Genomic DNA, 54,951 nt, shown 5'->3' on the forward strand with positions numbered 1-54,951 from the left:
TCTCTCCTCTGCTAAATCCATTCCCATAGGGGTACCTGGGTGGTTCAGTGGTTGAGCATCTGCCTTTGGCTCAGGTCATGATCCTGGGTCCTTGGATCAAGTCATGCATCAGACTCCCCACGGGGAGCCTGCTTCTCCCTCTGCCTATGTATCTTCCCCTCTCTCTGTGTGTCTCATGAATGAATAAATAAAATCTTTAAAAAATAAATTAAAAAAATAAAATCTTTCACATAGCTACCTTTCACACTTAAAGATAAACTGAAGCCCTCACTTTGCCTTTAAGACCTCCATGACCCAGTCCCTGCTGGTCTTGCTCACCTCCTAATTTTCTCCCTTGTTCCCCAGGCTCCAACACCCCTGTCCCCCACTGCTATTTGAACACACCAAGCCACTTCTGTCTAGGAGCCTGTATGCTTGCCACTCCTCTGCCCCATCACTCCCAGTCCCCCTTGCTCTTGTCCTTCAGCCTCAGCTCAGATGTCACCGCCTTAAAAAGAGTCACTGCCCCAGACCACCTTCTCCAATGTTATATCTTTCAATACCTACCACCCTTACCCTCTATCATATAAACTGTTCTTATTTGTTTAATGTTTCTCCCACTCAATGATCAGCTCCAAAGAAGCTTGTTCTTGTTCGCCCTCTTTTCCCCATCTCCCAGAATAAGAGTGGAATAAAAATGTGTGGAACAACATTGGGGTCAGATGGGCCCGGATATCTTGGGTTTCATCCTGTACAGCTCATGCGACCTTCAGCAAGTTATTTCACCCCTGCTGTTTCAGTGTCCTCATCTGTCAAAGGGATACAAATGTTCACCTTGCAGGGCAGCTCTGAAGGTGAAGACAGCCTGTCCTTGGCTACCTTGGTCCCTGGTGCATGTTGGATGGACGTGGAGTAGTTACACAGGAGAGAAAGAGTGCCAGCAGCCCATCACTCTGAGCACTGACACCATGGGCTCTCTGCCCACGTCTGTGCCTGACCCCACATTGTCTGTGAAATGGAGAGGGATCCTGGCTCTGAGGACAAATGTCAGTCCTGACTGCAAACTCTCAGCCAAGTCCCAACCCTGTATTGCTGGCTGGAACAAGTCAGCTCGGCCCTGCTCCACTACAGCCTTAAACTCAACACACTCAGTACAAACTCGCCATCTCTCCCTCGCTGATCCTCCTTGCTCCTCACAAGTCAAAACTAGCAGACAACCAGGGGCACTGATCAATCGGTTGAATGACTGATTAACTATGAAATATCTGATAGGCAAAGTACAAGATTTAAACTAAATCTACTAAAAATTATGAGCAGCCCAAGACTTTGTCCACCTGTAGACAGAGGGGGAGAGCTGGGTTCTGCCTGGAGCTTCTGGCTGTTTCTGGAAGTTGTAGAGCAGATGGGCTGCAGGAGAAGCTGTGGCAACCTTCCAAGAATTCACTGAGTGACTCATTCCCCTTTCAGTAAGCACTGTTCACAGGGATATACTAAGACCTTGTACTATTTTCCTATTGTTACTATAAAAAATTACCACAAATGCAGTGGCTTAAAACAACACAAATTTATTATTTTAAAGTTCTGGAGGTCAGATGTCAGAAATGGGTTTCAGTGGACTAAAATTCAGTTGTTTCTCCTAGAATCTCTAGGGCATAATCCATTCCTGTGCCTTTTCCGGCTTCTGGAAGCCACCTGCATTCACTGGCTGGTAGCCCTCATCCCCTACGTTTGAAATTAGCAGCACAGTATTTTCCATTCTCTGGTTCTCACCCTCCTTCCTCACTCTTAGAAGGACCCTTGTGGTTATACTGGGACCACTGTGATAATCCAGATGCTCTCCCCATCTCAAGATCCTTACCTTCATCACATTTGCAAAGTCCATTTTGCCTTGTAAGGTAACATTCACAGGTTCTGGGGATTAGGATGTGGACATCTTTAGGAGGGGCATAATTTTCCTACCACAGATCCTGAGCAGGATGAGCTTGGTGCGGGGGCATTGGCCTGGAGCTCAGCCTCCTGCCTCCCTACCGACTCTGCTCAAAGTAGAATTCAGTGCGGGCCAATGGCTCACTCTCCTTGACAAGTTGTACTGGCTGCTGGGGCTCAGCTGGGCCACAGAGAAACCAGCCAGGCCAGGCAGCAGCCTCAAGCTTGAAGGCTGAGCCTGAGCTTCTCTGGAAGAAGGTGAAGCGTGTAGCCTGTTCACCACCCTTGTACAGGTCCTCGATGTTCACATCCTGTGGGAGCAAGATGGCTGCTGCAGGATGAGGCCACTGGTTGAAGTGTCAGCCCTAGAGGCCTCTGGGGGTTGGCCAATGAGGGACTTTACAGGGAGGGTCCATACCCAGGGAAGGGCCTTCTGTAGGTTCTAGAGGGCAGGGGTCTTGGCACTAGGTGTAGAGGGAAGGGGAGGAATGTGTGGACCTGGCCGGGAGTCCCACAGATGGGTGCAGAGATGTCAGAGCATCCTGGAAGCCAGGCCATGCCTTCAGGGTCCCCCAGAAGAAGGTGTGGTTTCTCACCTCCAGCTGCAGGGTAGGCCCCTCTCCTGTCTCCACACATGCTAGGCAGCGACTGCCTCCCTGGATCCCCAGGAAGATGGGGACTTTGGTACGGTCCAGGCCTCTGTTGGGAAGTATGCAGATCTTCTCTGGGAGGAAAGAAAGAAGAGAGCCAGGAGATAAAAGGACCCAGATTGTAAGTTCTCAGTGAGCTAAGCCTGGGCAGGAAAAAACTGGGCCAGGGCACACCTGGCTTGACCCCTGCATGCAAGCTGCCAGGCAGGCTGGGACCCCTGCAGCGGTCATGACACTCCTAAAAGGAGAGGTCCTCAGCTGCTCCCTGCCTCTTCTTACTGTCACCAGGGCAGGAGGGAAGAGGAAAGCCAGTGGCAGGTGGAGCATGAATGTGTCCAAGGGGGTGGAGGCCCCAGATGCTCACCTGCACAGCAGTTGTCCACATTGGGATCTCCCACCAGGAGCTGGTCACCTCTTAAGTATAGAGCCTTCTGATCTGCATCCTTAATTCTGGAACAAGATGGTAGAGCTGACAGCCTGCTCCGTTTAGGCAGCACCAAGCCCCAAAGTCACCCCCACGCTCTGAAGGATTACACTGAGCATTTAGGTGTTCTTCTCTCCTACAGGAGGAAGTAGGTGTATGACTCCACCCAAGAGTAGGTGAAACCAGGTCAGCCTTAAGGCAAGGGAAGGTCTTCTGGAACTCATGATTCTCAGAGGCTCCCTTTACCAGCGTTAGCCTCTGTCAGGGCCCTGGGCTAGCGAGGGAAGCCAGTGTCTTCTCACTAATGGGTAGACAGTTTTCCTGATTATGCTAGCCCCCTTTTCATGCCCTTCCTGAGAAATTTCCTAATGAGGCTCAGATGTCTCTCTAGGATAGAGTGACTCTTTTCCCAGATTTTCTGGGCCTGATCCAATTTTGCATAAATGTTTATTCCCTTCAAGGAAGGAATTAATTGAGTGTATAATAAAGTGTGGTTTGTGGGGCACCTGGGTGACTCAGTCAGTTAAGCACCCAATTCTAGATTTTATCTCTGGTCTTGATCTCAGGGTCATAAGCTCAAGCCCCATGTCAGGCTCTGTGCTTAGCACAGAGTCTGCTTGAAATCCTCTCTCCCTCTCTCTCTACTCCTTCCCTTCGAATGTGTGCTTCCTCTCTCAAATAAATAAAATCTCTTAAAAAAATAAATGTGGTTTGCTCTTCAAATATTTTAAAGACTTTCTTGTAGAGTAAAATCCACAAATCAGAAAAAAAAAATCTTACGTGACAGAAGGTTTGGCAACATGGTCACCCTGTTCCATGCAAGGTGTGTTCTAGGGTGAGCCCGTGCTATGGGTGCCAAATTTAGGAGGTCAGTGAAGAGCTGGAGGGTGTGATTACAGTCATTTGGGGTTGGCAGTGGTTCCAATGATCGGCATGGGAGGGTAAATACATGCAGGGGAGCAGGGAGGGAACTGTGGTTGAATGTACACAACATCAAAGTCCCGCAGGTTATTAGCTCGGTCACTTGGGTGTCTTCAAAATGTCTGTCAGTCACTCTCAGGACCTTGGGAGCCCACCCTACCTCCAAGGGCAGAACCTCTGGGCCAATGCCATCGCCTCCAGGAGATTTTTCTCTCTCAATAACAGCTAATTATAATATCCTTAGCTAATGACTGTACGTGTTTAAAGTAGGTTCACTTGTACAATAAAAATAAATTTCTGAAAAGAGCTTGGACTTGCCAATTGGCATTCCCTCTCCAACCTGGGCAATGAGGACTTGTGGGTAATTCATCTGCCAGCAACATTCTATTTGGAGACCAGAACCCAAGTTAGATATGCCAAAGTGCTGACACCTGTTTTGTCATTTGGGTGCTTCACACACATGTGTCTTGCCATCCTAGGCACGTTGAAACTTCCTGGAGGCCCCAGCTGGCCCCCTCATGTCTAGTACAGGGCAGGGCCATGGTGGAACTGAGGAAATGCAGCCCAGAAGTCAGTCCTGTTTTATTTGTGTTATGTCTCATCTTGTTTCTCAAAGGGCTGGAGGCAGTTTACAATGAAAAAAATCACAGGCAATAAAATATACACTCTAAGTAGTGTCTCGAATGTCAAATGAGGTAAAAGTGACAGCTGGGAGTGCAGACAGGGAATAAAGGCCACGGAGGCTGACATATAAAGATGCTGTCACTGAGATTCAAAATTGTCTCTGAGTTCCTGGAGAGAGGAGGACGGAGCAGCACAGAGGGTGAATCCTGGCTCTGTGTGACATGAGGTAATTTATGTAACCTCTTTGAGCTTTGGTTTGAATGGACTCAGTCATGTCTCCCTTGTAGGTTACTCGGGATGGAGGCAAGGCAGTAGAAGGGCTGGCATCTTGAGGATGCTCAGGAAACAGAGCTATTGTTATGATCATGATGAATAAGCTTAATTATGGGTCACTTGAGATTTTTTGGGTGAGAAGGAGCTGCATCCCTCTCCTTAGCCTTCTTTCCCTCTTCCCATGTCATCCCTAAACCCCTGGTTCATAAAGGAAGGACTCCAGGAAGACTTACATGTAGTATCGTGTCATGGGGAGGGAGCACATTCCTGCGATTGTGGGTGACTGGTCCTTGCTGAGAGAGAAGGAGAGAAGGGCTGTCAGAGAAGGAGGGTATGTAGAGCTGGGGGCAGGCTCCCTAGGGGTCCCCAAATCATTAAATCACAAACTGGAAAGATCTCACTAGGCTGCTTATGTATAATTGGCCTGCTGGAATCCACCATGGTCTCTCCAGCCCAGCAAGCTCCAGGCAGCTCTGCCTCACCCTCCTCTGGGGCCATCTGGCAGGGGTGTGAGCCCATGACATGTGCATGGTGCTAGCTTGGGGAAACCAAAGAATGGGTTCCTCAAAGATTTTAGACAGGAGTACTTCCTGGGGATGAAACTGAGGTGGCATGTGCTCCAGCCTCACAGTTTGGGGATGAGCTGAGCTCAAATCATGTCCCACTGCCCAGCCTGGTCCTAGAGTCACCACACTACTGCCCTCCCCGACCTGAGCTGAGGGAATAGCAGCGCTACCGGGAGGCATCACCAGCCTGCTGCTGGAGGGTGTAGGATCTCCCTTCAGGGTTAGCCTCATTCCTAGAGATTGGAACATTCTGCCAAGACTGTGAAAGAGAGACCACCCACCCCACCCCACCCCCATTCTGCTCCAGATGTAAAACAGGACAGGCCTGAAATATAGAGACTTGTGTGTTTGAGGATGAGTGATCTAAATTGTATCCTATTATTAATCCCGGACCACTCAAATTTGAGGATGAGTGATCTAAATTGTATCCTATTATTAATCCCGGACCACAAAGCTTCACACGGCTCTCCTCTCCTTCTGGTTGGATTGTCCTGCCCTAGAGCTTTTCCCCAAAATGACCACCTTCAGAAAGGCCATTCCAGAACCTAGCAAGGAAGAAAACCCAGAGTCAATCAGGGCAAAAGAGTGGTAGCCATTAAAAGTAGCCCAGAAAAGTAAATGCAAGGGCGGCTGGGGCTGAGGTATACACAGTAGGTCTGATTCTCACTGAGTAAGAAGAGGAAATAGAAAAAAAAGAGGGGATAGTAGAAACTAAGAAGGAACAGGGGAAAGAATGGGGACAGAAAGGAGCAGGGCTCAGAGGGAGAGAGTTTGACATGGAAGGACATTTTGAAAAGTGGGTGAGGAGGAACAGGTTGATGATGACAGCAGGGCTTCTGGCCACGCCAGTAGCACTGAGCTCCAGTGCCCAGTGTTAGTACTGGATCTGCCACTTAGTCACTGTGGACAAGTCATTTTCCATCCCTGAACTTGGAGGTGGGCATTTAAGTTTTGGTGAGAGCAAAGAATAACAGGATGCCTCTAGGAGTGCAAATTCTGATGGATGTCGGTGACATGATTAAAATCTTAAAACAGGGATCCCTGGGTGGCGCGGTGCATGGAGCCTGCTTCTCCCTCTGCCTGTGTCTCTGCGCCTCTCTCTCTCTCTCTGTGACTATCATAAATTAATTAATTAATTAGTTAATTTAAAAAAATAAAATAAAATCTTAAAACATTCTACACATACTTTAATATCACCTGTTCCCCTTATTATAAGGAAAAGTAATGGATTGTCCAAATGTTTAATTATAAAGATGTTCACTTTATTCAGACAGTAGTAAGAATTTGGAAATAAGCTAAATGTCCAATAGCACATCATTAGTTTAAAAAATGATGGCAAATTAAGTAAATAAGAAACGTGTACATTAAAGATGATATTGTGGAAGAACATTTTACAACATCAAAATATGGGAAGTGGAAAATTCAGGTTATAAAGAATGTGTGCCTTATGATCCCATTTAAAGGCACACACACTGAGAGATACACCCAGGGATAAAGACTGTCCATATTGTTACACCACCTGTCTTCAGCAGGTAGAATTATGAGTGATTTCCTTTTAAACATGTCTTAACATCTTTACTATATGAACATGAATTTCCTTTGCAGTATAAAGCAGGTTTTCATTTTTTTCAAAAATTGAAATCCTCAAAGAGTTAAAAATAGAGCTACCCTAGGACCTAGCAATTGTACTGCTGGGGATTTACTCCAAAGATACAGATGCAGTGAAAAACTGAGACTCCTGCACCCCAATGCTTATAGCAGCAATAGCCAAACTGTGGAAGGAGCCTCGGTGTCCATCGAAAGATGAATGGATAAAGAAGCTGTGGTCTATGTATACAATGGAATATTACTCAGCTATTAGAAATGGCAAAAACCCACCATTTGCTTCGACATAGTTAGAACTGGAGGGTATTATGCTGAGTGAAGTAAGTCAATTGGAGAAGGACAAACATTATATGGTCTCATTCGTTTTGGGGAGTATAAAAAATAAGAAAGAGAATAAAGGGGAAAGGAGAGAAAATGAGTGGGAAAAATCAGTGAGGGGGACAGAACATGAGAGACACCTAACTCTGGGAAATGAACAAGGGGTAGTGGAAGGGGAGGTGGGCAGGTGGATGGGGTGAAACGGTGATGGACACTGAGGGGGGCACTTGACAGGATGAGCACTGGGTGTTATGGTATATGTTGGCAAATCAAACTCCAATAAAAAAAATTGAAATCAGTTAAAGTCATTGGCTCCCAAACACGCCTGCCCACCAATCACCTGGGGGCCTCTGGATAAGTACTATTTTCTGGGCTGAAGTTTCTGATTCTCCAGTGTTTGAAGTGACTCCATGACTAGCCAGGCTTGGGAACTGGTACACCATCTCGATTTTTCTCACTCTCGGTAGAACATATAAATCACCTGCCGATTTTGGTTTCCTGGGTCTAGGCTGGAACCTGAGACTGTGCATTTCAAACATGAAACCAAGTGATATGAATACCGCTGGTCCCTGGCCACACTTTGGGTGGCAAAGGACTAGTAAGATGGACAGGCTGCCAGCAGCGTGGCCTCAGTGCAAGCACTCTTAATGCTGTGCCATCTCTCAACTGAACCACTGGGGCTCCTTTGGTTGTAGCTGCAAAAATATGGGAAGCCTAGTAGCTTTGCCAAAGTCTGGCTGGGACAGATCAAGTGGAGGGCTCTGTGTGTGAGGATGAGGACTCCCACTCTTGGTCACTGTCAGCACATGAGGAGGCGGGCAGAAATTCAGTGCTGGTCCAGTCCAGCTGGATCCCTGGGGGCCCCAGAAGCCTTTTGTCCCGGCCTAACCCTAAATCCCAGTATTTTTCTCAAAGACTCCCATATCAGCCACCCCCTACCTGGGTTCTGGCTAGACTGTGATGAGGTGAATAGGAGTGAGAAGCCGGCCTCTCGTCCATCAGAGAGCCTGGGGTTCCGGTGCTGAGTGTCTGCCATGATCCCTCTCAATGCACCACACACTCCATACCTTAAGCTTTCCCTTCCCTATCATCACCAAGTGACCTTTCCCTGGACTTTGGCCTATAGTCCTCCCTGGACACCACTTCTGCCTGTCTCAGACTTCATCAATCCACCTGTCCTGAGTCAAAAACAATTATCCAAGTAGTGCTAGGCTTTCTCCATCACACCCTCTCCTCTTTCTCCTATACATTTTCTATGTGGACTATGTTCTCTCCAAACCCATATGTTAACTTCTGTGGAGCCAAATCTAAAGACTCTTTTGATTCCTCTAATATTTGGCTTCTGCCTCTTCAGAGCTCTTGACATTGATTGATTCATTCACACCTCCATTTTCCCCTTCTCAGGTTCATGTAGATTCTCCCTTCCATTTGGCGGTGTTCCTAAGGTGGAAGTCACAAGTCTAAGTCCTAAGCACTTTCTCTTGTACTGCATGGATTTGCCATTCACTCATTTCCAGAGCTGCAGTGATCATCTTGGTCTAATGCTTCCCAAGCCCCAACTGAACATGCTATTTTATCTCCAACAGTCTATAGGACACCTAACTTTGGACATCCTGCCATCACACTCAACCAAACAGATATGAAATCAAATCAATCTTTTCCTCCTCTCAGCCCATTCATCTCGCCCCTTTTCCTTATTCTAAGTCTGATTTACCAACAAGTACTGATAAGTTATTCTTTAAAATGTAATTTTGTCAGGGCACCTGGATGGCTCAGTGGGTGAGCATCTGCCTTCAGCTCAGGTCATGATACCAGGGTCCTGGGATCATGTCCCACATCAGGCTTACCATGGTGAGCCTGCTTCTCCCTCTGCCTGTGTCTCTGCCTCTCTCTCTCTCTCTCATGAATAAATAAGATTTTTTTTAAAAAATGTAATTTTGTCTCCTTTTTAAAGATTTAGTTATTTGAGAGAGAGAGAGAGCATGAGTAGGAGAAGCAGAGGGAGAGAGAGAGAATCTCAAGCACACTCCATGCTGAGCATGGAGCCTGATGTAGGGCTCAATCCTACCACCCAGAAATCATGACCTGAGCTGAAATAAAGAGTCAGATGCTTAACCAACTGTGCCACCTAGGTGCCCCTAAAATGTAACTTTGTCTTCCTAATAGCCACTGGACCTGTGCCTGGATTCCTGATTTTTCTACCTTTAATCTAGTCCAACCTATGTGAGGTACCTGGACCTATATTCTAGGTATTGCTTTCACAACATCCCCACCCCACTCTAGAATCTACAGTGGCTGCCCATTTCATCATCATTTGGCCCTGATTCACTGTTATGAGTGTATTTACTTTTCTGTGGACACTAAACCACCCCTCTAGGCACGTGCCTTCTTCTTATCTTTCCAGTGGGCATGCTCAGAGTTGTCTTTGATTTCCATGGCTCAAAAGCCATGCCCCATCCTTGCCATCCATTCAGGTCTTTTGGCATTAGAGCCACTGGATATGGTATCATTTATCCATAGATTGAGTCTCTGGCTCTACCAAATTAATTATCAGGTCAGAGTAACAGCTCAGACATAAGAAGTTATGTCACTTAACCTCCAGTTCTCAGTTTCAGCATCTATAAAATCATAGAATTAGAGTCTGTGGTTATTAAGATTCTTTCCAAATCAACCTATCTATGATTCCATGACTCAGAGTTTAATGAATCTTTACTCTTGTAACCCTACTCTGAACTCCTATTAAATTTCACTGTATTGTGTATTGTTCTATATACAGACATTTTTTCCCTTATAAAAGTTAACAATATCTTGATCCATGAAGGGTAGCATGTATCTCCTTCCCACCACCATGACACACACATATACTTACAACCAGGACATAGAAACACACATGGGAGATTTCAACCGCGGTTGGGTTCTAGACCTAAATCTGCTACCAATTTGTCTTGCCACCTTAGAAAATCCCCTGTAGTCCCTGGGCCTCCCACTTGTTATTACAATGAGAGGCTAGGCAAGGTCAGTATTTTTCAAAACTAAGTTTCACAATGAAAATTTACAAGGAAACCTAATGAAAGTAAAACAGATAAAGGGGGCTTGCTTTTGCTGAAACAGAGCATGATGGTGACACCAGAACCCTGCGAACACTGTACTGTCCTTGACCACTAAAGCAAGCACCGGGGCATACCCCAAGCCTCACCACACATTTGAATTCCACTGGCCTAGCTATCTGAAATTACTTTTTAAAATCTTCTTATCTAAGTATTTTTAAATCTTGACTTGGCTTAACCAATGCCTTCTCTCAAATTCTTTCTATGTGCTCCCAGACTTATTTAGCATCCCATGAAATTCTGTGGAGGGGGTACCTTGTTATCTAGAGAGCTTGCCAAGAGGCATTGAGAGAGGGGATGTATCAGAAATATTGACAGAAATGAGAAGGAAAACGAGAAGGAGAGATAGAATACTGCCTATCAACCACTGACCTGCAATCCTGGAAGCCTGGAATGTCCAACTGATTTCTCCAGGGCATCTGCCCTGAGTTTATACTGTCTGGTCAGGGTGGGTCAAGCCTGCAGCAATCTTTATAATTGGCTCTAGGATGGGAAAGAAGAGACTAGAAATTTCACAATGCCTTTAGTACAGAGTGGATAATAAGAAGGTGGGGCATTAATGAGTGTTTGTTGAAGGGGGAGAGACTCATCCATTAACCCCTAGCAGAAGCCAGTCGCTGGGCCCCTGCTCATAGCTACTGTCATTGACATTGTTATTGGTGTTTTCAATAGCCAGGTAGACAGTCTTGGGGTCAGATGTCTTCATATTACCTTCCCTTTGGTGCCCCCATGGGGCTCTATCCTAGACTTAGAGAGGTAGAGGAGGCAAGAGGGGATGCATCTGAGGGGCCCAAAGACAGAGCAACGTTTGGTGTTTTAAGCCAGGCTGCAGCCAGTGAGATAAGAGAGGGGACTGATGGCATTACATGTATGGCCCAGTTTGGAAAGAGGGGAGGGAAGCTTTTCAACAGGTCCTATATTAGCTGATACTAGGTTGATGACACAGAACATCTAAGGAAACCCACCTACAGAGGACATTGACCTTAGATACATGCTGGGACTGAGCAGCCATCACATGCCCTGAAGTGCTTGGACACATGACAGTGTGAGTAGGGCAGAAGTAAAGAGAATACTCAAGCCTCTAATCAACATTACTTAACTCAGTCCATCCATCCACCTATCTGTCTGTCCAATCAACCAACGATCCACCCATCCACCAATCCACCCATCCACCCATCTATCTATTCACAAGGGTCAGAGAAGCTTAGCATAGTGTTCTCTGGGGACCATCTGCCTTATGGTAATTTTCACTCTAAAGTCATTTGCACAGTTCCACAAAGGGCCTGGTAAGAAAGTAGGAGAGGTCCTCATGCAGATGCTTAAAGGGTGGCAGATAAGAAAAGATGGGAGGGAGGGGACCCAATTTCTGTTTCTTAAGGCCAACAGTCATTCTTCACCCCTCTCCCAATCTCTTATCTCTCTGGAAAGGGCCAACACATGGGGTATTATGCCAGGTAATCAATGAGCATTTACTGAGCATTTCACTGCTGTGTGACAAAGACATGCAGTGCATAGTCCCTGTTGTTAGATAGCTTTACGGTTCAGCTGGGGAGCTAAGTCATAAACACTTAAAAAGATAATTAAGAAGGCCAGACTCTAATCTGCGGGACAAGAGCACATTGGAAACGATAGAGGCAGAGAATCTCCTTGAATAAAAAAAAAAAAAAATTCCAGAATTGAAAGGGCCTGAGTCATGGCATATAGGCTTCCTCCAAATGGAGAAACCTGTGCGACGGCACCCCTGAGACATAGTTAATCAGGTTCTTCTTCAACACTTCCGCAACCTCTTAAAGGAACCCTAACAGTGTATGTGGTCCTTGCGGTTAAAATTTTTGGGTCACACATAATTTCTACTCATTAGTCCTGCTTGTGCCTCCTGGAATTACACAGAACAAGTTTATTTTTCTATGAGGCAGAGCTTTGAGTGTTTGAATGGAGCTCTCTGTGCTTTGCTTCTCCAGGATAAAGAGCTTCAGCATCTTAGCCTCTGCCCTTAGGATTTGGTCTTAGGACACTCTCTATTACTCAGAACACACTTGTAGTCCTCAATGCCTATAACTGGCACCAATGCATTTCACCTCTATAAATACAGGCCAATCTGGGGGCTTATACTGAAATTGAAGAAATCTAAAACCACTATGTCTCTTTCAAAAAAGAGTCAGGATGCCAGGGTCCCCTAGCCTATACATTCCTAAAGGCAGCATTTAATACTCCTTCCTTTTCTATGGATTCATATCAGGTTATCTCTGCTAAAACCGTTTTGAACTCTACCATCTTACAAATGATGAATCAATCACTTTAGGCTGGAGAAAGCTTCCAGGTTGAGGTGAAATTTCAGCTGCTCCTTGAAAGGTGGGCCCATTTAGATGGGTGGAGGAGAGAGAAAGAATATTCCAGGGTGGAAGAATAGTTTCCACCTTCTGTACTCACTGATTTCCAGTTATTTGTCAAATATTATTTGAGGTGCTTAGAAACAAATTGATACAGCCTTGACCTTGAGGTCATTTCAGGGGCCATAGAAGTTGGCATAGCAATGTAGCACAGAGTAGATAACCAGAGATCTCAATTCAGCAAAGCCTTCTTGGAGGAGATGATGATATGAGACTATGAATGGGCCTGTGGGCAAAGAAAGAGTGTGAACTGGATCTGTAGAAACAAGCTTGATGCCCGGAGCTCATGTTCTTGATACTTCTGAGAGGTCTGTGATACAACTTATGCTGTCTGCTACCTGAAGGCTTTGGCGGCATCTGGGTCTCAGTAGCTCCACGGAGACAGACCCTTCTGGTCTGGCCACCTCCTTGCTAGTGCCTCAGCAGAATATGAACCTGCCAAGCTTGTCTGACTGGTGAGGTGCAGGAAGAATGCCTGGGGCTCAGATTTAGACCTCTCCTCTGGCTTCTGTTCTGATCCCCTAGAGTTTAGAAGGTAGGGGTGCTGGAGTGACAGTCCTTGGCATGTCAGACTGGAACTGCAAAGGTAATCAAGGAGGAACTAAATCTTGCAGGAACAGAGAATATTCAACAAATTTAGTATGATCAACTTTTAAACAGAATGTTTGGGGAAATGAAAGGTCAGATGTTAATTTTGAGAAGGGAAATGAAAATATTGGAGAAAATTGTAACCATAATAAAATAAATGTATTTCTTTCTCTTTCCCTCTGTATTAGTTATCTCATTGCTGTATAACAAGTGACCCCAAAATTTAATTGAGGAGTCTGAGTGGCTCAGTCAGTTAAGTGTCCAACTCTTGGTTTCAGCTCAGGTCATGATTTCAGGGTTATGAGATCAAGCCTTGTGTCAGACTCCATGCTCACTGGGAGTCTGCCTGAGATTCTCTATCTCCCTCTGCCCTCCCCACTTATGTGTGCCTGTGCTCTCACTCTCTCTCTCTCTCTCTCAAAAGATGAATAAATCTTAAAAAAAAAACCTTAGCAACTGAAAGCAAAAACATTTATTTTCTCAGTTTCTGAGAGTTGGGGATCTAGACCCGCTTAGCAGGGTGGTTCTGCTTCAGAGTTTCTCTTGAGGTGGCAATCAAGTTGTCGGCCAGAGTTGTGTCATCTGAATGCCTGACTGGGGCTGGGGAAGCTGCTTCCAAATGCACTTATGTGGCAGTTGGTAGGAGCTTCATTTTTCAACACATGGGTCTCTTTTTAGGGCTGCTTAGGAGATGGCAGCTGGCTTCCCCAGAGCAAGTAAACAAAGAGAGAAAACAAGATAGAGGCTGCAGAGTCTTTTGTAATCTAATCTCAAAAGTGGCATAATATTACCTCTGCCACATTCTGTTGGTCACAGAGAAAATGTGGGTACAATGTGGGAAAAGACACACACACGATGTGAGATGGGATCAGCAACGGCTGTGTTAATGTCATAGGGCCACCACAACCAATTACCACACAGCTGGTGATTCAAAATAATAGAAATTTGTTCTCTCACAGTTCAGGAGACTAGAAGGCCATCCTCCCTCTGAAGGCTTTGGGAAAAAATTCTTCCTTGCCTCTTCCTAGCTTCTGGCAGTTGCCTCAATCATGGCATTTCTTGCCTTATTGCAGTGAAAGTACAATCTCTGCCTCCATCTTCACATGGCCTTCCTGGTCTCTGTGTGCCTACGTGTCTTCTCCTTTTCTTGCACATGCAGTCATGTTGGATTTAGAGCCTACCCGAATACAGCATGACCTCTTAACTAATTGTATCTGCAAAGAACCTAATTCCAAATAAGGTCACAGTCTAAGGTATCCAGAAGGAAATAAATTTCAACCAGCACAGGATCCTTTGGAGGCTGAAACCCACACCTTGCAATCTTAGGGAGCTGTGACCACTCTAGGTCCAGAATTGTTCTTTCTATAAATTCCTTCTTCAGGAGATTTCAACCATGCTAACTCATCATATTCTCTTTCTTTGCAGGTTTGAGGAGATCTATGTTCTGATTCTTGCTGCTGCTGACCAGCAGAGTTCAATTCAATTTGAATTTCACTCAGGGAGTGCCGAGGATGGTCACAAATATTGTCTGCTCTGTTTTCCCCAAGATTAACTTATTTATTACACAAGGAGTCCATCTTCATCATGGAAGAATTAGAAAATGCAAATAAATAAAAGAACAAAAAGAAAAATCACCTATAATTGCTAAATTGATATTGCTAAAATTGAAGTAAACTCTTTCAGACTTCTATGCAGACACATATAGATATTTTTTAAATTAAAATGAAATTACAAGATATGCTACTTTGTAATTTGCTCTTCTCACTTAGAATGCCACGAGCAACTTTTCATGGGAATAGATACCAGTATCTTGGATTTTAATGGTACCTCAGGCTTCAAAAGGTAATGCCTGGACATTCTTCAGCCTTCTGAGCTGGAGTCATTCCTCGGACATCACCACCCTCTGCTGCCATGGCTAGAGCACGAGGGTTGATATGGAAAAGATAGAATATGATGGCAGCTGAGTTGTAAGGAAGAGGGATGGGGCTGGGCCTTGGGTCTCTAACTCTATGACCTCCCTATTCTGCATACTGGTGGATGACAGGACTTCATGTGAGCAGCTGGTGGCCCTAATAGGCTCAACTTGGGATGGACTGGTCTGTGGGGCTCCAGACTACTGGGTAAGTTACCATGAAGCATGAGGGATTTCCACAATTCCCTCAACCCTGACCCCTTAGGAACCTTTTTATGTGATTTCCAATTCATCTTGAGTGGTTTTTGCAAGATTCCACAGAAGTAGCACCACTCAACAGGGAAAGAAAATGTGGACAAAGCCCCAAATCTCAGAAGGATTTACCTAAACTGGGAATCAAAAGGGAGAGTGGCCGAGTGCCAGCCAGAGGTGAGGCCCTGAGAGCAGATGGTGGGTGGCTGCCATCAGTGTCCTCCTCCACCTCTGCCCCGCCTGAGCTGCCTCTGCTCAGGTAGGTTCTGAGGGATGCATTGCCCTAGTCACACTGCTGGAAGTAGAAGTCTGTGATGGGGTTGTCCCAGCTGGCATCCTCTGAGAGCTGGGTAAGTCTGAGAGGCTGGTCTGCTTCAGGCACGGTGCAGAGGAACCAGCCTGGGTAGGCAGCTGACTCAAAGCTGGAGGTGAGCCCCGTGTCCCGCCGGTAGAAGGTGAAGCTCTTGGATTCCTTGGCACCAAGGTAGAGTTCCATGATGTTTACTGGCTGTGAGCAGAGGGGCAGGTGAGGGGAAGGAGTGGAGGAGGCAGGAGAACTGGGCTGGGGGCATGGAAAGGCAGGGCTGCAATCACAGAACCCTGTGAGGGAGAGGAGCTCAGGCCCTAGGATGCATGGCCCAGTGGCTTCAGGATCTGCTGGCTTATGAGGTCAGATAGCAAGGAAGCCCCCACAGGACTCACCTCTAGTTTCAGAGTTGGTTCCTGCCCTGTCCCACACGACAGGCACTGGCTTCCTCCCTGGACGCCCAGGATGACTGGAGACAGCTTGGCATCCAGAGACCGGTTGGGGACAACACTGATCTCCTCACCTAGAGAAAGGGAGCCATATTCAGGGGAATCTTCCCCTACATCGTGGACTTTGGAGAGCAAGACCTGCATGAGACATCCTGTCCCTAGACTGGGAAAAGGGAAGCCTGTTAGCCGCTGTCATCTAGGGAAGGGTGGTCTCTTGCCAACTGGCCCAATGACATTGAGGCATGTAAGGACATTGTACCATATTCCCATCCCTAGGCCCATCCTCTTATCCAGGTTCAAACCTTCAAGTCTTTTCTAAGCTCTAGGGAAGATCTGACCATTTCCTTTAATGCCTCTTGCCCTTCTGGCCTTGTTTTGGAAACTTGATTTGGTAAGACTATCATCAGATTTATTCAGGCATATTTATACCTTCTGTGATATTCCTGAGAACAAGAGGGTCTCCTTCTTCTCTGTACCATCCCCCACCACACATACAAACACATACACATTCACACATACATACATGCATGCATACACACATACACACAAGCACACACAGCCTGGCAGGAGTATCTGCCTGGCTCCACAGCCCAGTAAAGGTGTCCCAAGTGGGCAGGTATGTGCTATTTTAGAAACAAAACCTGTCATAGTGTATGGGGCAGAAGAAGTAAGCATGAGGCCAGATGGTACCACCTGCTATCTGGGTTGCATCACTCTGAGTAACCAAGAATCCCCACAGAGCAGAGGGGACCCTGTGTAAAGGGGTGGAAAGTCACTCTCACATGGGAATAAAGGCCTAGAGGCCTGTTTCAGATCTCTCCTCAGTACTGGGTCCCAGGAAAAGGAAGGTTTGGCCTAAGTCCACCTATGAGGGAAGAACAAAGCATTCATCCTGGAAAATATTCACACGTTTGCATAGAGGCTTCAGGTGGCACTGGGGCATGTGTCCTCACTTTGGTACAAGGTATAGTATTTTAATTGTCCTGCTTTTATGATGTCCCCTCTACTGTGTCAGGTCTGGGATCTGTAGGCCTGTGCCAGTTTGCATAGCTATTCTAAGCCCTCTTCAGGCCCCCTCCTCTCAGTGTATAGACACCTAGGGACATAGGGTCATTTTTTACCACCAACCTTTGATGACCTTCCCTGCATGCAGCCCTCCAGCTAGAAGCTGGTTATCATGCAGATAAAGTACCTTCAGTGCTGCATCCTTCATTCTGAAACATCAAGACACTTAGTTAGGGGAGGGATGGGTGTTTGTTCAGGCTGGCTGGGCTCTACAGAGTCCCCCAGTATCAGGCATTGTCTCTGTCTCCTCCCACTGTGCCAGAAGTAACTGCCCAACCTTCTCTGCCAGCCTGCTGGGCTCATACCCTACCAATGAGATAATAACACAGCCTCCCATCTGACTCTTGATTTTGCTCCTTCACCTTATTCCATCTTTTCTACACCAACCAATATTCTCCATGTGTGGACTGTGAGTCAGAGTGCTGGGTTCTTGTCTGGCTGTGCCACCATTGCTGCTGAGTCACAACAGATAAGCTGCTTGCTCTCTCTGGGCCTGAGTCTCCCCATTGCTAAATTAAGACAATGGGTTAGATAATCCCCAAGCCTCTTCCAGATGAAAATATGATTCTTCAATCATTTTTAAAGACATGAAGTCACATTTACTTCCATTTATTAAGTGAGGAATATCTTTACATTTAAAATTCTTGGGGCGTCTGGATGACTCAGTCAGTTGAGCATCAGACTTTTGGTTTCCAGCTCAGGTTGTGATATCAGGGTCATGAGATTGAGCCTTGTGTCAGGCTCGAGCTCCGTGCAAAGTCTGCTTAAGTTCCTCTCTCCCTCTCCCTCTGCCCCTCCCCACTATGCACACTCTCTCTCAAATAAATAAATAAATCTTTAAAAAGTACAAAAAATTAAAATTATTTCATTTTACTTTTCAAACTTATTTCTCATCTCTGATCACAGTTGATTTTTTGACATCCTGTGAGGTGAAAAATATATCCTAAAGTGGGTTTCTTCAGAAATTATATGGAAATAAGTATGCTATGTGAAAACTGGTTCAGTGATGGCTAAACACAAACAAATCTCATTCAAAGTTACTAATATATTGCATTGCACTGTGGTTCTCTTATAAGAAGACACAGTGGTATTTCCCACATGACTTGATCAAGGAGCAGCACTGTAAAGCCACTCATAGGATTGGGGATCTACAGAACACACGTTGGGAAAAGCTATGGTAGACTCTGAGTTCAGAGTAAGCAAAGACCATTTTCAGTCACTAGTGCAAAATCCAGAACGCAGCAGACTGACTGGCTCAGTACACGCCAGTGGACAGAGAGATTGATTGACTAAATCATTTTGTTGTTGTTTCGCCCTGAAGGGCAGCAGGGAGGTAATGGAGCAGAGTGGCTGGACTGACATCAATTCATCCCAGTGGGTGGTAACAGCTCCGACTGGGTCTCCTGACTTCCCTTCTCATTATGGATACTCAGGGCTGCGGCTGCACACAGACTGATGCACTTGCTCCCTCTTCTCATCAGGGAACCCCCATGAGGTGGCCAGCCTCAGCTTGACAGAGGCTGGAAAAACTTCTCTTAGGACAATGAAGGGCTGTTCACAACTTCCGAGCTGCCCACCCACCCATGAGAGCCCCAGCTCTGGGCAGCCACAGCCCTTCTCTACCCAGAAAGGATGGACAACGGGTCTACCCATAACTTACTTCCCCCAGAGGACACACCCAATCAGAGGTTCAGATACTCACCGGAAGCACAGCGCCCCACTCAGGACCATCTTTAGCTTCAAAGTGTGTAGACTCTCTTATTCTGAAATAACACAAAATCTTAGGTGGAGATATAGACTGAGCTGGCAGGGGCCTGGGTAGCAAACAGCCTTCTGACCCCGCCCACAGTATGTGAACATCCCCCACAGAACAGAGGGTTCTAGAGGTGCGGAGAGCCTCAATCCTGCTGGGGAGAATGAAACCCAGCTCCCCAAAGGACACCTCAGAATGCTCCTTTCTCCTGGCAGAGCCTGTGTATCTGCCCGTTCCTCTGGGATGCCTCAGCCCTTTTAATAATGCACTAGGGAGGAGCCCCTGAAACTGCCAGAAGCTGAGGAGGAGCAGGGTTTCCCAGGTATTTCACACCACCCTAAGCCTCTGGAAACACCTACTGTTCATTACCTCTCCCAGGGAAGGAAGGTTCTGCAGATAGCATTCTTTCAGCAATTCTGATGAATTTCCAAGGGGCTTTCCAGCTCTTCAAGAGCACTCAGCTCCCAGACCTTAGACACTTCCAGACCCAAAGGCTTCAATGCAAATAGCCCCTCAAGGAAAGCAGATTTCAGAACAAATTCCCCCTTTCTCCTCCCTTCTTCTCTTCCTTCTGTCCTTCCTTCCTTTGCCAGGCCTATGGAAAATGCCAGAGGTGGGGCTTTCCTGCTCAGGCAATGTTTTAGTCTACATTTTCATCGTAGAAAAAACCTGAAAGTCCAGATTGGAAAAAAAATCCATGAAAACTTGTCTTCTAAAAAAAAAAAAAAAAGAAAGAAAGAAAACTTGTCTTCTTTGAGTGTACCATCAGAAAACCAATGACATTTTTCCTCTGTGTACATATACATGTGACTGTCAATCCTGTCTCCCACAACTGTGTCATAGAGCCTACACTCTATTCAACGTGCTTTTTTTCATGTAGCAAAATAGAAGAATATCTTTCCATACCGAATATGAATTATGGCATAACATTGAATAGCTGCACACACTTCACTGTATAGACGCATCATTTATTTATAATGATCAATTATCTATAGTCTATTATTATTTGCTATTGAAAATCATGTGATGACAAACATCTTTGTATCAACCTCTTCACTCATGTGTCTGATTATTTCCTTAGAAAATAAAATCTAGTCCATGCCACCTGTACTCAATCCTTCTCCAATACCTAACTGGCAAAAAAAATATGTGACTGGGAAAAAATTCATGTGGTTTCAATACCTCCATACACTCTCCGTGATGGAGCTGAATTAAAGGTAGAGGGCAGTGCATAATAACAATTTAACGACCAACAATTTAATGACTGATAGCCATTTATTGTTAAGGTACAAATTTTAAAGAAATTGTGTTCCAGCTTATAGGTAAAAAGGCCTTAAAGCATTCAAAAATAAATAAAATATTGAGGTTTTCTAATGTGATAAACACCTTTCAGAGAACTTTAAAATATAGAGGCTACATTATGCAAAATCATTAAATTGTCCAAATGGAAATGACACTGAAAATAACTACAAAAAGGAACAAAATGAAAAAGAAATACCAGAAGGTGTTGGCCGATAGACAGAGTGGTTTGTTTGTTTGTTTGTTTAAGATTTTACATATTTATTTGAGAGGGATTGAAAGAGAGATGGGCAGCCTGGGTGGCTCAGCGGTTTGGCACCTGCCTTCAGCCCAGGACATGATCCTGGAGACCCGGGATCAAGTCCCACATCGGGCTCCCTGTGTGGAGCCTGCTTCTCCCTCTGCCTGTGTCTCTGCCTCTGTGTGTGTGTGTGTGTGTCTCATGAATAAATAAATAGAATCTTTTAAAAAAAATGAAAGAGAGAGAACACATGAGTGCTGGGTGAGGAGGGGCAGAGGGAGGGAATCTTCAAGCAGACCCCTGGCTGAGCCCAGAGCCCAACTGACCAGGAGCTCTAACAAACACTCATGAGATAACAACTTGAGCCAAAACCAAGAGTCACACGCTCAACCGGCTACACTGCCCAGGCCCCCCAAAAGTGGTTTTAAGCAGACCGACTTTCATTTGTAAAGTGATTCTAGAGAAATACATATTGTTTCACTTGAAAAGGCTGCCCTCTCTGATCACCTGACCTCAGTGATTTGCACCCATGTACCTACAGGACACATCTGTGGGGCTTCAGAAGCTCTGTCCTCATTCTGACTAAGATAGAATGATACCAGTGCATGGCTTCCCCTCTCCAGATGGGGCGGCTTGCTGAGGGTACAGGGGGCTATGTCTGCCAGCTTCGTCTCCCTTGCAATGTGCTTCATGGTGATGGGTACAGGATGAATGGATGGAGAGGTGAATGAATGAGCTAAGATGATGCAAGTGACAAAAATAAAATGAATGCCATGAAGAAAGTTAAGTTCTTCAAACTTGAAAATAAGACAAAATGGTGACCACATGTGTTTCCAATATCACACTAGAGCATGGTCAAACAGGCCCCACCAGCGATTACTCAATTCTCTAGGAAACAGATGTCTTTGGCTTATTGATGACTATGGATTAGATAGACTCTGTGAAGTTAGGTGTGAACTAAGAGGAAATTGATAAATTGCAAATCATTTCTGCCTAGTAATAAAGATGGCCCTAGAGGGTGCAGTTTTATTGCCTTGCAATTCATTAAGCAGGGTGTTGTTGTTGTTGTTGTTTTAAATCTAAGTCAGCCAACCCATTCCACCATTTATTTCCTGACTGATCATGTCTTTTGAATCAGTTTTATCATCCTGCTAGTTCCTTCACTTATTAATAATGATAAATCCTTGGCACATGCTCACTCTGTGTTTGTGTGAGAGTTGTGTTTTGGACTTTTTTGAAAATTGAACTGACACTACTTAAGATATGTTATTTTGCCCCAAGTCATACATCCTGTGTGATGGTTTTAAAATCTGTCCACAAATTCTTTGATACTCTACCATTTAAGAGGTGGAGCTTAGTTTTCCTTTGAGTGTGGGCTGGGCTTCGTGGCGTGTTTCTAAAGAATATACTACCTGGTGGAAGTGGCAGGGTGCCACATCCTGATCTCTCCTGGCTCTCTCTCCGCTGGGGGAAGCCAACTGCCATGTCAGAAGGACACTCAAGCAGCCTATGAAGAGGCCTGTCTGGTGGGGACCTGAGGCCTCCTGACAACAGCTATGTGTGAACAGTCTTAGAAACAGGCCTTACAGCTCCACTCCAGCCTTCTGATGAGGAAGCCTGTGACATCTTGACTATAACTTCATGAGAAGTCCTGAGCCAGACCACCCAGTAAATGTCACCTTTCTGATTCCTTATTCTATGAAGCTGTGTGAAATAATGCTTGCTGTTGTAAGCTGTTGCTAAGTTTTGGAATAATTTGTTACACAGCAACAGGTAACTAACACACTTTGTCATCACCATGGGCAGTTTCTTCTCCTGTTCTCTTTTCATTCTCCTCAGGCTTCAGCTTGTATCCTTCCTTCTTAGGAAATATCTCAATTCTTCATGGACTTTATATGACCATGGAGGTTGTTCCAAAAGCTGTGCCAGTCTTCAGAGGAGTAATGTCCCCCAAGGTGATTCTCACCACTTTTGTGAGAGTGGCAGTGCCCTAGAGGTGAGGGTGGCTCCTGCTCTTGCTGTAGAGATGAGGGAGGAAACGGTAGAAGAGCACACACCTGTATCAATATTAAGCACACATTCACAAGCAGTTTATTATAGTAAAATAGTAATTTTTTATTAGGCAGATAAATTGAATATAATTAAAATAACCAGTATTCTTTTGGTGTCCACTATGTCCCTAGAACTATGTTTAATGGGTTTTTTTTTCTATTTCATGAGAATTTTCTCATTTTATGCTCATAACTGCTCTATATGGTAAATGTTCTTATTATCTCTGTTTGATGGATGTGGACACCAAGCATAGAAAGCTTAATTATGTTGCATAATATGGAACCAATAATCAGAACCAAATTGAGGAAACCTGAGTCTAAAGCTATGGACCCTAAGACACAACACAGCACCCAGAGGGATCCATTTATAATCTGCCTCAGTTCATGTCACTCTTGTGCTCCCTGAGTCTCTGAAACTAAAAGGCAAGTCTCTGCCACGCTTGCAGGCCCCTCAAAACTAGGCTGACATTAATTCTTGACCCCATTCTTTTACCACACCATGCAGTACACTCAAGTCAAATGGACCTCTCGCTCATTCTTGAACAAGCCAGGCACAGTCCTGCCTTAGGGCGTTTGCACTGACTCTTCTCTCTGCCTAGGAACCTCTTCTCCAAGATATGAGCATGGCTCACTCCTCACCTCTGTAAAGTCTTTGCTAAAATATTACCTTCTCCATGAGACCTATACTCACCATCCTATGATGGTGAGTATATGATGCTTTCTTCTCCTACTGCCACATTTCTTTTACCATGCTCTATTTCTCTCCACAGCTCCCCACATCTGTTAACACACTGTATATATAATTCAGCTATGTGTTAGGTGTGTTATTTATCTGCTCCCCCACCCTATATTGCTGGAAGATAAGCTCATACAAGGGAGGGGTTTCCTGTCTATTTTGTTCATTAGTGTATTCCAAGCACTTAAGGTGATGCCTGGTAAACAGTATATCTTTAATAAATAAAATCGTACTAACACTGAATGAGTTGTATGCTGTAGCACATTGGAAAGGCCAGAGAATTGTCTCACATTTTGTTTGCAGCTATGATTCTTATTTCTCAGAGAGCTTTGATGCTTCTGGGTCCACATTCTCTTAATATAGCAGTTATGACCATAGTGCACACTCTCTGGCCAGTGTCTTTGGGCTAACATGGTCCCACTGTTTGTTTTCTAAACAATGCTTTATTGTAACCATGCTCATTTGTTTACGCAGTCTGTAGATCCTTCTGCACTACAATGGCAAAGTTGAGTATCTGTGACAGAAACTGCAAAGTTTGCAAAACCTGGGATATTTAATATACAGTCCTTTATAGAAAAAGCTTGCTGAACTCTGGTCACAACGATCCTGATTCAAGTTCTAAATCTGTCACTTATTAGCTTATGTCCTTAGTCAAGTTGTTTAAACTTTCTGCATTTTGGAGTTCTCATCTGTAAAATGGGAATTAAAAATAATACTTACTCAGGAGTGGTTGTTAAGATTAAAGGAGTTAATGTATATGAGGTGTTTAGAGCCATACCTGGCACAAGTAAGTGCTTAAATGTCAGCTGTATCATCATCATCATCATTGGCCACATGGCCTGAGGGAATTTGCCTCATCTCTCTGATTTGATGATTCATCTCACCTCATTTGCATTTCTCTGTAAAGAAAGGAGGAACCACCACCTCACTGGACTGTCATGAGGATGGGTGAGACAGAGGCTGTGAAGAGCAGTGTAAGCACTTAGCACAAACCCACAGACAACCTGCTTCCCACACCCTCTGTTTCTCACCTCTCTGGCCCTTCTCCCCAGGTATGTGAAGAGGACCCTGTGAACATGGCAGAGGCCATGTTTACCCTGATCTAAACCTGAGGCCAGTTTAAGACCAAACACTTCCTTGTGCTTGTGCTAACACATCTTACCTGACCCAGAGAGGGAGAAGGCCCCAACTCAGCCTGGCTGAATGACCACAGCATATGCTGTAGATTCTCAAATCCCTTACAAGAAAGGTTAACATTGTCTGTGCATTCAAGCATTACCTCAAAAGCAGTACAGGCATTGTGCCATCAGACCTGTGAAGTGAGTGTAATTTTTATTCCCATTTAACTAACAAGACAAAGCCAAGTATAAAGAAGTTAAGTAACTAACTCAAGGTCACAAGCTAGTAAGACCTGATATTAGGACTCCGGCAGTTCGATTTCATACTAACTCATCCCCATCCCCCGCTGTGAACAAATAAGCCACATAACACTTATAGACTCAAGCAATCAAGAATGGAGGGCAGAGCTGGAGGCCAAGGAGGCTCCCTGCCAGGAGTCTTTGGCAGGAAGGACCAAGGGGCTTCTTGAGAAGAGCAGAGACTTCAAGAAAGACAACAGAAACCAATGGAGTTAGTCCAGAGACACAGGGCTCCACCACAACAGAGTGTGGCACACATCAGGACAGAGGGAATTCTTCCCTCCCTAGAGTGACTTTTGGTGGCTTTGAACAACCATGAAGGCCCTGCCTGGCACAGGAGATATGGTGGTGATGCAGGGAAATGTGAACAGAAAGGGACTCCTGCCAGAGCCCTGGGCACCCGCCCCAACTACAGCCACATCCTATAGTCACTGTGTGGAGCGACAGAGGAGAAGGTGCTACCCAACTCGTAGCACTTCTGAGTAACGCTGGAATCCACGTGGAATTACAGGCAAGTCTGTGGGTCAGAGCACTGCAGCTGGGTGCTGAGCCAGAAACGTGTTGCTTTGTTCCTTGCTTAGTCCCATGGCATCTTCCAGGGCGGAGGGTCTAGGGAAGGGCCAGTTCTACAGGCTGGGACCGGGGAGTGTGTAGGCAATGGCAGGGTGAGACTGCGGTGTATGTCACACCCACAGGCAGTTTCTCCTGACTGAGTCACCAAGGGCAGGACTGGAGACACAGGCAACTTCCTTACCTCAGATCCAATTAAGGCCCTCCAGAGCAGGTCCAGGTGCTTCATGCATTTGTACTTAAGAGGCCTCCAGAGTGAGAACCCACCTCCCACAGATAATGTGGTTTGGCCATTTCTGAACCTCTGTCCACAGAACAGCTTGGACTTGAATCAAATTCTGCAGCTGAAAATTGGAAATAAGCCAAATGTGGAAGGAAAAAGTCAATAGGTTGGGAAGAGTACCGGTCTGGCTCCATCATTCCTGCTCCCTGGGCCATGGTCCTTCTGCTTGGGCAGAGTACAGGTTCTGTGTGCATGGCTATGACCTCACAGAGATGGCACTCTTGGCCAGGCTGGATTGGGCAGGCCACACTTGGATGCATTTCTTCCAAGCATCTACCTGGTCAATCCATGCAGTCTTTCCTATTTTTTTAAAAAAATCTCTTTCCACAGAAGACTTGGAGCAGTGAATACCCATAGCAGAGTTAGGGCAAGGGGAACTACATTGGGATTCCTCCAGAGGAGACCCCAAGCCTTCCTTGGATCTGTCTGTGGCACTTGGCACTGACAGAGTAGAATCATCTCCTTTCGCAAACTCCTCGAGAACCAGGGATTACTTCCTTTAATATATATAGAATATATATATATATATATACACACACACATATATAATAATTATGTAGGTAACAATTATTAGTGAGTGCTTACACATTTGTTTTTTCTATTTTTATATTATTTTTAATTGTAGTAAAATGCACATAACAAATTTACCATCTTAACCATTTTTTATTATAAATTTATTTTTTATTGGTGTTCAATTTGCCAACATTTAGAATAACACCCAGTGCTCATCCCGTCAAGTGCCCACCTCAGTGCCCGTCACCCAGTCATCCCCACACCCCACCCACCTCCCCTTCCACCACCCTTAATTCGTTTCCCAGAGTTAGGAGTCTTTCATGTTCTGTCTCCCTTTCTGATATTTCCCACTCATTTTTTCTCCTTTCCCCTTTATTCCCTTTCACTATTTTGTATATTCCCTAAATGAATGAGACTATATAATGTTTGTCCTTCTCCGATTGACTTATTTCACTCAGCATAATACCCTCCAGTTCCATCCATGTCGAAGCAAGCGGTGGGTATTTGTCGTTTCTAATGGCTGAGTAATATCTTAACCATTTTTAAGTGTACAACCACGTATGTGTCCTTTACATCCTTTGTTAAATCCTTTCCTAAGTATTTCATTGTAAATGGAATTGATGTTTTATTTCATTTTCTAACAGCTTGCTGCCAATATATAAAAAACATAATTAGTTCAAGGATAATAAAAATAAACTTAATATTTTTCAATCATCATAGTAATGAGTGATTCAGGTAAAAATCATCAACAGATGTTAAAGCCTTTATGCGACTGTCTGATGACGAATAAGAGCTATGCGTTGTCTTAAAGAATCTCCTCACAGATTGCTTATCAATTCAAAAGGAATATTGGTCATTTTGCAACAGAGAAACCTGGCCAACTTCATCTTAACCAAGTGGCCAAAATTTCATTTACCAGTAATGGCGCAAGACAACACAAGGTGCCTCTTCATAGGAGATGGCACATTTAGAAGGACACATTACCTCTTCTGTAGCACTCCTGCCAAAGGTGTGTAAGCTGAATCTAATCATGAGGAGACACCAGACAAACCCAACTTGAGGGGCGGCCATAAAGTCACAAGCTCTCTCCCATTGCCTCTCTCCTCCTAAGATTACTCCCTCACTTTCCAGTGGCTGTGGTTGTCCCAAATCTGTCCCCTGGTTCTTCAAGGAGGACTGTATGGTTTTCTATCAGTTTTAGTTGTCTCATGCCATGCAGCTTAAACCTGACCTCAATGTGTAAAAATAGGATATATAGGAAACGGACACATTCACAGCATTTTTTCCAAGTAGCTACTCCCCTGCAGAATCTACCTATATGTGTTTGCTTGTGCTCACTATCAATGCATTCAAGTTTCCTACTCATTTCCTTCCAGATCTTATAGCTGTTTTTGTGAAAGCTTTGGTCCAGTCAGAGCCTACTTGGCACCAAAAAAAAAAAAAAAAAGCAACAACAACAAAAAACCCTCATGCCTTTCCGTTGTTAAGTATGTTTCTTTTAATTAGCACATTGCAGTATTTCTTTTTCTAGTCTGTTAAATTAAATTGACCAATTACTGAAATACGTCAATTCATTTCTACCATCCTTTTATTTTTTCTTTTCATTCTTTTTTTTATTTGTTTCTTTCTGGTGTCTTTTTTTCTGTTTCTTTTTCTCCTTCCTTTAGTGCCTTCAACTGGGTTGAGTGAGATGGTTTTGTTTGCTTTCCCTTTGCTCATCCTTCCCTCAAATTTGGAAGTTACATGCTCTCTGTTATTTTGATAGTTACTCTATTTTGACAATCTTTCTTAACCCAACTAAATAAAAGTTAATCAATATTTTTTAGCTGGAGAATTGTGCCCTAGTGAGGGTGGCCACAGGGATAGGATGGTGACCACCTTTTGGGGTATCTGATTTTCCCTCCTTGAGTCTTGAGTTTTGTGATGAGGGCATACAGTGGAACTCTCTGCCATTTGGGTAGTAATGATGAAGGGTCAAGAAAGAGCAAATGGTAAGTATTCATCCTTTCCTACCATTTATATCAACATGAATGAAACTGGAGGGTATTATAGGGTAGAGTGAAATAAGTCAATTAGAGAAAGACAATTATCATAAGGTTTCACTCACATGTGGAATATAAGAAACAGTACAGAGGATAATAGGGGAAGGGATGGAAAGCTGAATGGGAAGTCATTAGAGAGGGAGAAAAATCATGAGACTCTTAACTCTAGGAAACAAACTGAGGGTTGCAGGAGGGGAGGTGAGTGTGGTGATGGCATAATTGAGTGATGGGCATTAAGGGGGGCACACGATATGATGAGCACTGGGTGTTATATGCAACTGATAAATTATTGAACACTACATCTAAAACTAATAATGTTGACTAATTGATTTTACTTTTTTATTTTTTACATTTGTTTTTATTTAAATTCAATTTGCCAACATATAGTATAACACTCAGTGCTCATCCCATTAAGTGCCCTCCTTAGTGCCTGTCACCCAGTTACCCCATCTCTCCGCCTACCTCCCCTTCTGCAACCCTTTGTTTCCCAGAGTTAGGAGTCTCTCATGGTGGGAAAAATTAGAGAGGGACACAAACCATGAATTTAAATTAAAAAAAAATAAAGAAAGAGGGACTCCTGGGTGGCTCAGCAGTTGAGCGTCTGCCTTCAGCTCAGGGCCTGATGCCAGGATCCGGGATCAAAGTCCCACATCGGGCTCCCTGCGATGAGCCTGCTTTTCCCTCTGTCTCTGCCTCTTTCTCTCTGTGTGTCTCTCATGAATAAATAAATAAAAATCTTTAAAAAATAATAAAAATTAAAATTAAAAAAAAGAAAGAGTGGAACTCAAAGTTGATGCCTGCCCCATCTTACAAAACACATACTGATTACATCCTTGAATACCCAAGATGCCTGGAATAAGTCTGGCATCCAGAGTCTTATTACAGTAGAGACAAGATAATATCCAACCTAGAGACAAGAGGACAGATGCACAAATCCAAGACTACCCTACCCTTCCTCTCTCCTCAGCCTTAGACCCATGGCTATTTGCCTTCAGTCTGGTGACAAAGGGAGAAGATCCCAAGAGGACATGGTTTGTCTGGTCCTCAACAGGCAGTTTCTCACTGACTCACTCTCCTTGGTGAGCTCTTACCTGAAACACAAGCAGAGAAGGAGATTGAGCAGTCGAGAGGATGGGATTTCTCCAGTCTGTCCCTGAATCCATGGACCCTCAGAAGCTCAATCTTTTACCTCATTCCTGTCTCTTTGTCTCCAACTCCTACCACATGTCCTTGGAGTCATGAAACTTATGTCTTATCCCTGCACTCTGGGATCATGCCTTCCTAAAATAACCAATCCCACAGCCTCTCATCTGAGCCTTAATCTTCACTACTCTGTATTTTCCCCTACATCAACCAGCCTCCTCACACTGAATTGAGACTTAAGGATATCACTCACTATCATACATTTCACTCTCTCTGAACTACCACAGTGATGCAACCAGAGGTCACAGCTAGGTTTGATATCTTCTATCAGGAAATTACCTTTCTTATAGGAATTGGACCTTCTAGAGAAGTCGCATGAAGCAGAGATTTCTGGGGGAAGCAAAGGGCATGCCCAGAACCATTTGACTTCCCTGTAAGAAAGCTCCTCTATCTGCAAGGAAATAGAAGTACCACGGAACAAGGTCTAGTCCAGAATGACCATAATTTTGTTTTGGGTTTTGGGTTTTTTGCAAGTGTCCATAAGTACTTTATTCACACAAAGTATTGCCACCTCTTGAGTCTCTGTGTTCAAGTAAGAAAACCAGCCCACCCCCACCACGCCTCAAGATCACCCAACTGAGGACATTCTCCCAGAGGATATTTGGGCTTTGGCAGATCCGTTGTAATAATAAATAAAAACTCAATTCTAAAAATATGTATATACTAACTGGGAAGAATTTAAATTTTACAACAATGAAACTCAAAATTCCAAAATGGAAAATGTACAAAGTGAGAGTCAAGGTACATCCCACCCCCTAGCTACACCCCATCCCCAAGCTCTGGCCTCAAAGAAGGGCAGCCCTGGGCATTAGCCTTCTGGTCTTCTAGCTCTGGGCCCCTTCCCTCTCATCTGCTGCTGGTCCCAGATGGAGATTGGGCAGAGTTCGGTTTTTGGTCAGAAGCCAAGAACAGTTGAAGAAAAAAGAAAATGAAGGAATATTAACTTGCTCTGCACAGAGGACTGGAAAGGGCAGCTTAGAGATGAGTAGCATTTGAGTTAAAACTATGTTATTCACCAATTTGGTTCTCATATCTTTCACTTTCTTAGGCAGATCCCTGAGCCCAGCTAGCAATGAGAAGCCTACTGGAGCTGGGATTATCTGGTCTGGATACTCCATTTTCTAAAGCCTTCTCTCTATCATCTTGTAGCAAAAAGAAAAGCATCTTTCCTGTTTGGGAAGAGCAAAACTGAAATCCCAACTGTTTCCTGGCCCAAGCTATCATTACAATCTGTTCTCTGAGGATATCTCAGCCTCACTTAGGGCTTTGTAGTGGAGGGGAAGGGGTAGCTATTAAGCTGTCATTTAATCTGAGGAGGAACAACACCACTGAACTTCAAATGTCAGTATCAAAGGCTCACCCAAACTCATTATTCATTCTCTCAAGAAGAGAAATGCCCAAGGAAGTTCTCATGGCAGAACTGCCTTAATTATGATGCAGAAATTAAACTGGACTATGAAACACAAAATTATCCATGCAAATTTAGTAGTACCAAACATCTGTTCCTTTAACTAAGCTGACCTCTCAAGCATAGTATCTGGTGGTTACTAAGGGCAACTGCCTAAAGGGTTCTTAAATGTGTTAAAAACTAGACAAAATAAAAGACGACTACAAGGATATAGAAGAATCCCATCATTCATATAATGATTTGAAGAATGTACATAAATGGAAATTATGGTCCAGTTGGATCATGTAGAAGTTGGATCTTCTACAAGAGCTGGGTCATCCAAAGAGCAAATGGTTGCATTCTCTGGACTATTGAGAGAATCCAAAATGAGTCTCAAGAGAACTCTGAAACAGCAAAGAGTATTGATGATGGAATATCCAGAGAGGACATGACAGAAAGAACCTGGATATGGTGGTTACACAGCCTCATGGAATCTGAGGACCATTCCTCCATCTGTGGTTACATATGCATACAGACACCTATACTTATCATGGGGAAGGACAGGGGGAGATGCCTCTTGGTTCTCAAGCACTTATAAACATATCTCAGGGTCATAAGGAGGAATCTAGAGCCAGGGCTCCTCCAACTATATAGATTCAGGTTTAATCTTAGCAATTATTTTGCTATAGTTACAGTGATTCAATAATATTCACCAGACTTGAGAAACTTAGGGAAGGGCAAATTGCTTACAGGTGGAATGAAGGCAGGGCAGTGCAGCCCTAGATTTTGTCTTAAGCAGATACAGCCTCCACTGATTGAATCATCAAGGCTGGGCCTCCAACAGCATCCACCTTACTCTAAACCAGGAGAGGAACATCTCTGAGTCCTGGCTTTGAGAAATCAGGATGAGGCACTCTGGGCAGGATCAAGTGCTTTACTCATTCCATGGCTCCAGGGCCTCTGAAGGCCTGAGAATGACCTATTCGGGAATTGAGCTATTTGGGCACCCACAGAAATGAAGTCTTTGAATGGTCAGGAGAAAGAAGTTCTAGTTCATCACTGACTTTGTCACCAAGAAGTACAGGGATTGAGGCACAAACTCCAACATCCAGGTGAAAATGAATGTGAAAAATGAGCGTGATGTTCTCAAGTATATTCATCAGAAGTTTGGTTTTCCTCTCTAGAAAAAAGAGGAAAGATGTCATGTTTTGTGATTTTGGATAAACCCTCCGGATTTCCCATATTTATCTCCTTAAAATGGACTCAGTCTTTATCGCAATGAAAAAAGAAAGACATTTCCAGATGAGTAAAAGAAGGGCAGAGAATCATACCGCTTTTACTCATTTTAATTTTTATTATAGTAATACATACAGACTGCTTTTAAAAGCCAGATAGAAAATTTTAAATGCGTAACTGAAAACAACAGAGTCCTGTGCACACCGTCTTCTTTCTCTTAGCCCAATCTTCAGATCCATTCAGGAAATGGATTCTCTATTTGTAGGAATCCCCTCTTCTGGGCTGAGCCCTTATTCTGTGACTCCGGGGTCTTTCTCTTCCTAGTCTATTTCCTTTTCTAAACCACTTATAAGGGACCATCTAATCATCTAGATATAAACATCAAAATATTTCATGTTTTTCTTTTCCTTTAGTGCAATCACTTTAGATTTTGCAGTATTCACTCCACTTTCCCACTCGGTATCAGGCCCCCTAACAACACCCATAACATCATCCATCCAACAACCATAACTTTCTTATCATTTTTCTCAGAATGGTGGGGGGAAGAAGAGATGATGCTTTGATTTTGGAAGCTGTTCCTTTTTTTTTTTTTTTTTTTTTTTTTTTTTACCAGACTTTGTGCCAAAATGTTGCAAGCAAAGAACAAGAATAGGAAGGGCAAGAGCCCCTCTCAGGACACTGGCTTTGGGTCTGCAAGGAAGATGTTCCCACACTTCTGAATGTGTAGTTTGGTTTCATCAGATTTCAGTAGGTGGTATGTGTGTGGCTGTTGGGGAGGGTATGACTGTCAGCATCACCCTGCCTCTACCCATTGTTAAGCACCCTTGGAGAGACCGAATAGCTCCCAGGATCAAACTCTTTTCAGGGTGGAACATCTCGTCACTTGACCCGTTACTCCCTTGGAGAAAAATCCCATGGTTCCCAGCCTTCTTCCAACCCCAGTTTTCTTTACATGCATCATGAGAGCCTCTGGGATTTTCTTCTATCCTCCTATGTATCTCAAAGTTCTGAGTTGGAGTGGGAGTTTCCACCAACTGCTTCTGAAGAATATTACCCCATACGCCCTTCCAGATCTGCTGGTATAGGAAATACTAGAAGAGTCTTCTGTTTTCATATATCTCTAGAAAAGTCAACACTTTCTAGGCACTGGGAATTGGGAAGAGGTTATTGGGAAAGGCTGTAAGCCAGAGCCTCAGCCTTAGAGAAAATTCTTCTCTCTTCTGGATTTCTAACAGGGATTCTGAGTCCATTTTAGGGTCCAGGATGCTCATAGTGGTGACGTTCCCTGGGCTCTGAGAAGCTGCGGAACTGTCAGGTGGAGATGCTCCTCATGAGAACACCTTCACTGAGCCCTAGGACGTGCTCTTCCTGACCCCAGTGAGCTTCCATGTTCAGACAGAACAGGGTCCAGGCACCTGACTCAGGACAGTTCCACAAAATGTTTACCATTTCATGTCTATAAAGATGCTTTCTTCAATGCAATTGGCTCCCAATGGAAAGTAGGCAAATAGCAACTGAGCACACTATCCCTGCTCTTTCTTTCTTTCTTTCTTTCTTTCTTTCTTTCTTTCTTTCTTTCTTTCTTCCTTCCTTCCTTCCTTCCTTCCTTCCTTCCTTCCTTCCTTTCTTTCTTTCTTTCTTTCTTTCTTTCTTTCTTTCTTTCTTTCTTTCTTTTTTTTTTTTTCAGTAGGCTGCATGCCCAGCACAGAGTCCAATGTGGGGCTTGAGCTCACAGTCATGAGATCAAGCCCTGAGCCAAGATCAAGAGTTAGCTGGACACTCAACTGACTGAGCCACCCAGGCGCCCCTCTCTGTTTCTAATAGGTAGGGTGACCACATAATTTATCATATAAAATGACACTTCTAAAAGGGAAAGAAGGTCATACCAGCAGTTACACCAAGATAGTGTGTACTGGGATGTTCGGGCTTTCTTCCACTTGGGTAGAGGAAAGGAGGGAGCGACAGAAAGGCAGCTGTGTAATGGAAGGAGACATCAGAAGTGGAGAAGAACTGTTCTCCGTCTTTGGTGGTTTATGTCAGAGGAGAAAGAGAGGTTAAAGAGGGCAATGAAAGCAATCTTCACAAAGCTATGTCCTTACTCTGTGGACTTGGGAGATACCTTCTCCACGACATTGAGGCTTAGGAGCAGGAAGGTAGGTTTTATTCTGAATGAGGCCATTCTCACTAAGGAGAGCAAGCTGCCTGGGGAAGAAGTCAGTTCCTCAATCATTTATTCACTTATTAATTTATTAACAAGCTATATATTTATTAAACACAGACACCATGTAAGGACTAGGGATATAGTGGTAATCTAGACAAATACCACTTCCCTGCAACCGAAGACTTTATAGTGTAAGGAGGGGGGTAGAGATAAAGACAGATAAATAAAGTCATTACAATTGTATGATAGAAACAGTAAAAAATGAGAGATAGAAAATTTAGGAGGTAGAAGAGGGGCTTACTTTGAACATGGTGCTCAAGGAAGGCTTCTTTGAGGAGGTGACATATGAAAAGGTAGCTTGAAGAAGCCAGAAAAGCAGAGAATGAGAGTAAACTGATATAAGTATAGGGATGTACCTGAGCACAGCATATGCAAAGGCCCTGAGGCTGTAAAGAATTTGGCATATTCAAGGAACTGAAAGATGAGCATGACTGAGAATAGTGACAGGGAGAAAGAATTACCTGGAAAAGGAGTTGGAGGCAGGGATTAGGCCATTCAGGCAACCCTGAAAACTATGGAAGGGAATTTGCATTTCCTTCTAAGTGCAAATGGAAGCACTGAAGGAATGAACATTGAAAAGATATAGTTTAGATTTCCATTTATGGAAATAACCCTGACTGGCTCACAGAGGCCAGATTGAATGAATACAGGGAAAAGAGGATGGAACACACCAGTCAGGAGTCTGATTTACAGCACCAGTGAGTTATAGTGGCTGCCTCATTTGGAGTGGTGAGTGGCAGAGAAGCTGAAGAGAAATGGGTGGATTAGAAATCTTTTGAGGGTAGATCTCTTTAGAGATAGACTTCATGGATTAGAGCTAGGGCTCCAAGGAAATTAAGAATCAAGGGTGGCTCCTAGGTTTCTCTCTTGAGTAAGTGTGATGGAGAATATGGGGTGTGGGAATGGGCATGTCTGATTCCTTCAAAATTCATATGGTGAAATCCTCATGCCCAGTGTAATCAGATTAGGGAGGTGATTAGATCCTGAGGGTAGGGCTCTCATGAATGAGATTGATAACCATGTGAAAGAAGCCTAGGAGACCTTTATCCCCTTCCACCACATGAGGAAACAAGAAGTCTGCAACCCACTGAGGGCCCTCACCTGACCATGCTAGTACCCTTATATCAGACTTCCAGCCTCCAGAGCAGCAAGACACAATGTTTATTCTTATTAAGCCTGCCAATCTACAGAATTTTGTTATAGTAGGACTAAATGGACTAAAACCTCCCTCAAACTCGGAGAGCCAATAAAATATCAGAAACTGCCTGTGAGTCCTTCTATGGTTTCTCCTGCCCCTCCTCATCTTCCTCCTTCACCACCACCACTTCCTCGCCTCCTCTGTCAGAAGGAATAGGTGGTACAGTGTAAAGTAGGCTGGTCATCTACCTCCTGCTCATCTCCAGTGCTCTTGGGATTTCTGAGAAGTTAATATTTATAATCACAGCCTAGAATTATGTTGTGTTTTTTATCGATGTCTACTATTATTTCTACATGGTCAGCTATTTATAGAACTGACATTCTTTGTAGCCCTTCTCATAAAACCTGCTTACTATGTGTCCATTTCATTGCCGCCACAAGTCTCTCATAGCCAGACTTGCAGTCATCTAGTGCTTAGTCCTGACCTTGTCAGAGAAAAAATTGACATTGGAAACACTGGACCCCCTGTTATCCTTTCCCTGTGCTCCTAAATAGTTTATGAGTATGCATGAATGTATGTTGGTGAAGGTTTGGACAAAATCCAAGAGAGAGATGCCATGAAGTCAGTGGACATTGCCTGGAGGCCCTTTGGAAAGCTCTGGGTTGTTTTTCCAGTCATCCTGAGAGGATAGCCTAATATCATCACAGTCCCCTAAGGTCGGCTTGGCATATAGGGAGGAAGAAGAGTTGAGACAGGAAAGTTCCTAGCCAGCTTTTCTGTGCTTTCCTTCCTCACCTTCTTCAAGGAGCTTTGACATTCCTTGCATCCTTCTTCCAGTTAGGACTGCCTCTGCCACAATAAAGCAAACTCCACTGTGACATACTTCAGTATCATTGGGAGATGCTAATACATGTAATGAGAATTCATTTGTTTCAACAATGTATTTTGAGCAATTATTATATAGGATGCAAGATTTGGCACCTAAGGAGTCTAGAGATATCAAAGTCACAATCTCTGCCCACTATGTACTTAGAATTTGGTTGAGGAGAAAGGAGCAAAGAGGCCAAGACAAGGAGGAAAGAACTCCAGCACAAGTCTAACAAAAGAATGTCTGTCACATGATAAGGCAAAGTGCTACAGACTTCAAAGAAGATAAGATATTGGATTTAGTTGGGAGAATGAGGAGCAGCCTCTAAACACTTCAGACAGATGTAAGATATTAAGAAGACATAGGCAGGTGAGATACACAGTGATAAGTGTTTGAGATGTTTGCAAAAGCATGCACAGAGGCACAGAGAGAAGAAATCCAACATGTTGGGTGTAGCTAGCAGAGAAAAGAAGCTTGCTTTGACTGAATCTGTCTTAGCCTGAGTTTACACCAGAAAGCAGAACCTGAGATAAGGGTTTGCATTCAGATGGTGAGAAGTTAATCCAGGGAACAGGAGTGGAACCTGGAGAAACCAAAGCAGGGAAATGAGGTAAGCCAGCGCAAGGGTGTGTTCTTGAGCTCTGCACTGCCATGGGTGACTATAACTCCATCCTACTGGGACTCTCTGGGGAACTGTGTAGGTAGAATGTGTCTCAGAATTGTCCACCTGAGGGATCCAAGAGAGTAGCATGTTTCCACCCCCACTCCCCTCCCCTGGCATTAGTCAAAGGTTCTTCATAGGCAGCTCCATCTCACTTCCAGGTGTGCACATGTGTGAATGCTAAGCAAGTTCCTGCAAGTGTCTTTTCCCAAGGTATCCTGGGAATCCCAAGCAGAGAAATGCTTGGTACAGCTGAGATGACATGCTCTCAGGTTATACCTTCTCAGAGCCAGTCACACAGCAATGACTAGACTAAGAAACAGGACAACCAGATGTAAGGGAGGATTCAAGGATTATCTCAGAACCATGGCCAGTGAGGCACCAGAAGGTAACGTCACAAGGATAGATTTTGGAACAGATTATGCCTGGCTAAGAAATTTGAACTTAGTTAGCAATGAGTATCCATTGCAAAACCTAATACCACTGCTTGTCATGTGCAAAGAACAAGATTCCCTATGCCCATCATGTTCACATTCATGAGCAAGATATTATGGTAAATTGCAGTTCCATGCGATTGGCTGTGTGAATTTTAGATTTTATTACAGGCTTTAACTAAAGTAATCCTCACCAAACTGGCCTAAAAGCATCCTAATAAAGAAACTGTTAATTAAGGATTTGACTAAGATTCTAGAAAACATGAATAATAACAGGAAAATATCACAAATAGCTCTTCTACTTTGAGCTAATTTATAAGTAAAAACAATAAAATGTTTTTTAAAAAACATTTTAAAAACAGTGTATAAGTAAATAGAATAAGTTCTGAGAAGTCACCTGAAAAAGCCTTAAACTAATACAAGTGATTCCTTAAAATATGGATTGATTTAAATTCAATATAGTGAATTAATTAATCTTAACCAAAGTATATATTATGTGTCAAATTATTAGCTAATGATATTATGAATCCATTATGATAAAGACATGTAAAACTTTCATTTCATATGTATCTTATCCTTTAGATTCATCTTTGGTGGGGCACCCATCTGGCTTAGTTGGAAGAGCATGTGACTCTTGATCTCAGGGTCACAAGTTTGAGCCCCATGAGGTGTGTAGAGATTACTTAAGTAAATAAAAACTTTAGATTCATTTGGGAATACATATCATGATATTTATTATAAACATGCAGAAAATTAACAAATAGTACTCTTTTTGATAGGGTTGTATGAACAAAAATATTTGGAATTCACATCTCTAGGCCATAGGTTCTCAAAAGGAAGAGAGGGGTGTACAGGAAGCATTTTGGATGTTGACTTAACTGGATGTGGCAGTTGGTGGATGGTGGGACAAGATCAGGAAAGAATAAAAAGTGACTCAGATTTCATATTGGGATGACGTTTAGGTGGGAAGACATGGTGCAGAAATGATGTCTAAAGGATGAGGTGGTTTGGGAAGATGAGAATGAGATGGATATGTATGGGTATCAGTGCATGTTGGTCTCTCAAGATGACCCATTGTATTTCTGAATGGAAGATTCTTGGACTACTTGATCCTCTGTCCTGGAATCAGCCACTCACATCTCAGGATGAGGTAAGTCCTCAGGCTCTAAATAGAAGTTAGTGTTGTGATTTTTGCCCCTCTCCTTCGTGAGAATGACAGGATGTCCTTCCATTTTGGAAGTGCCTATGAACCAGTCAGGATAGGAGACAGATTGAAAGACAGAGGTGGAACCCTCCCTACTATGGAAAAAGAGAAACGGCTTCTGTGCTTTCTTCTCCCGGTACATATCCATGATCTTTTTCTCCTAGGATTAGGAAAAAAGGCTTATTAGAGAGAATTACTGAGAGGAAAGGTCTAAACTAACACAGCTCTGAGAGTACCTGCCTTCCCTGAAGGGAGGGAAGAATGCCAAGGACACAAGCAGATGAAAGAACACAGGTGTCAAAACAGGCAACCTGCTGGTTCCCAATAGCTTGACTCCACTCCAGGATCCCATGACACCAAGTGCTTCTGATTCTATGAGACAGCACTACCTTCCCTGAGAATAGAGGCAGGCTTAAGTCTCTTTTATGGGTGCTCCTGGTGGGCACTCATCTGCTGGTGTAGGCATCTCACAAGATTCCCAGCCTCCAAGTAGGCTGACATCTTACAGCTTTCATCATAACCAGAAGGATTCACTTCATAACTACAAATGCTACCTTCAGTATAGAGACCATAGGCAAACAATCCACAAAATCCAGACTAAAAATCTCTTCCTTGTCTCCTATGCCACATAGTGGCCTTTGCTTATGTGGAAGCAGCCCAGCATCTTGGAGGAATTTCTGGGAAGCAGTCAAAGAAAATTGAGGATGGAGAAGCCACCATTCCTTGGCCTTTTCAAAACATTCTCGTGGGTGTATTCTCTGGTTTTGGAGAATGCTCTCACATTCAAATGAGTGTAACACCCATGCCAAAAGTAGCGCTTGTTGACTAGGGGGTCAGCCAAGTCACATTTCTTTCCTTAGACTGAACAACACAGGATTGAAAAAAATGTTATTTTTATTCAGTGATATGTTAAATTAAACAAAAAGGGCATCATCTCCCAATGCTTCTCTCATTAGCTGTACAACACTCACCTTAAGCTGCAGAGAAGGCTGGCCCTGAATTTCTGCACAGAAGAGACAGAGATGGTGGCCCTTGATTCCCAAGTAAACTGGATTGCCTTTTCCTGCATCATGGAATTCTTTGTCTGTACATGTTGTTAAATCAAGATGGACTGGAAACACAAGGAAAAATGGAAACAGCATGCTCCAAGAAGCAGAAAGGCCAGTCCTTCTGGCCTGACATTACTCCTCCCAGCCTAGGGGGGATGCTGAGCAGTCAGGACTCCCCCAAAAGGCTCCTCCCATTTGCCATGTAGCTGAGACCCTTCATTCATCATTATCTGAAGCCCATTTTCATTTTTCTTACTTAATATATCAGACCCCTAGTTGTTACCAAGGCATATTGCATCCCAAAAATAAAAATAAAATTCCCCACCACATTTGCAGCTAAATTTGATCACATGCTGAAGTTGTAACCCATTAGATAAATGTGGAAGTGTTGTGCGGGATTTCTAAGAATGTACTTTAAAAGGAGTTGACTCAGCTGGGAAAAGCTCCTTTCTTATCCCCCAGGTCCTCTTCCTGCCAGCCTCAAATACTTGGATGATGGTTGAGGAGAACTTGAGCTTGGTGAAGCAGAAAGCTAGAATCCTTGGACAATGAGAGTACCATGGAACCACCACACTGGCCTCAACCTACCTGGTCAGGCTTCTTTTTCATGAGAAAGCAATAAATTTCTTAGTTAAGTCCCAGTTATGTGGGTTTCCTGTCACTATCAGCTGAATTTAATTCCCAACGAATTTAGCCTGGGTGTTCTGCATCTATCCTTCTGGGTAGGGGGCCAAGAATTCTCCAGTCAACTCTCTTTATTGAATGCCCACTCAGGACAAGGCTGCATGTGAGCATCAGAGATTTAGCTGAGGATATGAGAGACATTGTCATTGCACCCATGGAAAATGAAACCAAAAGATGTAAGCAGAGAAATGACCAGAATCACAATAAATTGCAATGCCTACTTTGGGGCAAGTGTCCAAAGTCTGGGACAGCAGGAGAGTCGATTTAGATAGAGAAATCAAGAAAGACCTCTCTGCAGAGGTGAAGTTCAAACCAAGATCCCAAAGTTAAGAGGATGCTAGTAAATGAAGATATGGAAATAAGGTGCTAGAGGGGATCTGAAAGGAGAGTGTCACAGGGGAAGAATGGATAAAGGACCTTATGTGGCTTTGAAAGAAGACTGGTGCCCCTGAGATCTCCCCACTAGCCCCCACTTCCCACCTCCCAAACACAAACATATGGGAATGATACTGTTCAATTAACATAGTTCAAAAGGCAGAAATCTCACAGAGGAAGACATAGACATGGCCAACAAGCACATGAGGAAATGCTCTGCATCACTTGCCATCAGGGAAATACAACTCAAAACTACAATGAGATACCACCTCACACCAATGAGAATGGGGAAAATTAGCAAAGCAGGAAACCACAAATGTTGGAGAGGATGTGGGGAAAGGGGAACCCTCTTGCACTGTTGGTAGGAATGTGAACTGGTGCAGCCACTCTGGAAAACTGTGTGGAGGTTCCTCAAAGAATTAAAAATAGATCTGCCCTACGACCCAGCAATTGCACTGCTGGGGATTTACCCCAAAGATACAGATGCAGTGAAAAGGCAGGACACCTGCACCCCGATGTTTATAGCAGCAATGTCCACAATAGCCAAACTGTGGAAGGAGCCTCGGTGTCCATCAAAAGATGAATGGATAAAGAAGATGTGGTTTATGTATACAATGGAATATTACTCAGCCATTAGAAACGACAAATACCCACCATTTGTTTTGACGTGGATGGAACTGGAGGGTATTATGCTGAGTGAAATAAGTCAATCGGAGAAGGACAAACATTATATGATCTCATTCATTTGGGGAATATAAAAAATAAAAACCAAAAAAAAAAAATAAGAAAGGGAATAAAGGGGAAAGGAGAAAAAAATGAGTGGGAAATATCAGAAAGGGAGAGAGAACATGAAAGACTCCTAACTCTGGGAAACGAACTAGGGGTGGTGGAAGGGGAGGTGGGCGGGGTGTGGGGGTGACTGGGTGACGGGCACTGAGGTGGGCACTTGATGGGATGAGCACTGGGTGTTATTCTATATGTTGGCAAATTGAACACCAATAAAAAATAAATTTATATAAAAAAAACATAGTTCAAAAGATCACTCTTAATGCTTTGTAGAGAATGGACGAAGCTACACAAATGAAGAGGGAGGAAGCACAGTGAGAAGGCAATAGCAGTGGCCCAGGTAAGAAATGATATTATCTTAGAAATAAGGCATATTTTGCACACAGATTCATCAGTCTTTGCAGGTGGATTGAATAGAGATTGAATCAAAGGTACCTCCTGCACTTCTCGCTCGAGGAAATATGTGATAGTAGTACCATTCATAGAAATGAGGAAGACTAGGCTCATCAGCAGTTTTTAGAAGACAGATCCATAGTTCTGCTTGGAATAGATGAAGTTAGAGATGTCTGAGGGGACACTGAGAGGATGTGGATAGATTGTTTAGAGGGGACTTCTAGGTTGGAAGCATAAATGCCAGAGTGATAGACACAATACATCAATGAAAGAGGCCAGCTGCCAATCCCTTTAGAGGGGTTGCATAATGATTGCAGACTGAGATCTGAGGATCCCCAGCATTTGGAGATTTTAAAGAGAAAGTGGAGTCAGAAAGGAGAATGCCAAAGAGAAGCCAGTGAACCACAAGAGGATGTTTCTACAGAAGGAGAAAATGGGGGGTGGTTCAGGAAAGAAAGAGTTATCAATTATGTTGACTGTAGCTGAGGAACCAAATAATGTGAGGACAGAGGAGTGTATTTGGAGACCTTGGGAAGAAGAGCTTGAGAGAACAGTTCAGAAGTCAGGTTGGTTTATGAAAGCATGAGCAGGAGATGAAGTAGAAATAAGTTGTATAGCCAGTTCTTCTATGAAGTTTGGCTGCGACTGGTACATAGAACGGTATGGTAATTGGTAGGTGGGGGGTGGGGGCTTCCTATTCCAGTGGTAGTAGGAATGGAATGTGGGAATCAAGAGAAAGTGTTTAGTATTAACTTAGAAATATTATATTAGAGCATGTCTGTCAGTGTAGAAAGGGTCCAGTAGGCAGACGAAGGTGGAATATGGAGGGAAGAGAAGAATTAAATCAAACACTGAAGTCCTAGCAAGAGAAAAAGAAGCTGAGATAGATTGACTTTTGCTGGGAGCAGAGAATATCCTCCATTGTTAGAAGAGAGGATACTGAATTAGAAACATGTGTTGTTTTGGTGGTGAAAAGATAATCAAGTTTGATTCTGGAGACATAGGTAGTGATAGTTAAAATTTAAAGGAGAGAAACTCCAAGGAGGTTAACTGCTGTCTAAGTGGACAACCCCTTATTATCTGAAGACATTTTCTCTTGGTAAGAAGAACTGCCAATCCCTTGCACCCTCACTTCTAGATGCAGGGTTTCCTCTCTGGAAGGGAACATTCTTATCCTTTCTGTGAGCATTGGGTTGCCACCCAGAAGTAAGAGAGGCCCTGGCCAGTTCATGTAAGTTCGGCCCCATCCCCAGTGGAGGTGGTGTCCCGTTTAGAGGCAACAGTGGCTTTGATTGTCACTCACCAGGTTTGACATTTCTGCTAAAAGGAGTTGCTATTAATGAATTTTCTTTCAGGACCCACACCATTTGTAGAGAATCATGAACACCAAAGATTCTGGGAAATTCTACCCCTGCCAGAAGACAGAAAAGCATGAAACACGTATGAGGTTATTATAAACTTCAGGACATAATAAGAAAAGAGCTAAATGGTTCTGAGATTTTTCAAATGCAGACTTTCCGATCTCAGTATTTTAGCAAAAAATAAACGCATCTGTAAGCTGAGTAAATGATGGGGGCCTTTGTACTCTATTGTCTATGGTGAAGCAGAATGGAGATATTTTCAAACTGGTTTGAAATTCACCACTCACTTTGTGGGGTGGCCATGATAGCTTCTGAGCTTCCTTAAAGGGAACAAGGTAGATCAGATGATGAAGAGGAGGTTGTCAGCAGCTGGTCTTGTTGGGGAAAGAAAGAAGGAAAACATGTCACCCACTTCTCACCCACCTATACCCTGGAATTTTGTATCAATTTTTTTTTTTAGAAAGCTGCCCCAAGATCCTGTCCCAGATGCATATTTGAGACTAAGGAGGGGGGTTTTACAAGGCCAGAAAACCCCAAATAGAAATTCCTATCTCTGGTGTGACTGGGTAGTCCTGGTTCTCCAGATTCTGATGCCCTCCTGTGATCTGTGATTGTTAGGAGGCTCCAGAACATTCCCTTAGTCACTGTTTGGTGCAACAAGTCTCTGGATTTAAAAGAAGGAATGGAGAGGAGACTGTGCATCTATCTTCATTCTAGCTTCCCACACTGCTGGTGAGTCACCACTCATTCTGACTTCAAGCTTCAACATGACTAAAGTGGCAGCAGACCTGCCTCTCTGACCCTCATCTTCCCCCATTCTTTATCCAAAGAGGCATCACTAGGAGCTTGTACATGGACATTTACAAGCTCCATTAGGTGTTTTGACTGTCAGGGGCATATGTCCCTGAGCTTCTGATTAGGGAATTAGGACAGCTCCCCATGAAGGCCACAAACTTCCCATAGTTAGAGCCAGTTGTTCACATCCCTCCCTGCTTCAGGATCCTCACGGCCTGATTCAACAGTTATCACTGGACAGGGAGTAAGCAAATCACTACCTGCACTCTTGAAAGAAGCCCTAACTCCTCCAATATCCTGTGCCTTCCACCAAGGGCCCCCCAAGGCTCCCCAAGGCTAGTAATAGAGCAGTGAAAGAAGACCCCCCACAAATGGCATCTGAGCTGAAGTTACCTTTGTCCAAGAGATGCTCTTGTCCTGGGATCCAAAGTTAAGGCATCAAAGAGCTCTGGAAAGCTCTCTAGGACTCCTAGTTCTTTTACTGAAAAGGAGACACCAGGGACCTAGAGAAGATCAAAGGTCAACAGGCTTCACGACTTCAAGCTGTACCTGTAATCTGTTATTATGGACTATGGCTTCCTCTGGACTGAGGTGCTCTGACTGACTCCAACAGGTCCCAAGCTTTTTATCCACACAGGGAAGGAAGGAGGTTCTGCCTCACTTGGGCTGGGACTGCCTGGCATTCAAAATTTGCTGGTTCCTGCTGCCAGAGATTTCAGCGAGTATTTATGTAAATGTCAAACAAGCACAGCTATGACTTTTCTATTCACCCTGAAAAAGTAGGGCATGCTAAGCCTTTAAGAGCAACAGCCAGGAAATATAGTCATCAACACCAAGTTTGAGGAAAGAAACATTATGGGATTGCCCCCAGGACTGATGACTGGATTCTGTTGCCACAAAATGACTTACTGGAATGTTATTCCTGGGGGTAGAAGCCCCAGGTAGGTTCAAGATAGGCTAGGGAAGGGATGGGTCCCCTAAGACCTGTGCAGCTTGCAACTACTCCTGGTCTACAGTCACCATAGTCTCTGCCAATCTCAGACCAGGTAAAAATCCCCCAGTGTATGCTTCCCCAGGTTTTCAGAGTCTGTGTACATGCTGCTTCTCCACTCAAGAGAGCCACACCTGGGCAAAGTCAGCAACTGAGCATTCTGCCCATCACAAACTAGATCACTGCCCTGGATTATTGAGAAAGGAGCCTGGTTCCCAGATGCTCCAGTGCTCTCAGCTATTAGACATACATTAGGTCCTCTGTGAAGGAAAGTTGAGGCAGTGCCGTTGATACTCTTCCCCAATCTCCTCAGGCCAATTGAGTTCAGTGTCATTGTGGCAGTTCCCAGTACCTGTCAGCTTCACACCTCAAGGATATTCATCGCAATGGCAACCTCAATGAGGGAAGGAGCTGGTGGATAAATGTCCTAGTGTCCTCAGCTTCTGGTGAGACAATGGTAGGGTTTCTCAGGGAGAATCCACACTAAGATAGTAGTTTAGTGTTCAAAAGCCAGAGACTTGGGATGCCCACGTGGCTCAGTGGTTAAGCATCTGCCTTTGGCTCAGGGTGTGATCCTGGAGTCCTGAGATAAAGTCCCATAGCAGGCTCCATGCAGGGAGCCTATGCTCTCTCTGTCTCTGTGTCTCTCATGAATAAATAAATAAAATCTTAAAAAAAAAAAAAAGCCAGAGACTTGTATTCAAATGATGTATATACACAATTAGGCTTTGTAACTTTCAGACTTATGTCCTTAGCAGAGTCCTTTCACATCTCTGATCCTCAAATGACTGTTATATGAAATGCATCATACCTTGTTGGATTATTGTGTGGGTTAAAATAGAGTATGCAAGGCTCCCGGTACATGACAGCTTCCTGTAACAACTGGCCTATTAAGTCTCCTGTGTCTGTCACCAGACCCCAGATCAGCCTATTTCTCTCTACCAGTCTTTTTGCTTTGACAATCAATAAATTATTCTAGCTCTTGACATTTGTGCTACCTCATCAGTGTACCTAACCACATAAAAACAGTCAAGTTCACGCTGTATACCCTTCCCAGGGATTCTCACTGCACAATGGGATATAAAAGATCATTATGGTCTTGTCCTGGGTAGCCCCAAAGTCATTTCTTCGAGACTGTGGAATCATGAAGCACCCACACTTAAATGTGCAATAGGTGTTTCTGAGTCAAAACTAGGATTCAGAATCAATCTGCGGCTAGGATGAGGAGTTGCCCTAGGTATCCATTAGCATGAGTTGGTTTCCATGCTCCAAGAAGAAAATCTAGAGCCTAGGGCATCACCCCCATAGTCCTGAGATAGGACCAGACCCACTTGAATGTCTTGAGGAGAGGGGTTCAATGTCCTACTATAAGGTACAAAGAAGCAAACATTCAGAATACATTGATATGGATGCTGTATATACTAATGCAAACACATTCAGGACCACAGCTAATAAGATATGGATCCTTTCATTTTTTTAAAAAAATTTATTTATTTATGATAGTCACAGAGAGAGAGAGAGGCAGAGACATAGGCAGAGGGAGAAGCAGGCTCCATGCAACAGGAGCCCGACGTGGGATTCGATCCCGGGTCTCCAGGATCGCGCCCTGGGCCAAAGGCAGGCGCCAAACCGCCGCGCCACCCAGGGATCCCCAGGATCCTTTCATTTTTTTAATAATAAATTTATTTTTTATTGGTGTTCAATTTGCCAACATACAGAATAATACCCAGTGCTCATCCCGTCAAGTGCCCCCCTCAGTGCCTGTCACCCATTCACCCCCACCCCCCGCCCCCTCCCCTTCCACCACCCCCAGTTCATTTCCCAGAGTTAGGAGTCTTCATGTTCTATCTCCCTTTCTGATATTTCCTACCCATTTCTTCTCCCTTCCCTTCTATTCCCTTTCACTATTATTTATATTCCCCAAATGAATGAGACCATACTTTCAGAATCATCCTTTCATCCTGTAAATACATGGAGCTCCGTGTAGCCAGTGCCATTAGTTGAGGTGATGGGGGCTTTGGTGATACCAGATAATCTGATACCTCTACTTATGTCTCCCTACTATGGAGGTACACCCTTTACCACCAAGGTGGTGAATGATCCTGAGATGAGACACTGGGTCAAACATGTGAAGGAAATTTCTGTGTAAGAAAAGAGCTTCATAAGAATAAAATCTAGCGATATAGCCTTCCTTCTCTCTTCAGGTAGCCAGAACGGGATCCAACTTGAGATTTCATTCCTTTGTCCACCCATATCTAACCTTTACTACTTCAGGTCAAGGTCTAATATGGTCACCTCAGTTCTATAAATCCTTCCCAACTTCTATAGCACAATTCCTATCATTCAATTTCGCTTTTGTTCACATGTTGCCAAGTTACTAGATGTAACAGTCCTTGTTTTATATATCCTCAATATTCAAAGTGTGATCTGTGGACCAGTAGCATTGGCATCACCTGGAAGCTTGTCAGAAATACAGATTCTCAGGGTTTATCTCAGACTTACAGAATCAGGATCTGAAATAAAGGAGCATTAAAACCTCTATGTGTTCTGTGCTGATATAACATACACACATACCATACTCTAGTTACAGAAGCACCAAAAAGGAGGGAGGGGCCAGGACTCAGGGCTGTGTAGGACTGGGGAGGGGACAAGCAAACCAGATCTAGATGCACCCTCACCTTTCTCTGGGACACATGAAGTGGGCTGTCTTGGCACTGAACAAAGTGGGGGAAGGAAAGATATAAAAAAAGAAGTAATTCTTGAAAGGTTGTGGCAATGGACAAGCCCTCTGGAGGATTTTCACTTTGAGTATTCACAGCTTGATTGAGCCAGGGACTCTTAAACTGTATTTGGTTTAATGTAGACCAAACACTTTGCACCAGAAACAAAGAGAAAGCCTCTTTAGAGGAGGGCAGAACCACTTAAACAATTTTGCAAAGGCAACAACCCACAAGTAACTGAAGATTACCAGGTATACACATAAACAAGATCACAAGAACAAGAACCCCAAAAATAGACAAAGCAAGATAGCAGAAACATACAAAGACATTAGATTTTGTAATTTTTATACACAGAGCTTAAAACAAATATCCTAACCATATTTAAGAAGCAAATAACAAATATGGATGTATTTTTCTAGGATAGCAAACTGAAAAGTGGCAGATTTGGAAGAGTTAAACAGTATCTCTAGAACTATATAACACAACAAATAAAATCAAATAAACCAAAATTTGTATTTAGCAACAGACAACATACAGCAGAAGAAATATTAGAGAGTACCATTAACAATCTGATGGTATAGGAATTTCTAGCACTTATTGCCTCCTAGAAATGTCAGTTTGAACAATTATTCATACATAAAAATACCTTCACAAGAGCTAAGAATTTCAGGTGAAGGATGACAGCACCTGAGTGGAGCATAGAAATATGAAAAGATGCATTGAAAAAAAGGGTAGGAAACGTAATTTCACATTACTGCCATTACCAACCCAATCAACCAAGCCAAGGTAGCCCAGCATGGAAAGAGACATCCACCTTATGGGAGGAGAGTGAAGTAAGGAGCTGACTTCACAGTGAACTCCACCATCAGCCCACACCAGCACCAGACTGACTCATGTGGCCTTAGTCTCTTGCCCTACCTGAGCACCAGACCAGTTCCCATGGCCCTAGACTTCTGGTAGGCTCCAACACTCAGTCTAACCTAGCATTGGGCAGACCCCCCACAAACTCAGGTTCCAGGCAGCCTCCTGCTAATCCAGGAAGCCCTCCCTAACATCAGACCCTAGGCTACCAGCTTACCCCAGCATGCAGGCCAGCCTTCATAAACTAGACTCCAGATAAGCTCCCATGGAATGAGGTTCCTGGCCTGCCCCAGTTCCAAGTTGGTACCACTGAACCCAGGATCAAGGCAGTCTCTCATGGATCCAGCCACCTAGGCTACCATAGCACCAGCCCAGACCCCATGGCCTCAGGCTCTAGACAGGTTACCCCCATAAACCTGGCTCCAGGTGGGTTCCCATGCCCACATCAGCACCAGGCTGGTCTCTAGAGCCCCAGTCTCCAGACCAACTCCCATGACCCCAGCCTCCAGGCAGGACCCATGGATCCAAACTCCAAAGTGGTCCTCATGGCCCCTGTAGCCACAGGCTACAGACTGACTCCTATGGACCCAGGCTTCAGGACTGCCCAACTGCTACAGTGGCCTCTATAGTTTCAGCTTCTAGGCCAGCTCCCATGAACCCAGGCTCCAGGGCCATCCCAGCACCAGGACAGCCCTGTGCACCCAGACACTAGGCCCATCTACAGACCAGGTCCCAGGTCTACCACTATAGACAGGCACTGGGCATATGAACCCAGTGAACCCAGACACCATACTGGCTCCTGTGGACCCAAGCACCAGGTCTGCCCACCTGCTGACCCAGGTACCAGACCTGCCTATCTGAGAACTTCAGCAGCAAGCCCACCTAGAATCTCTGGATAAACTAACTGGTAAAGTCTGTGCCTTCCAAAGCCAGCCTACAAAGATTGAAAAAAGCGCCTACTTCCTTAAATGTGCAAATACCAATAAAGATCACAAAGATCACAAGCAATAAGGAAACATGACACCACTAAAGAAAATTAATAAAGCTCCAATGATTGACCCTAAAAAAATGACGATAAATGAACTAAGAACACTGAAGAATCCTCTTAAAGAAAATCAGTGAACTACAAGTACACACAACTAGATAACAAAAAAAAAAAATGTGTATCAGATAACCACCTTACTTTGTACATCTTAAACTTACACAATGTTATATGTTAATTATATCTCAATAAATCTGGAAACCAAAAAGAATAAGAGAGAATTAATAAATTGGAAAATAAATTAGAAGAAACACAAATTACAGCACAGACACAGGATAATAGAAAACACAGAAGAGGGTTAAAAGATGTGGGAAATAAAGTGAGGAAGCTTATGGCATTTATTGGAGTCCTAAAGGGAACAAGAAAGTAGGACAGAGGCATTATTAGAAGAAAGAATTGCTGGCGACTTCCTCAAACTGATGAAGACGCCAATTCACAGGTTTAAGAAACACAATAAATCCCAAGTAAGGTAAATAAAAAGAAATCCAAATCAGACTGAAATTGCATGAAACCCAATAAACTAATAAGAGCAACAGATCATAAAAAGGCATTATTTTCAAGGAAGCAAAAGACTGACAACTAACTTCTTAATGACAACAATGGAAGTCAGAAGACAGTAGAATGGTATCTCGAACATGGAAAGAAAAAACTTGCAATGGAATTCCACACTGCAAAATTTCTTTCCAGATTAAAAGCAAATCAAAAACCATCTCAGATAACGTAAACTCATCAGGCAGAAAGGCTCACTCTGGGGAATAATAAAGAAGGTGTGTCAAGCAGAGAATTCTCTATAGCAGAGAATTATATGCTTTTTTCAGAGATAGCTCTTGATGTGTTACTGAGCACTCATAGAGAAAGAAACACTTATACATGAGGCACTAAGTGATGATCCAAAACTGTCCATTTTGATTTGAATTATGTCAGACTATCAAGCAATAGTTAGACACATGCCCAGCAGTTGTTCACTCTTTTTTTGTATATTTTTTTTTATTGGAGCTCGATTTGCCAATATATAGCATAACACCCAGTGCTCATCCCATCAGGTGCCCCCCTCAGTGCCCGTCACCCAGTCACCCCAACCCCCCGCCCACCTCCCTTTCCACTACCGCTTGTTTGTTTCCCAGAGTTCGGTGTCTCTCATGTTCTGTCACCCTCACTGATATTTCCCACTCATTCTCACTCTCAATCTAGAATTGACCCCAAGCAGAACTAGAGGGTACAAGTAAGCTATATGAAGAGGTAAAGCATACCACCACATCACCCAGCACAATCACACCAGTACCCTTCCCCTAGCTCGCATTTGGAGTTATATGGAGGGTCCCTCTATAACTAGTTAAATGAAGAGAAAAAAGCCCAAGCATTGTTTACACATGGGTCAGTTCACTATGTGGATACGAGGCAAAAATGGATGGCAGGTGTATTACAACCACACTTGGCAGTGTCCTTCAAAAATAGTGAAGAGAGGAAATAGTCAATGGGAGTAGCTGGGAGTAATCCATAGTAATGGGTGAGACCATTACATTGGTATGAAAATAACAATGTCCCAAAGGAACAATACACACAGATTTGTGGGCAGTAGTCAATATGTGGCTCACTGATCAGAAGACTTAAAGGGGATATAGAGTAAAGCCATGTGCATGGACATATATGAGAGTGAACACAAAATGTGAAGATGTTTGTATTATTCGTTAATGCCCACCAGAAAGCATCAACTACAGAGCCACTGGATATCCAAGCAAATAAAACCACTCTGCTGGTTGACATTAGACAACTACTCTAGAACAGACATGATGGGCATATGAACGGTGGGGGGAGGGTGCATTCTATTCGCTAAGACCCTTAGTAAAATACTGATTCTTAGGCAATGCTCTAAACTTACTAAGTTGGAATTTTGAGGGGAATGGGTTTTAATTTATGAGGTCTGAAGTGAGCCCAAACACTTGTGCTCTTATTTTCTTTATTTTATTTTACTTTTTATATTGTTTTTTATTGAATTTTGATTTGCCAATATATTATAAACACCCAGTGCTCATCCCATCAAGTGCTTTCCTCAGTACCCATTACCCAGTTACCCCATCCCCCTGCCCTCTTTCCCTTCCACTACCCTTTGTTCATTTCCCAGAGTTAGGAGTCTCATGTTTTGTCACCCTCTCTAATTTTTCCCTCCTTTCCCTTATAATCCCTTTCACACTTGAGCTTTTAGTTCAGACCCCAGATTATTCTGATATTGCTTCAAGTTGGAGAAATAAGATACACAATATATTTCAGCATGTATGCCATTACATAACAATGTCCAGGTGGCTAGGAGTGTTCCTTCCTGAGTGGGTCATCTGCTGACACCCTGCTAAATAAGGATAGCCCCAATGATGGGAATGAGGTGGCTCATACTTTGCTCTGCTGTCTTGCTCTGGATAATTGCTGCTGTTTTCTCATACAACATTTCATAACCCAACCCAATTCATCCCAACATAAGGAGACAGAAATAGAAAGACCAAAATTCAAGAGTATCATATATCCAGTCCTACAACTAAATGTCCATGCCACCCTCAACAAGTCTTACCCACTCCATGTATCACCCTTTCCTTACTCATAAAAAGAAAAGGCTGAGGGAAAATGATGTAATTCAAAAGTTATCCAAGTCTTGAAAAAAAAGTAAAGGATTACTGTGTGCCTTTTCAATGTCATACCAGAGCCCACCCATGTCGTGTCTAACAGACCCACCCAAAGGTCATTTAACTCTCTATAAATACAATTTTGTTTGACTTACTATTAACTTGTAACAAATAGATAAAGGGCATTAGATACAGGGCATATGATTTTTGTACAGTAGAGATGCAAATGACATCTGTCTGGTAGAAAAGATAATGTCTAAAGTTGGTAATTCAAGAAATAGAAGTAAAACATATACCTAGATATGTGGAGGAAAACTGAAAAAAGAGCTGAAAAGGAGTTAGCAGTTGCCTCGTGGATACAGGATTGGGGAGAAGAATATCACTTTTAATCATAGACATGTATTGTTTTGGAAGAATTTTCTTTTAAACAACTTTTTAAAGTTTGAGAAATAAAAAGCAATGTTTTATTGACATGAAGAATTACTTATTACAACCACTGTTCTCAGGGTCCCGGGGGCAGCATCTTCAGTATCCAGGCCCCATTGTTCATGAGTTCAAGGACGGTATCTTCAGGTCCAGCTTCGGAAGCTGTCTTTGCCTTTCAGCAATCCTAATGCCAGAAGATATGATCCCCAAAGCAGAAAAACATCCCACTCAACTGTCTTCACTACAATTGTGATTTTGGTGGCAAGATTCTTAAGTCCTTCCCAGAATCCAAAAGCTCCTCTCTCAGTGTAATCTGCAGATTACACCTCCTCAGGAGCTTCCTGGGTGTAATCTGAAACCAGTCCTCATATGTGGAGATCAGGAATGAATGAGACCAAAAGGAAAGAGACAATTCACTTCAGATCGATAGGTGGCAAATTTAATAAGCAAGGGAACTTACATAGGACTCTTGTCTTTGGGCAGCTTCAAGATAAGTAGATCTCCATACTCACCCACTAGAATACTGGAAATTTATATGGAGGCTTTAACTAGGTGCAGCCATATATGTCATCCAGATGTCTCAACATCACATCCCTATCACAAGGCTATGTATTTGAGGCAGCTTCTGGGAGCAGGGAAGGCAAGCAGAGCGCACACAATGCAAGGGCAGGGGAGGAGGTGAGAACCCTCCAACTGCCAGGGCGCAGCTCATGGGTCAACTAGTGGTCATATCCTCCTCAATGACCTCCCCAACACAGTGCATCAAGCCCCTTATACCACCCCGTTGTTAAAGATCCAAAAGAACCAAATCCTTCAATGAATGTTGGCCTGGAGCTCATAGAACTCAAATGCAAGAGCATTTGATATTCAAATGTGTGAAAACCAGGTGTTCACTGGGCCATAAACCTGCCAATGAGAATGTCATTACTCACAGGGGTCTTCCATGATTTCATATGCTGTGGTCTTTCTCAAACGTGGTAGATAAGCCAGGGGTCCCTGGAAGTCTGTTTTCCAGACTTCTTCACAAACTATGAGATTACTATGTTTTCATTTTGATTACACTCTAAATATGTTATCAGAACCTCCTCTGGATCATCAGGGTAGGCAGTTATATGACACCAAGACTCATATTTGAGCTTTTGTTTGAGCTCAAATCTGTACCAAGTAACAATCCAAAGTGTCATGGTGTCTGCATGAACAGTTTTGGTGGTGGAGAAAAGAGATGGGATGATGGAATCACCTGTAACAGGATGGAGATGCTGTAACACTCAGACCATAATCATGTCATAAGCAAATCCCAACTGTCAGATATAACAACTGACGATGTAGCAAGGTAAATTGGCAGATGTAAGAAACTGCTACCATTTATTAGCAGTGGGGATAGTTGTAAATATTCAATAACCAATTCTTCTATTTAATATCCCAGAACTAATTAGCTCAGTGTCCATTTTAATGTTTGGTTTGTTGATTTTTTTTTTATAAAACTGCAATGCTAAAACTATATGTAATTGAAGAAGAAAAATTTAAAGAATCAAGAGGCCTTGCATTAAATCAGTGCTTACTGATTGCTTACTGGCCTGGCTATTAGAGTATGTGGTCTGATTGTCCAAAAGTAGGAAAAAAAAAAAAACAAATTTAAGTTATTGGTGCTGTTTTGGAAATTGTATTTAAGCAAACAGAATTTTCTGCATTTGTAGTATCAGAGTCAAAATAAGAAATCTATTATATACAGATCCAGAGCTGAGCTACATCTTTCTACAATTATGCCCACAATTAGTGATTTAATTACTAATTGATCATGTAATGTAATCATCAGAATACATCATCTGAAGCATGGCTGGTGGAAAAACTAGGCTCTCTGCTCCAAAGAAAGGGACCTTTACTGCAGTTTTTTTTAATTTTTACTTTTATTTATTTATGATAGTCACAGAGAGAGAGAGAGAGGCAGAAACACAGGCAGAGGGAGAAGCAGGCTCCATGCACTGGGAGGCCGATGTGGGATTCGATCCCGGGTCTCCAGGATCGCGCCCTGGGCCAAAGGCAGGCGCCAAACCGCTGCGCCACCCAGGGATCCCCTTTACTGTAGTTTTTAAAGGGATTATGTGGATGGTAAGCATGCCTAAAAGGAAAAGTCTAAAAAAGGCAAAGAAATCAAGGCTGTGAGACTATACTGAAAATAGTGAAATAGTAGTGCTCTTCTACATGCATAATCTCCATGCCAGCCTATCTCCACTGACAGGGA

The 54,951-nt window shown here is 43.6% G+C and overlaps 3 protein-coding genes across 4 annotated transcripts; all 3 read right to left on the bottom strand.

The window, feature by feature from the left end:
• Nucleotides 1–1,528: 1,528 nt before the first annotated feature.
• IL1F10 (interleukin 1 family member 10) lies at nt 1,529–10,844 on the bottom strand. Its single transcript, XM_077843260.1, has 5 exons — nt 10,766–10,844; nt 5,031–5,090; nt 2,920–3,005; nt 2,502–2,629; nt 1,529–2,216 (listed from the first exon to the last, which is right to left on the bottom strand). The coding sequence occupies exons 1-5, from the start codon at nt 10,810–10,812 to the stop codon at nt 2,004–2,006; spliced, it is 534 nt and encodes a 177-aa protein (XP_077699386.1). The 5' UTR covers nt 10,813–10,844; the 3' UTR covers nt 1,529–2,003.
• A 2,984-nt stretch (nt 10,845–13,828) lies between these two features.
• Nucleotides 13,829–19,382, bottom strand: IL36RN (interleukin 36 receptor antagonist). Its single transcript, XM_077843261.1, has 5 exons — nt 19,299–19,382; nt 19,059–19,119; nt 17,420–17,505; nt 16,238–16,365; nt 13,829–16,043 (listed from the first exon to the last, which is right to left on the bottom strand). Exons 2-5 carry the CDS (start codon nt 19,085–19,087, stop codon nt 15,819–15,821), a joined length of 468 nt encoding a protein of 155 aa, XP_077699387.1. The 5' UTR covers nt 19,088–19,119; nt 19,299–19,382; the 3' UTR covers nt 13,829–15,818.
• Nucleotides 19,383–38,129: 18,747 nt separating this feature from the next.
• LOC144324652 (interleukin-36 beta-like) lies at nt 38,130–44,708 on the bottom strand. 2 transcript variants are annotated; one of them, XM_077916035.1, is made up of 5 exons: nt 44,451–44,708; nt 43,550–43,636; nt 43,205–43,312; nt 39,586–39,725; nt 38,130–38,774 (listed from the first exon to the last, which is right to left on the bottom strand). In XM_077916035.1, exons 2-5 carry the CDS (start codon nt 43,563–43,565, stop codon nt 38,544–38,546), a joined length of 495 nt encoding a protein of 164 aa, XP_077772161.1. In that variant the 5' UTR covers nt 43,566–43,636; nt 44,451–44,708; the 3' UTR covers nt 38,130–38,543. The 2 variants fall into 2 exon arrangements, with proteins under 2 accessions (XP_077772161.1, XP_077772162.1); XM_077916036.1 differs by lacking the exon at nt 43,550–43,636.
• Nucleotides 44,709–54,951: the final 10,243 nt, after the last annotated feature.

The sequence above is a fragment of the Canis aureus genome, chromosome 12, assembly GCF_053574225.1.
Source record: "Canis aureus isolate CA01 chromosome 12, VMU_Caureus_v.1.0, whole genome shotgun sequence".
Classification (NCBI taxonomy): domain Eukaryota; kingdom Metazoa; phylum Chordata; class Mammalia; order Carnivora; family Canidae; genus Canis; species Canis aureus.

What these genes read in the sequence shown, in the direction of transcription:
- IL1F10 (XM_077843260.1), bottom strand. Translation starts at nt 10,812, where the DNA reads ATGCCCTGGAGAAATCAGTTGGACATTCCAGGCTTCCAGGATTGCAG. An exon ending in TGTGGACAACTGCTGTGCAG is followed by an intron (nt 2,630 to 2,919) that starts GTGAGCATCTGG and finishes CTTTCCTCCCAG; the next exon opens with AGAAGATCTGCATACTTCCC. An exon ending in GGCCTACCCTGCAGCTGGAG is followed by an intron (nt 2,217 to 2,501) that starts GTGAGAAACCAC and finishes TTGCTCCCACAG; the next exon opens with GATGTGAACATCGAGGACCT.
- IL36RN (XM_077843261.1), bottom strand. Translation starts at nt 19,087, where the DNA reads ATGGTCCTGAGTGGGGCGCTGTGCTTCCG. An exon ending in TGCAGGGAAGGTCATCAAAG is followed by an intron (nt 16,366 to 17,419) that starts GTTGGTGGTAAA and finishes CCCTTTCTCTAG; the next exon opens with GTGAGGAGATCAGTGTTGTC. An exon ending in AACCAACTCTGAAACTAGAG is followed by an intron (nt 16,044 to 16,237) that starts GTGAGTCCTGTG and finishes CTCTGCTCACAG; the next exon opens with CCAGTAAACATCATGGAACT.
- LOC144324652 (XM_077916035.1), bottom strand. An exon ending in TAGCAGAAATGTCAAACCTG is followed by an intron (nt 39,726 to 43,204) that starts GTGAGTGACAAT and finishes TTGTGTTTCCAG; the next exon opens with TCCATCTTGATTTAACAACA. An exon ending in AGCCTTCTCTGCAGCTTAAG is followed by an intron (nt 38,775 to 39,585) that starts GTGAGTGTTGTA and finishes TCCTAATCCTAG; the next exon opens with GAGAAAAAGATCATGGATAT.